General features: G+C 37.5%; 2 protein-coding genes across 2 annotated transcripts in view; one reads left to right on the top strand and one right to left on the bottom strand.

Annotated features, from left to right (window-relative positions):
• The first annotated feature begins 33,221 nt into the window (after nucleotides 1-33,221).
• Nucleotides 33,222-34,836, top strand: LOC109018061 (berberine bridge enzyme-like 18). Its single transcript, XM_019000252.2, has one exon. The coding sequence runs from the start codon at nucleotides 33,226-33,228 to the stop codon at nucleotides 34,834-34,836; it is 1,611 nt and encodes a 536-aa protein (XP_018855797.2). The 5' UTR covers nucleotides 33,222-33,225.
• A 33,444-nt stretch (nucleotides 34,837-68,280) lies between these two features.
• Nucleotides 68,281-72,089, bottom strand: part of LOC118347987 — a 21,236-nt gene continuing 17,427 nt past the window's right edge. Inside the window, exons 2-6 of the mRNA XM_035688701.1 lie at nucleotides 70,709-70,770; nucleotides 70,355-70,490; nucleotides 69,990-70,228; nucleotides 69,440-69,649; nucleotides 68,281-68,517 (exon numbers count right to left, since the gene is read on the bottom strand). Of these exons, the coding sequence (XP_035544594.1) occupies nucleotides 68,281-68,517; nucleotides 69,440-69,649; nucleotides 69,990-70,228; nucleotides 70,355-70,490; nucleotides 70,709-70,770 (884 nt within the window). The remainder of the gene's footprint in view (nucleotides 68,518-69,439; nucleotides 69,650-69,989; nucleotides 70,229-70,354; nucleotides 70,491-70,708; nucleotides 70,771-72,089) is intronic.

Below are 72,089 nucleotides of genomic sequence, written 5' to 3'. Positions count from 1 at the left end.
GGAAAGATACGGTACAGACTTGGTTTCGCTGTGCGAAATTAGCATCTCAAATTGGCATTATTGTGGGTTTTATTCTGGTGGTTATTACTTGGCGACTCTGGCGAAGGCGTTGTCTGGCGCGTATGGAGGGTCATTTTGAAACGGCCTCTGACATCATTCACTCTGTTTGACGGTGGATTAGTATTATTTGCCGTGACATGCACACTAGTTCTCACATCTCTGGTTTTGATTTGCAGGTACTTGAGAGTTTGCAGGTTCAGCCTAGTTTCCCTCCTGTTCGGAGTTGCAAAGATATTAAATGGCAAAGGCCTTCGGCGGGTTAGTTTAAATTGAATACAGATGGCAGTAGTTTGGGCAATCCGGGAGCCTTTGGCATAGGTGGGATTATTAGAAATGATCATGGTAAGTTAATTCAGGCTTTTTCTGCATTTACTGGCACAGGTTCTAATAATCAGGCTGAGCTTGTAGCTCTCCTTAATGGACTCCAGGTTTGTAGGTCTTTATCTCCCAATTATGTTGAAATTGAAGTTGATTCTGTGACTGTTATTTCTTGGTGGAGAAGTAAAAGATGTGGGGTTTGGTATTTGTTGGACTTCTAGGAAGAAGTTCTTGAAATCATGACTTCTATGACCTGTTCTATTCACCATGTTTTTCGAGAGGGAAATAAAGTTGTAGATTGGTTAGCCAAAAATAGGGCTTCTGGCAGTGATTCAGCTTTCTCCCATTTGATGGAGACTCCCCAAATTTTGCGTGGCCTTATTTGCATGGACTACTCCGGGATACCTTCGCTTCGTATTACTTAGTCTTGTTATGTCTTTTGCTTGTGGTTTTATCGTTCTTGTTGCTTTATTTTTTCTGGTTTTAGTTTCTTTTGGTATGCTGGGTTTTTGGCTGTACCCCAGATGCTTGTTTTGTAACCACGGTTTTCCTCCGCCACAAGTGAGGGTTGTTAATAAAATTGGGGAGGAGTCACTCTTGGATAGGTGACCCTAACTCTTTAAAAAAAAAAAATGTGGCTAACTGAGATGCTTTTGTTACCCTTTTTGTTTCATGTAACTTCTAATATGGAAACCTTAGGTAAGGATCATAAATCTTAATACCAAAAGCAAATTCTAAGCTTATGAAAACTGAATTTACCAAGCAAGTCCTACGGCTACATGGCACTTCAAATGCCCAAATCACCAAAAGACTCATGCTAACTGAATTGAGACTATACCAACTTCACCAAAATCAACTATTTCACTTAAAGAAAATCCTTCCAACACACATGCTAACATGTTCCTAACTTGGTATAAAAAATATAAGAGAAAGATGAGGAAAGAGGGCTTACCAAAATTATCACTAAGAGAAAAAGCTTGCTCCCCTTCTATCCTTTCTCTCACACTTGGTTTCTCTTTTGTGCGAAGTTTGTTGTGCTTATCTTATGTAAGTGAGGATGACCAAGGGTGGATGTGGGAATAAAAGAAACTTGAGATGAGAGGGAGGGGGTTTTGGTACAAGGCAGGGCATGGGCTGAAATGCTTGTTGTTTGTGAAGTTAGACAAGTGATTAGATGCAAAGGATTCAAGCAAACCGTGAGGAATGAGAGAGGGGCGGGTTGCTTGAGTTAAAAGGGATTTTGTTGGCTTGAAAAGCTATCAACTTGGGGCAAGGTATGGGCTGTGCAGGCATGCCAAGCATGGTTGGTTTCAGTTGCTTGTGAGGAGTGCAATAGTGTGTGAAAAGGCATGCATCATATGGAGTGTGTTGGGTGGTTTTGGAGGGTCAATTTTGCTAGGCACAGTCGGTATATGCAAGCGGTAGGTAAACGTAGGAATAAAAAAAAAAAGTAAAAACGACAAAAACAAACCATACCCCTCTCTCTCTCTCTCTCTCTCTATCTTTCCCCATAAAAGTTTCTTTCTTATTCAGTTTCTTCTTTCTCGTCTCTCTTTCAGTTTCTTTTTTCCTTGCCTTTTTTTTTATATATATTTTTTCTTTCGCATCTCTCTTTCTATGTTTTTATCCAAGAATTTTGAATAGATCTATCTATTGGATAAGTTTTTTTTTTCCTTCTTCATACATTAGAAGAACTAGAAGAACAAGGCCTTGGCCAATACCCCCAACACCTTCAACCACATGGGGAACGCATAAACTTCCCACCAAACAAAAGCACTCAACAGAGATATTTTTGACCAAACAAGAGGCTATGCAAAACACAGAAACAACCAGACCCAGATGCAAGCACAACAGAAATGACAATAGTAGAATAATCATTGTCTTCTGGCTACAACTTTCAGCTCCATCGGGAATTAGTTGAGAACCCAGATGACAATTCAACCTTCATTCCACCAAGTCTAGACTCTGAGGCCATCACAAATACCTTGAAATCTTTATTCCCGACAAGTTCTGCAATTTCCTCTATCAATTTCCAGAGCTACCCACCTGAAATAATTTCAAGACAACCCCACCCAAGATCTTGGTCTATCCCTCCACTCTTTCTAGGACCATTCAGCTACAAACGGCTAGACCCTTTTTGCGAAGTCGGCTTCAGTATTACCACAGAGAGAGAGAGAGGGAATCTCTTGCAACGTGATTTGGGATGGAAGAGAGGGAAGGGTCTTGTCGTCATGCAGTGTGGGTCTGAGGAGAGAGAGGGAAGGTCTTGTAGGTGATTTGGGATGGAGGATAGGGAAGGGTCTTGTTTTTACGCAGTGTTTTGTTTTTTTGCCAACTCAGTAGCCGTTTACACGGCGCTTGAGACAAGTGACTCTATTAAGCATTTTTCTTTGGAGGATTGAATTCAAAAATAATGGAGGGCTGTGTAGACTTGGTGCAAGGCTACAGAGGGGCAAGGTATGGTGCTTGGAAAAAAGGTGTAAGACTTTGTAACAAAGCATTATTTTACCTTGTTTTATACTTAGCCTTCTTCACATGTGTACTAAACTTGACATGTGTAAGTGAAACCTAAATAGATTAAACAAATGGAGGGTATACACAAATGGATGGCATATTTACCTTAAATAAAGATTTTATCCTCAAAATCGAAGTGTATGCACAAAACAAATAGATTAAACAATTATGTAATATTCTTACCATGAGCCAACATCCTTCATTCCCCGTAGTACATCTCATCATTCTCAGAGTCATTATATGTATTGACGACTAACTCAGGGTCAATCTCGGGTCCAACTTCGTCATCTTCACAAGTAGACAGTCCATCCTCAAGGTGACGATATCGATGAGTGGAAGAAATCAACACCTTTGAAGTCTCAAAATTGGGATAGTGGCACGTGCTTTTGCAATACAGCTCGACTCCGCTTCCCCATGAGGTCTTAATGCCAATAGTCGAGTCTCATCCTTCCAAGTAGAACTCCAAATTTTGTGTACATTGGTTAGTCTCTACCAATTCATCACTACTTCCACCTTACTGAGGTCAAAAGTTACTCCTTCACTAGATATCATATGTCCCAATAATTTCACTTATCTAAGCCAAAACTCACATTTACTAAGTTTGGTGTACAATTCCTGCTCTTAAGTCTGGCTAGAGCTAGACTAATCAAACTATCTAATATCATCTTATCTCATATAATCGTTATAACTTGCTCAAACTCTCACACAAAATATAATAAACAATTCAACTTTTTCAAATCTCAAAATAAAAATTATATTAAAAAATTATATTATAACAATATTTTATTTAACTTTTAACTTTTATCTTATCCCATCTCATCTCATTTGTATAACCAAATGAGACCTATGGTGTCTTAATCTTATATCTATCTCCCTAATTGGTGGTAATCAAGGCAAATCTTCTGCAAAAACTTCAAGAAAGTCCTCTACCATAGGTATTCCCTGAACCTCTCCATTTTAGATAGACTCCTCAACTACCAACGCTAGATATGTCGATGCACTCTCAACAATGCATCTCCTAACTTATAAAGTTGAAATTATTGGTGTGGTGGCTATAATTGACTCTCCCGCATAACCTACTTTATTAACCTTGGGCGGCTCAAACATGACTTTCCTTTTTCAATAGTCTATCTTAGCATAGTGTCTGAACAGCTAGTCCATCCCCAAAATAAAATCAATTCCCATTAGACAAAACACCATCAAATCAACCTTCAATATTTTTCCTTTTACTTCTATAGGGTACTGTTTAACTACTCAAGTACAAGCAACAATACTGTCATCGGGAATCGTTACACAACTACTTTTGGAGAAACATGTTGGTTTGCAAACTACATATTGTGCAAACATTGTAGACACAAAAGATTGTGGTGCACCCTAATCAAACAGTGCACAAGCTGTAAACCTCAACAACTTGACATTATCTCACATTTACAATACTGGAATACTACAATTAACCATAGTTAAACTATGGTTAACCATAGTTAAACTAATCTTAGGGCAACTTCTTGGCAACAACAAAGAAAGCTCCAAGAAACTGAGAGGTTGATTCATGAGAGTTTGGGATTCCTCGAGTTCTCTTCACGTAGGGGGCCATGGCGGCCAAGAATGTCGAGGCAGTTCGACGTTCTTTTGTAGAACTGGTCTCTGTGGTTCCACAACCTCTACCTGAATTGTCTGTGCCCCATCGTGGGCCAAAGTACGTGGATGGAGAAATATGTTTTCAGTTCACTAAGGAGGAAATTGCCTGATCTGCGGAACCTTTTTGTTTCTCTATTGTGTTGAAGTTTCTAAGACAGAGACCCTTGTTGGATGTGATTCGGTAGTTTATTCATCTCCGTTGGGGATTATCTTTCATGCCGGTGGTTACAGCTATGTGGAGACCAAGAAACGCTTTCATCTGAATGACAAATGAACAAGATTTCTTGAAAGCACTCTCTCGTGAAACTTGTGAGGTTAATGGGGTTCAGTATCGAGCTTTTCATTGGAAACCAGATTTTAATGATGATGAGGAACCGTCGTTGGTACCAGTTTGGATAGTGCTGCCCGGTCTTCCACCAAATTTTTATCATGAATCTTTTCTAAAGATTTTAACTGCTGCGATTGGTCGATACATTAGAAGAGATGATACAACAAAATGTGCTACTCGCACGGAAGGAGCACATTTATGCTTGTAGATGGATGCATCAAAAGAACCGATTTCTTATTTTTGGATTGGCATGCCAGGGTCGGGATGTAAGCAGGAAATTATTTATGAGACTCTTCCAGCGTTCTGTTCCAAATGTAAAGTTCAAGGGCATAACGCACGTACATGTAGATTGAAGAATCGGATAGATGGAGAAAAGATTTGGGTACGTAAGAATGTAAAAGATACTGAAGGAAAAAAAACAGAGCAACAAGCGGAACCAAAGGATGATATAGATAAAGGCAAGGGATTGATGATGATGGACGTAGGAATGGAACAAGGAAATACGAGTGCACAGTTAGTTTCGCCTCAGGATCAACAAAGGGATTGTGGTGTAAAGGATCAACAACAGGATCTTGGTGAAAAGGAGGGAGAGATTCAGGATAATTTGGAGGGACAAGAAATGGATGTTAGGTTGATTGAAGAAAATGTGCTATCAGGTAAGGCGTATCATGTAGAGGAGATAGAAGAAGAAGAAATAGATGGAGCGAAAATGAATGGTACTGTGAGTTTGGAAGTGGAGGGTTGCCGGAAGTGATGTTTGCTGAAAATGTAAATAGCGAGAATTTGGTCTCGGAAATGGAGAGTGATTTGAATTTTGAAAAGGGAGTAGAGCAGATAGTTTCAGACTCAGAACTGGAAATAATACCAAAGGAGAATCCTGAAAAGAACACTTGTATGGAGGATACTGCCTCTGAACCAGATACGGAGTTAAATGTTGAAAATTTCTCTAAGCAAAAAGATTATGCTTCGGACAATGAGGGTGCTGATATTAAGAAAAAAGGAGCTAGGAAAACATTCCAAAAGGTTAGGAGTTCGAATTAGGTGATTTACCGGCCAAATAAATTTTCTATATGATTGGTCCAATTTTATCATGGAATATTAGAGGGTTTGGAACTTCTAGAGGTCGATTAAAAAATTTGGTTAGGAAATTAAAACCGAAAATTGTTGCTTTAATGGAACCTTTTGCCTCATCGGATAAGGTGCAGGATGTTATACGGTTTCTACACATGGATAAGTTTATTACTAATGATGGGGAGGCTGGTAAATTTTGGGTGCTTTGGCAAAATGATATTTCAGTTCAGCTGATTTTATGTAAAGAACAATATATTTTAATTCGTGTTGGTGATGGAGATACAACTGTCATTTGCTGCTTTGTTTACGCCAAATGTAATATGGTCGAAAGGAGAGAGGTGTGGGAGTCCCTCAATGGTCAAACACTAGGAAATGAACATTATTGTAGGTGATTTCAATATTATAAGAGATGATTCGGAACGTCGAGGTGGTAGACCACATCCGAGAATGGCAATGGAAGATTTTAATAATTGGATTGAAAATTGTGGTTTAATGGACATGAAGTCGTTGGGAAGAAGGTTTTCTTGGTGTAATGGCCAAAGAGGTCTATCACGTAGCTGGGCAAAATTGGACAGAGGGTTATTAAATGCTAGTTGCTTGACAAGATTCCCAAATGTAAATAACTGCTATTTATCAAGATCAACATCAGATCATTTGCCAATGTTTATTCAATTTCAGTCAGACCCTTTTTTGTATGGACCTTCTCCATTTCTGTTTCAACAAATGTGGATAGAGCATCCAGATTTTCATGAGTTTGTGAGGAGTATTTGGAAGGAGGAAGTGGGCGGAATGGGACTTTTGAAGTTGGCTTTTAAACTAAAAAAATTAAGAGGAGCTTTGCGAGAGTGGAATAAGTGTATTTTTGGAAGAACCGAAGCTCATATACAGGGGTTGGAAACCCAAATTGAGGAATTTGAATCCGAGCTACAACAGGAATGGGACCTGGGGATTGAATAGGAACTTGTGCTTAAAAAAATGGAATTAGCTAATTGGCAACGTCGGGAAGAAACTAGATTGGCTCAAATGGCAAAAGTTAAATGGCGTGCGGAAGGGGATCAAAATTCATCTTTCTTTCATGCGTATTTATCTTACAAAAGGAAAAAAAGAGTCACGGAAATGAGGCTTCAAGATGGAACATATTTGAGATCTCTTGAGGAGATCCATTTAAGAGCAGTAAATTATTTCTCTAATTTTCTACAAAAAGATGGTGAGGAAAGTTTGCCAGATTTATCTCATATTATATCGCCCGTTATAACATTGGAGGAAAATGAGGCAATTGGTACAGTTCCTTTGATTAATGAAGTGAAAAATGCTTTGGATTCCATTCCTTCTAATAGTGCGCCGGGGCCAGATGGTTTTGGATCGGGTTTTTTAAAGAGTGTATGGGACATTATTAAGATGGATATGATGGCAGCAGTGGAAGAATTTTTAAGAGGAGGTAAATGGTCGAGATTTTATACGTCTTCATATGCGGTTTTACTCCCAAAAATGGACATGCCAACAGGGTTTGATAAATTTAGACCGATAAGTCTTTGTTCGGTGTTTTATAAAATTTGCTCAAAGGTGATTGTCAACCGTTTGACAACTCTGCTTCCAAAAATAATTTCTGTTGAACAAGGTGCGTTTATTCCTGGAAGAAGTATATTTGAAAACATTAGTCTAACTCAGGAAATGGTCCATTCTATGAATAAAAAAATACATGGGGGAAATGTGGTATTGAAACTCGACATGGCCAAGGCATATGACCGTGTTGATTGGGAGTTCCTCTTGAAGGTGCTACAATCCTTTGGGTTTTCTCCTACAGTTTGCGGATTGATTAGTGAGTGTATTACTACGCCTTGGTACTCTATATTAATGAATGGTACGACGAAAGGATTTTTCAAAGGTGGTAGAGGATTGAGGCAAGGAGATCCTTTGTCGCCTTATTTGTTTATAATTTTACAGGAAGTCCTTTCTCGGTTGATAAAAGAAAAGGTGGCAGAAAAAAGTTTTGGACATTTCTCTCAAGCTAGAGGTACGACTTTAGTCTCTCATCTAATGTATGCAGATGATGTGGTCATTTTCACTAATGGTGGTTGTCGATCAATTCGGTGTATTCTAGATATTTTGAATACATATGTGAAGTGGTTTGGTTAATTGATTAATAAAGAGAAAACTACTATGTATTTCTCAAAAAAACTTCCGATGGCTAGAAGAAGGAATCTCAAAAGATTGATGGGGTTTTCGGAAGGCAAGTTTCCTTTTAAATATTTGAGGGTTCCTATTGTTTCGGGAAGAATGAAAATTGGTGATTTGGAGGAGTTGGTGAATAAGGTTAAAAGAAAAATTAGTGGTTGGAAAATGAAATTATTATCGATGGGGGGAAGAGTGATTCTATTGAGACATGTTCTTGCTAGTATGGCGTTACATCAATTGGCAGTTTTACAAGTTCCAAAATTAATTATTTCTTCATTAAATCGCCTAATGAGCTCTTTTTTTTTGGGGAGAAAGGGATGGAAAGGGTATGAAAAAATGGGTTGCTTGGACGAATATATGTAAGCCAATAGAAGAAGGAGGGTTGGGTATTAGATCTTTTGATGAAATGCAAAATGCTCTTCATTTAAAATTCGTCTGGAAATTGATGCATGAAAATTCTCTTTGGACAAACTTTTTTCTTTCGAAATATGTGGGGAATAAACCTTTGATGCTTCTGGATTCTCAGAAGGGTACAAGTTTTTGGCGGATGATTGTTAGAAGTATACCTACGGTTTTGAGTAATTGTAAATGGAAAATTAGAGAAGGAAATGTATTTTTTTGGTATGACAAATGGCTGGATCAGGGGCCTCTTGCTGATAATTTTTTGGTGAGTGAGCAACCTCTTTTGAAAATTAAAGACTGTCAACTGGATAGAGGATGGGATATGGCACGGTTAGATAGTCTAGTGGGGACTGAGAATGCGGAGAGGGTACTAGAGGTTCTTGCAAATTGTAAAGAGGGAAGTGATTTGTTAATTTGGACTAAAACTGAAAGTGGTAAGTTTTCAACAAAATCAGCTTGGGAATGTGTTCGGGTTAGAGGCCAAAATTTTGAGGGGCATAAATGGATTTGGAATAGCATGCTTCCAAAAAAATTTTATGTCTTAATGTGGAAGGCATGGCATGGAGCTTTAGCAGTGGATGATAGAATTAGGAGAATTGGCATTCCTTTAGTCTCGAGATGCAATTGCTATAATCAAGGAAAACATGAAGATTTAAATCATGTTTTATTTGAAGGAGAAGTGGCTGTTGAGGTTTGGAAAAAAACTGGAGTTATGCTTGGTCTGCCGATTGGAAGAAACTGGTACGAAACCTGCCTTAGTTGGTTTCGGAGAGCTTCGTATGCCTCTCAAACAGGTGTCATTTTGGGTGTATTACCTACTGTTATTTCGTGGAGGTTATGGACTAGAAGGTGTAATGCCCGTATGGAAGGTAAGCTTGAATCTGGTCAGGTAGTGTGGCAATCTATCAAACAGTGGGTAGGAGTAATCTGTCAAGGGTTCTCAAAGCCTAAGAAGTTTACTTAGACTGACTTTTACATTCTTAATAGTCTCTATATACCTCAAGTCTCAATCAAGCAAAAACAAATAAAATATATAGCCTGGTCTAAGCCGGCACAGGGACGTGTGAAGCTAAATACGGATGGAAGTAGTCTAGGGAATCCAGGCATGTCAGGGGCTGGAGGTGTTATTCGGGACATGCAAGGAGCGTTGTTGTTAGCATTTTCAAAGAATATTGGGTATGGTAATAGCACTTATGCAGAGTTACGAGCGCTGGTGGAAGGTGTGAAACATTGTAAAAATATGAATTTCGGTGCAGTAGATATTGAAATGGATTCTAAAGTGATTCTGTCATGGTTGGAAAATAAAAGATGCGGCATTTGGTATTTGGAGGATTTTTGGGAGGAATTACAACTTTTGCTCACAAATATGGATACAAGGTTTATGCATGTTCATAGGGAAGGAAATACGGTTGCAAATTGGTTAGCTAGAAGGGGTGCAAGAGAAGGTGAAGTGGAATGGAAGAATATGAGTGAGATCTCTCCTCTGTTGCTTGTGTGGGTGGGAATTTCACAGTCCGAAGACCCAAACACTCGGTTGGTATTACAAATCTCTTTGGCTCTTCTCCAACACAAATGGCAAGATAGCCTTTCAAGACTCCATTAATGGCGGAGACTTCCCGAGTAGAGCTATTATTTGACAAAGAAAGTGTTCTTTTGCGAAACTTTATGCTCTTGTTGCTGCTTATTGCTTTTGACTTGTTGGAAAGCTTTCTCCACTTCTTGAGGATCTTTCGAAGACTAACAATCTCTCTGTTTTTGTTAGGCTTAGCTAAAAAAGAGTTTTTTGTTTTTCCTAGATTTTTTCCTTAGACAAAGCTGAAGAGAGAAGATAAGACTGGGAATTTCACAGTCCCAACCACCTGCCACAAACCACTCTTTCTTCTGAATTTCAATCTCAACCACTTCCCCCACACCCATTTATCTAATTCTTTACTTTACTTTTTTTTTTTTTTACACCTTGGTTGAAAATTAAAAAGGAGAATGACAGATTTACTTCCATCATCAAGAAGGTGAAATCCAAGTAGGGAAATTAGGTGGATCATTGTTCGAAGAAGAGGTTTAGGACCAAGTTCACATAAGAGCAAAATGACAAGATGTTGGGGCTGGCTGAGAGTTTGGGGTGGAGGATTAAAAACCATGATGAGGACGTAGTGCATCAATTTTGTAACAAGACCGGGCTCAAGCCAAGGATTTTTGTAGCCAAGCGAATGATTTTTTACAAAGAAACCAATGATTCAAAGCACACACTTGATAAGAAGCCCAACAAGAAGAAAACAAAATCTCTTTTGGACGACATCGAGAGATTCACCATGAGAACTAGCTCGTGATGAGAGCAAGCATTGAAAAAAGAATTCCTTTCTTTCTTTAAGACATTATTTTCATGATTTAAATCTTGATCCAAGGTGAAAAGGAATGTTTTTTTTTTTTTTCGTTTTTTCTCAGACAGTTTATTGAATAATTTTGAAGCTCAACTTCCGTGGCCTCTAAAGTCTTCCAGTACTAATCCTACAATTCAACCATTTGTAAAATTCTCATGAATTAAATCCAAGGATAGATATGTCGTATTTTATTCGAATGAGTGAAATAGCTCCCCCTGTCATGAAGATGACGACAAAACGGCCTTTTCCTAATTCTTCACAGCCAGCGTAATTTGTAAATTTAGATGAAGTAGCTTATAATTAAATTAAAAGCCAAAGAACCTTGAAAAGTCCTTATGGAGATTAATGATCAATGCATTATGCAAACTTCAAATCCTTATGCAATTATATTATATATATATATATATACATTCACTTAATCAATATGTGATTTTTCATTTTTGCTCTTCTATCCCAATGCTTAAATATATGTATATTTAAATAAATTAGACTGACAAAAATAACAAATTATATGTTGGTCAATTGGTGGTGTGTGGTGTAAGGTTTCATTACATGTTACTAGGTTTTTTATGGTGCTGGAATGAATTCGTTGATGAGATACCCCATTGAATGACGTAATAATAAGAGACAAAAACCCTAAACCCTACGGTCTCTAAAGAGCACAAGAAGCAGTGATAGACAAGGCAAAATAGTACCTAGGGTGCTATTCTAAATGGTCACACGTTTTGCAATTAGTGTGCGTGTGGAGAAAAGCAATTTGTAAAATTGCTTTGAGCTGATTTTCTCCTATTTTTTTTGTAAAAATGCTTTGAGCTGATTTTCTCCTTTTTTTTTTTTTTTTGGAGAAAAGCTCCCATCCAGATGGGTTTAAAATCCATTTTCACACTAGCCAATGGAATCGCGACACGTAGGCATCTCAAACACATTTCTCCTGCATCCGGCAACACCAACTGTAGCATGCCTTTGATTTGTATGTAGTAAGTAAAATTTTCGGGATTCTTGCAAAATTGCTGACAAAATGCTGGAGCATAATAGAAACGAGGTTTGTAATTTCAAATTATTCAAATATTATTCTGTTATTAAGAAATCATTATGCTTCAATCGATTAGGCCTTGTACTGGAAAAAAATGCAAAGAGATGAAATCAAAGGAGAGCTGTAACACTCGGACCCAATCAAGCTCAATTTTTTTATTTGTTTATTTTTAGTTCATTTTATTTTATTTTCTTCACACATTAATTTTATTTTCTTTTCCAGCATGTTTTTTTTTTCTTTTCGTTTATATTTATTTTTCACCCACAAGTCTTCCTTTCGTCCACTCCATGCACACACACAATACAACCTTTCATCCACACACACGTCTCTCTCGTCTCTCTAGCGTTTCACCTCACATATATTTATAGACGCATATGTTATTACATGCTATTAAAACTACTACCCAAACACTAGCCGCCGCACCACCTTAGAATCGCAAGCCCAGCCTCCATCCCCTCAGTCTCATGCACTCCCATATCGAGAGTCACCCCACGTAAGCCAGCCCTCCGTTGTCCATACTGTCGCCACCAGTGCACCCCCTCGTAAACCTCTGATCAACCAACCCATCTCCACCGTGCACCGACCAGATTTCACGCTGCCCTCCATTCAAAAATCGACGCAACCGTGCATACATTGCATCTCCACGGATCGCAACTCCACCTTGCCGTGCGTCACCTGCACTTGACCATCACTGGTAGTCCAGCTCCTCCGCCGTACACCGCTGCACCACTACCAGGGTGCCGAGAACAACCATCTACGGAGTGAACCGAAACTCCTATGTTTTGGGTCTAAAAAACAGAGCAGTCCTTGCTCAGGCCGTTCCACTGAGCTCCTCCGCCAGCCTCTCCCTCTTCTTGTGCCCCTCGATTTTTCAGCCACGTTACATGACGGAAACCACCACACGTAGCTCCCGACCAGTCACACGCCTTCTCACTGTCCCTCGGTGAGCTCTCTCCCCTTTCACATGCCATACTCTCGCATTGTGTTTCCCTCTCTCCCTTATCTCTCTCTCTCTCTCAGTGCCTCACCACTGTGACCTTCTTCACCGCGTCGCGCGCAGCTCCACCATTCGCGATGCGTACCTCGTGCCCCTGTTCTCGTCGATAGTTGCATCGAGACTGCATGAATGCATTTCCTGTATAGTCTATGTAAACTTAGATTTTTGCATAGTATTTGAATACAGAATTACAGTTTTACCCTTATTATTGAATGGGTTCAAGTTGAAATTTTTGGTTATATTAAGTTTGTTTTTACGTGGTTTATGCGGGTGCTATAAGAAATTTTTGCAGAAAATAAATAGGATTTCCAAATTGTACTAATGGTAGTATATTATTTTTACAGTAAGTGTGAAATTTTATTTTAACATTTTTAATTATGATCACAGCAAATCACTTAAGTATTGTCACATGTTATTAAGTAAAGATTTATTTTAAGAGTAGACAATATTGGAGTAATGTTGTTTTTACACTTATGATTTAGTCTATTTAAAAAAATAGTTATGGTTTATTTTAAAAATATTTTGGGATAATTATAGTATCCAGTATTATAGTTGATTTTCAATAATAAATAGGTCTAACTTTTAAATGTTTTTTGTCATAATTATTAAATCAACAGTGATGATTTTAGAAAGTGATGGTTTGAAATTTTAGGTTTTGAGGAATTTAATAGGTTATTTTAGAAGCGTAGGATTGAATATCGAAATATGAGAATAATTGGAAATTTACGAGAATTATGTGATTATTTTGTAAGTGACAATTAATTATTGTTCGACATTTTTTAGGAAAATTCTGAAAAGGCTAAGAAGTCCAGGTAAGCGGGGTTCCTATACTAGACTTTGCATTAAAATAAAATGAGCTGAGGTTATTTTTGGAAAATATACATATTTGATTATGAAACGAAATTTGAAGTATCTCAGTTATTTGTTCTGCATTACTCATGAGATTCTGTTTAAAAAGAAATTATTTTCTATCATGACTGGTGTAGACTTGAGTTTTTTTTTGACATTCTGTTTCTTAACTTTAAAAAAGAGAGTGAATATGAAATTTTGCTCATAAATTATGTTGTGTTTTGATTTTGTTCTGTTCTGAAGATTTTATGTACTTTGATATGATCTGATGTGATTTCTGAAAACCTCTAGCATAATATTCTGTTTCTATTTCTGTTCTGTTCTGACCTCACCATGGGTGTAAAACTGTGGCCTCTGTTCGGGTTGGTACCAACTTTTTTGTTTTTGGTGCACCCACTTTGGAAACAAAGTGGTTTTCTGCGTGGTCTTTCCTATGTGCACACTCGAGGCTTCGAGAATGAATAAGGGGAAGATTCACATTCTGTTTCAGTTCGGTTAGCTACCGGGGTTTGCACAACCCTACCACGGGGGTTAAACATGGTATTTGTTCTGATATGATAAGATAAGATGTGATGTTTCAGTTTATGCTATGCCAAAGGGATTTTGATTATGAATATTTTTGAACTTTCGCTCTGATATTTTTGATAACATGCTCTGACGCAGCATTTTGAAAACAATATTCTGATTCTGCATTCTGAAAGAAAATATTTTGTTCTGCATTCTGAACTCTATAAATGCTCATGTTTACACACTAGTATATGTCTTTTGCTTACTGAGTTGTTGATAACTCACCCCCTTATCTCCATATACTTTTAAGATAATTTTAATGGTTCAGCTGGAGAACAAGAGTAGAAAGTTTTAGCAAGGTGTGATAATCGTAGTACAAGTGCTTATTCGAGAGTCGTAGTTAGTAAGCTGATTTATTTTTTGGGTATTGTGATTAGATGAGTTAAGGATATTTTCGAGTCTTTGGAGAGTTTTTAATTTACGTTATTGAGAATTTATTTGTTGTCCCCATGAAAGAACATAGATATTTGGGTTGATTAAATGGATTAACATTTTATAGAGTTTTTCTAGATTTTATAGTTGTGTTATTGAAGTTGATATTAAGTATTAAGAGTTAACTCTCCGGACCTTAGGGAGCGGGGCGTTACAAGAGCGAATCTGTAATGGGTTGGTGGGGAAGACGAAATGGGAAGGAAGAAAAACGGGAAGCAAAAACCAAAGGAAAAAAAAATACAGAGAGTCGAAGTGGAATGGTGAAAATGAAATGGAATGGGGAAGACAACATGGGAAGAAAAAAAAAAGAAGCAAAAAGGGAAGAAAAGAAAGAAAGAAGCATGACACGTCAAGCGGGAAGTAAACACGAGAAGGGAGAATGGTGACTGTAGCATTACCCTTATCATTTTCCTAACTACAAGAGATTGGGTTTTTTTAGACAAAAAATTGTGTCAGAAACCCCAGATTTCGTCCCAAATTATATTTATAGATGAAAAAATTTGTCTCTATTTTGTCTTGGAAAGACCGTCTCAAAATGTTTTTGGAGATGAAAATCAAATTTGGTCTAAAAAAATCATTTTTAGAGACGAAATTGTGTTGGACCAATCAAAACCATTTGAACGAAACTTTTTTTTAGATGAACCGATTTTGTCTCAATTCATTGTTCGAATGAAATATTTCTCCATTCGAACCGACACGTCCATTCGAACAATACGAAATATTCATTCGAACTAATGACCATATTTGATCCTGTTTGAACGAACGGAGTGGTCAAACAGATTTTGAGTTCGAACTAATAAATTTTTCAAATGACTTGTGTTCAAACATAAATTATGTCTGTTCGAACATAAATTTTATTTACGGGAATTATATTCGTTCGAACGGGATTTTGTATATTAATATTATTTGAATGTCTGTATTTCTCGGTTGTCGTTTGAATGGTCTGTTTTTGTTCGATTGGAGTTATAAATGGTAATTTACCGTTTGAACTGGTTATTTACCGTTCAAACGGTTTTAATCATACAGATCAAAATTTAATTAAAAATACCATACTAATATTACACAATTTGTAATTCAAATATCAATTGTTCAAATATTTTGGAACATCATAATATAATTGCAATTAAAGAAAAAATAAATTTTAAGACTATGGTGGTGGCATAGAGCTTTGGGACATCAATGAGTGAAACTATTCAAATATTTTTTTATTATTCAATTGCATCCTCTCTTCTAATCTCACCTCAAGATCCTCTGCGTGATCTAATCGGGTCAACACCTCTTTTTCATTGGACCTCAATCGTTCTATCTCAAGTGTTGCTTCCTCCAATTCCTTAGTCTTGTCGTCATTCGATCTGGCTCGAGAAGAGGATGATGATATTAAGGATGGTTTCACGCAACGTACTAAGCGTCTCAAATATCCAGAATGTGATCCAAGAACTTGAGAAATGATTTAAGCATCGTTCACAGATGATGCATCAGATGGATCCACAACAGTTTCCTTAAGAGATATCATATTGTCCTAAAAAAACAAAAACATTAAAGTTAATATAAGTAACAGAAATATTATGTGACAATTGAATTAAAGAAACTTAAATTTACATAATTTGTCTCTGCTTCAGGATTTGTCTAAATACCATTACGATTTTTATGTGCTTTAGCATACAATTGGGTCAGATCATAGTCAGTGGGACTTTCTTTTTTCTGCAAAAGAAAAATTTATATTAGAACTTAAATAAGAAAAGTATATTATATGTTAATATTTAAAGGGATTAAAATAACTTACATTTTGTTAGACAAATGATGAAAAGATTGAAAACCCACATGATGGTTTATCTTTAAATTTGATCTATTTGTTTTGTTCATAGTATTCCGCTACTAAAAAAAATATTAGTATGTTTAATACATCTATCATATACTATTAAAAAAATTACTTGATAAACAAGATTTTCAAACATATCACAAACCTTTTTCCATTCGTTTGGTGAAATTGCTTAGAATGAATTTTGGTGTACCTCTATTGTAGTGCTGAATTTCTTATGGTGTGCATGGCATCAACCTTTGTACTTCCGAAATTCATTTGACATTAGTTCCTCAACTGTTAATCAATTCTCTCGTCGGCCAAAATTAAGCTCAAACTCATCCTTTCAAAAATGATAAACAATTAGTATAAATCAAAGTAACATGAAAGTAACATGCATGTTATATACTTAGTTGCTTGAGATGTAGCTTATTACCAAGCAACACTTTTTGATGTGGTCTTTCACATCTTGGAAAATTTAGACTAAGATGTAACAATCGGTGCATACGTGCGAGTAAGCGTACCACCATAAGAAGCAAGATACGTTGCCGAATCTCCATAGCCACCGATGTGATCATCAGGAATATCAACATTGGTTTTACCCACTTTCCTTACTTTCTCTATGCAGACACCCCTCGTAGTGCCTCTACCTTGGCGCTTGCTTACAACAACTATATATATAGTAATTAAATCATAACATTTTAATTAAATTATTTTATTTTATAGATATATTACTTAAATTGAGCATAAAAAATTATATTTAATTTGATAAAATACCTTGTTCTGGATCTGGTGATATTGGCTCACTATTCATGATAGGTGAACCATACGGAGAGTCAGTAATGGATGAAGATGGCACACGTGTTGCTTTGCGTTTGAGAGGCATATTTATTTGAAATTGTAACAAATTATTATTCAAACAAACGTTACAAATATTTATAAGAATAATACTTACAAAAATTCATGTTTAAAATTCATTCACTATCCGTTTTGCTGGACCAATCATCCTCATCCTCACTAGACACTTCAGTTGATTCATCTTCTTCCGATATTTCACCCTCAATTAGTTCGGGTTCAACATCTTCTCTACGCAATGAGACCATATGATATTGGCTTAGATGAACAAATACATTGATATCTACTTTGTTTTCTTGATATGCTTCTTCATTTGCTGGACTATCAACTTCTTCATATGGTTCGTTTGCTTCTGGAATGTAATCATATACATTTTTTGGTGCAAACTTCTCCACTACCCGCCATGGGTTTCTGTACTCTTGAACATCTAAATAAAAAACTTGATTTACTTGGCAAGCAAGAACGAAATGATCGTTCTCATGCTATGTGCGAGATGTATTGACAATCTCAAAATAATCATCATTATGCACTCCCAACCTAGGATTTGAGACATCCCACCAATTACATTTAAACAACCAGACCATATATCCCCTATATACTTTAACGCTATGATATCTTCCACAATTCCGTAGAAGTCAAAATATTTTAAGTTTCCATTTTAAGTTAAGTACAAAATATTTTGTAATTATACTAAATATATTATTTTATATTTTAAGTATTATTATCTTATTAGTCTTTTAAGTAAAATCTTGCACTTAAAATCTTATTAGTCTGTTCAAACATGATTATGTTCGAACAAGATTCTGGTCGGATAGGATCCTGTTTGAACTAACATTATAGTGTTCGAACGGGACAAGCCCAGATTCTAGACATGAAACATAGACAAAACATTTGCTACAAAACACGATTTTTACAAACACTATCTCATAAGATGTATATTGGTGGACGACCCATTTTGAATGGGATTTCACAAATACAAATATACAAAAATCTTAACATAATTAATTAAAAACTATAAATTATCAAAAATCTAAAAATTATACATATTACCTCAAATTTAAGTAATCCAAACAAAATATGGATCCCCAATACCTACATAAGCATAAAACACATTATGAGTAAACCATAAATAATGTGCAATAAGATAACTCTAATGAAACTCGAAATACAAAAAAAAGGAAAAAAAAAGAAAAAAAAAGCAATACCTCTTATAAACCTCTCCTAACTCTCAAGAATCCCTTCTCTCTCACTAAGTCTGTTCCTCTTTCTCTCTCTGCAACACCCTCTCACACACAAAATCGTCTGCCGTGCTCTGCCTCCAAAGAAATCCAAGTCTATTGTGAAAACGAACTAGAAGTTGAGGTATTTGAATCTGTGATGTCCCGTTCGAACTGGACATTTATGCATTCGAACACGAAAATTTCGAATAGGCGCCAAATTTGCCGCGATTTAATTCACGTTCGAATGTGTAATATTATCGTTCGAACTAACAAATCAAAATATTCCTTGGCATATTTTTCAAATGTAGAGAAGCTCAAATGGTATTTTTGTAACATAATTCGACTAGTGCATTCGAATGAGGAAGTTTTATGTTCCAATAAACTAACATTAGAGTATTTTGCGAGAAGTTTTCCTCCAAACACATTCCATGAGATAAATCAGTTTGAACGAGACGTTATTGGGTTCGAACTAATAATAGTATTATTATACTTATAAGTAATTTCCTATTATTTTAATAATCTATTGTATAAAATATTTTAATATAATAATTTCCTATATACTAATTATTAATATATAGTCCCTACTAATATATAGTACTGATAACAGAGTTAGTATTATATTATTGTATAATTTATATGAGTATAATTATCATAACTTATTAATATATATAGTCACTATATGTAATACATATAGTTACTTCTAATTTTGCACTATATATTATATAACTTGCTACCTTGTTATATAAAGTATAATAAGTATAGTTATCATAACTTATAATAGCTACAGCATTAGCTATATAGTAACTATATAATACTTACACAATAGTAGCTATATATAGTAATAAGTACTATATATATATTAATTATATTGACTTATATGGTTATCATAACTTATAATATCTATAGCATTAGCTATATAGTAATTGTATAATACTCACACTATAGTAGCTATATAACTAATAAGTATTATATATATATATTAATTATATTAACTTGTATAGTTATAATAACTTATATATAGTAACTATATAATTAAGCCATTGTAATTATACGAAGTACTTAGTATGTACTTGGTATAATAGAATAAATATATTTACAAATAATATAATAAATATATTAAATAAAAGTATTATAATACTATTATTAGTTTTATTTTTATACTTTTATACTTTGTAATATTAGTATTATTATATATTACTATTACTAATATAATTAGAAATATATTAGTATAATAACCATTTGAATGGATATTTATCCAGTTCGAACGAGACGCCACGGTATTATAGATTGAATACAATGAAACAAAAATCTCCAGTTCGAACCAGCAGCCGTCGAGAGCAACGATTTCGCCCCTTATCTCTGCTGCGAAAACCGCCACTCAACCGGCCTAGCAACCCCACATTTGAACTTCTAAGAGGTATTGATCAAGTCTCCACATCTATTGTTTGGTTTTATGTTTGAATGGATTGTGTTTGGGGGGTATGGATTTCGAATCCGAAATCTCCCATTTTGGTGTATTCAATAGAAATAACATCAAAATAATTGGTAGAAATGATTGGGCTTCACTCCTTAATCATTTATACCGATTAAAACAAAAGATAACATCTAGACTGGCTTTTTAAGTTCAGGTTTGAGTCGACTCAGCAATTGTAACGCCCCAGTCCCGCAAGGATCGAAGAGTTACTCCCTATAACTTAAAACTCACAATTCATCAATATATTTACAAACTAAAAAATATAAAGTCATCAGAATACTACAAAATCTCTTATTAAAATCCATCATTTCTCAAAAATCTTCTATGAGTAATCCACTATACTTAAATAATTATCTCACCGATGCTCCATAATCTTGATCCTTAGCTGGACTATTCAAAATCATCTGAAAAATATATGGAGATAAGGGGTGAGTTATCAACAACTCAGTAAGCAGAAGACATATACTAGTGTATAAACATGAGCATTTACAGAGTTAAGAATGTAGAACAAAATATTTTCTTTCAGATTGCAGAATCAGAATATTGTTTTCAAAATGCAGCGTTAGAATATGTTATCAAAATATCAGAGTGAAAGTTCAAAAATATTCATAATCAAAATCCCTTTGGCATAGCATAAACTGAAACATCACATCTTATCTTATCGTATAAGAACAAATATTATGTTTAACCCCCGTGGTAGGGTTGTGTAAACCCTAATAGCTAACCGAGCAGAAACAAAATGTGAATATTTCCCTTATTCATTCTCGGAGACCCGAGTGTGTACATAGGAAAGACTACGCAGAAAACCACTCTGTTTCCAAAGTGGGTGCACAAAAAACATAAAAGTTGATACCAACCCAAATAGAGGCCACAGTATTACACCTGTGGTAAGATCAGAATGGAACATAAATAGAAACAGAAACAGAATGTTATGCCAGAGGTTTTCAGAAATCACATCAAATCATATCAGAGTACAGAAAATCTTCAGAACAAAACAAAATGTAAAAAATAAACTCATATCTACACCAGTCATGACAGAAAATACTTTCTTCTTAAACAAAATCTCATGAGTAATGCAAAAAAAAATATCTGAGGTAGTTCAAATTTATTTTCATAACCAAATATGTATATTTTTCCAAAAATCAACCTCAGCTCATTTTATTTTAATGCAAAGTTTAGCATAGGAATCCCACTTACCTGGATTTCTTAGCTTTTTTGAAATTTTCCTCAAAATGTTGAACAATATTTAAGCTTCACCTTTACAATAATCATGTCATTCTCGTAAATTTCTAATGAACCACGTATTTCGATATTTAAACCTAAAATGCTAAAAGAACCTATTTTAAATCCTCAAAAGCTAAAATTGTCATAATTCCTAAAATACTATCATTTTCTAAAACCATCAATATCCACTTAATTGAATTCGTACCGAATAAGAAATTTAGTCGAACAAGTATTAATATAATTATGGAACTCAATAAAAAAATAATATTTAAAATATGTAAAACACCAACTTATTATAAATTAATAGAATACTTTGACTACTTTAAAAATCTTATAAAATACGTCATGAAGAAACTCCTCTCTTAAAAATAGATTTACTTCCTTTAGTTAATAATATTATTAAAATATTAATTACACAAATATAATATTTTATGAGTCTTAAGGCAAAACCCATTTAAAGATAAACCCCGAAAGACCACTCATCCGAAAACATACATCTGACACATACACAGGTAATAGTACTCAAATATTAGGTTAACAATTTACATACATATATATATGTTTATATATATATATACACTTCTAAAAAAACAATACAATTTACATATATATATATATACACAGTCCTTAAGAGAAAACTAGCAGTGAACGGAAAGAAAAACACAAAAATAACAAAGGTAGCGACAGCAGGGACTAACACCAGGAGAAGTTAGGGTCACGTGTGACGGCTAGGCTGGAAGAACGTGGTGGTGTGATTGTCGAGCTGGGAAGGGAGCGCGGTGGCAAAGCTGCCTACGTTGGGCAGCGAGAGCGAGAGAGGCAGAGAGGGATGAGCAGGAGGGAGAGTGATAACTGGCATAATTTCTTATATTTTGTCATTCAACTTTAAACTTTAATCTAAATACCTTATTATTGGACTAAAATGCTAAAATGTTAATAGAAATCATTGGAATTAATGTGTATTCTTAAATTGAGATTCTATTTACTTGGGATACTCCTGAGCAGATTTTTATGTTTAATTTCAGAGTTTATAAAAGAGTAAGTCCAAACCCATTCGAATTGAAAGGACTTTCAAGTGGGTATGATGTTGGAACAACTTAAGAACTTTCAATGAGTGTAGGACTCTTCAAATAAGGATAATGATGGGGTTTGAAAGTAATTCGGATTAGAGTCCAAAATATGCTAGCAGACAGCGTGGGCATATTTTAGTATTTTAATCATAACTTTCTGCTCTAATATCGGATTGATGCAATTGTTGATGCGTTGGAAAGATATCTTAAAGGGTGACAAAGGTGTCTCTAATATGGATTTCCAAATTTGAAATTCTAAAGCAAGTGGTTGCCAAGTTGAATCTGAAAATTTAGGCAATTTTGTGTGCAGAAATATGAAGACATTAGGATTTCTTTCCTACCCTATTTAAGCATATCATTAGCATGAAATTGCAGAGTTTTTTTTTTTTTAAAGGGGCATTTCTTAGGAGGTTTTCGTTTTAGATGCTGCGGCGTGCGAGGGACGACACTACGGACTGCGAGGAGCATTTTCAGTGTTCATTTTCTTCTATTCTTCTCTCAGAAAAATTATGGTGAATTCATTTATGTTTAATTTAATTTTTAGCATGAGCTAAATTTTATTTATTCTAGGAAAGCGATGTAATCTAGTTTCGAACTATGCTTGTTTTTCTATGTTAATTTGAAGTAATTTTCTTCTATGTTTGTTTGATTTATTCTGAACTTATTGCTTCTAATTAACTGGCCATTAATTAGATGATTTTAATCTTGTGATTTGCTATCGAAAGAGGGAATTATAGGATAGATCTTGGATATTTCGGCATAGGTAATTATAGAGATCGAACGACCTGTATGAAGCTATGTAGTATTAAAATCATTGGTCTTATTCCTTTCTTGCTTTATTAATTTGCATACTCTTGTGTAAAATGATGAACAAGAATAATTTTCAATTGACTATCGAAAGAGGCTTTTGGATGTTTGTGGAGATTTGCTAACAAGCAGAGAGAATTAAATTCAATTAGTTAGATGAGTAAAGCATAGTGAGGGATTAAGTGAAATCGATTTCCTAGAAGTTTTCTTTTCCGTTGATTTGATCTTCAAACAATATCTTTCTTTTCCTTTAAGTATTTTCTTTGATTTAATTTTATTTTAATTTTCAATTACAAAAATCTTAGTGACTTTTCTAAATAAAGTCGAGATTAACATAATTTCGGTATTTGTCAAAAGTAAGTTACCAATTCCTGAGGACGATACTCTTCTCATCACTTTACTATAAAACTACGATACTATGCACTTGTGGTTTTGCACCGATCAGAGAGCAAGGGAGGCAGAGAGAGATGATGGCGTGCGGTGGCGGCGGGGTTGCATGCAGTGGGTTCCATCGTTTAACATGGCTACAAAAAACCGGGGCACAAGGACAGTGATAGGCCATTGGAGGGGAGCTCAGTGGAGGACTTGAGTAAGAACTTGCTCTGTTTTTGGATGGATAAAACAGAGTATGGGCTTGCGGGGTTGGTTGGATAGTGGCGTCTGGTGGGGCTTGGGCTTTGGTGTTGCTCGTTTATGGTGGAGAGAGGGGCCATGATGCAACTGGGTGGTCTGGTTTAGCGGCGCCACGGAACGTGACATTGGGTTTCGTTTTGGGCTATGGCTGGGGGACTGTATGGTGCACGGTGGGGCTTTGGCTTCGGTAATGGTCATTGACGGTAGAGGGAGGGCTATAGAGCAGTACACTAGGCCTTGGGTAGGTGGTTTCCGTGAGGTGGAGGTGGTGGTGCTACGGGACGACAAAAACTTGGCGGTGGCTGGCAGTAGCTACGTGGAGGTGCAGTACTGGGTAGGTGGACGGGTTTGACGGAGGTTGAGCCGTAGTGTAAGCATGCTGCGATCATATGTGCTTGGTGGAGGCGTTGGGTTGATTTTCGGACAGTGTGAAGGAACTGAGTTATGGTGCTGTAGCTCGGTGTTTTGTAGAAAGTATGTATATATATATATATATATATATAAAGGTAATTGAACGTAAAAAGAAAACCCTAGAGCCGTAGGAGATGTGCAAGTGCAAGGGAGTGAATAAATACCTTAGATACGTGCATGCTTAAGACTAAAGGTGGAGGTGGGGAGTTTTAAAAATCAAATGAAGAGAAAATCGGGAGAAATATATATGGTTGTTTGATCAAAGTAATGATATATCTACCACTGCTGAAAACCCTAGTGGGAAGCTCAAGTACGTGCATGGGATGTAGGGTCAAGAGAAAAATCTCATGGAGTTGGGCTTTATGGTCCATTTTAAAAATAATATAGAAGAATGAATAAATAATAAAAAAAATAAATGGGTTCTTCCTTAAATTTTCTCAACCCATAAAATAGTACTTGAAAATTTTTAACTGGATTTTTCACATACTTAACCCAAAATATGTAAAAAAAATAGGTTTGGCACTAGGCCCGGGTGTTACAGCCATGGTTGTTTGGCTTGTTCCCGTTCAAACTAACTCTAGTATGTTCGAACGCTCAGTTTCCAAACAACATTATTTCGATTTGAACAAAATAAATTTGTTCGAATGAACAAAGATTGCCAGTTTGAATGAATAGAACAATCAATTCGGATAGAGTTTACTAGTTCGAACGGAATTGGAACATAATTATTTCAATTCATTTCAATATAGTATAATTCTTCAATAATATAATTTAAATATTATGGTTTAATTATATTCTTACTTTCCTTGTGGGTAAACAATATACTAATGGCATCTAGTGGAAGAAAATGTGCGAGAGATTAGCCCAGCCAAAGTAGTGGAGCAGCTCATACTTAGGAGATGAGGCCTATACGTGTCGAGCATGAGATCATTTTGCCTGACTTCTCCGATCTTCCATGGGAGGGGAGGAGCATACAGTTCATCTTCACCGAGTGGGGATGGATACTGATCTGTCAGTAGCGGGGGATTGCATAATTAGAGATGGTCGGTGAATTTTACCGTACCATGGGAGAGGATAGTGCTGATCATCTGTTCTACACCTTATTAGTCCGGGGAGTGAGTATTAATTTCTCTCCCCACATTATTGCTAAGTTCCTTGACATCCTACTCGTGGGGCGATGCATATCCTGCAGCAGCTACACATGGACCAGCGGCTGCACCATCTGATTCTGACACATCGACCGCATCCTCCATGCTAGCCCCGAATGTAGAGTTGGATGCTAGTTTGGATGGTAGTGAAGATGAGGACCTACCTGATGATGGTCTCATAGACGATCAGGTGCGTCAGCTAGTGCGAGACCCTTCGGCTCCTCCATATGATGGAAACAATGTGATCCGACAAGCCAATTGTATAGCATTTTTCAGAATGCTTAATTTGATTGTTGGCTATAATATCGATCCAAAAGAACATAAGACTGGTTTCGAGATCGATCAAACCAGATTTTTGCTGCGGATAGCACAGGGGGACCCCATTGATCTGCCATTGTATTTCTTCCTCCGCATTCAATTGGAGTCATGCTTTTCCATTGGAGGTAGTCTACTATTTGCATTGCTCATATCTAACCTCCTACTCTAATCAGGGGTTATAGTGTCTGTGACTGAGCGGAGGTCGCCACAGATGAGGCCCCTTAACAAGATCACATTTAGCAAGAGCAAGGGGCACTTGCGGAAGACTACACCATAACAACCTAGTGATCCTCTCACAGATTCAGCTTCTAGTAATACTGCCACTATTGAGAGACAGCCTCCTAGGGTTACTTTGAATCGGGTACGAGCTCTGTTTGTAGAGTTCGTTGAACCCATCATGGAGAAGCTTAGGAATCTGGAAGGACACATTAAAATGTTACAAGAGGATGTTGATTTACTTAGCAAATATTGATCGTTTTAGTTATTATTTTACTTTTTTATGTTGTATTAAACATTATATATTTGAGATATAATTAATGTATGGTTTTTTTTTTCTTGTTTGCTACCTTGTTTATTTTTTTCATTTTACTTGCCCTTCATGATAATATAAAAAATGATACTATCTTTAAAGTTATATTTATATAAATTTAACAAAAAAGAAATCACTATAAAGTTTTGAAATTAATTACATAAAATTAATTTATGAATTTATAAATACTTTAACTCATCGCAAATCATAATATATAATATATACACATTTTTATATTTTGAAAATGATAACAAATTAATGAAAAAAATATTTATTACTTTAATAGAAAAAATATATGCACAAATCCATACTAATAAACAAATTAATGGAAAAAAAATATCCGTTTGAACAAAGAAATTTAAGTTCGAACAGTTATTAACTTTTCTCGAAAAAAATAAATTAATTTCCCGTCAATATTATTATTCGAACATATTATATACTGATTGAACATACATCAATTCCATGTTCGAATCTATTTTCTTCCATTCGAACGGTTTTCCGTTTTATGACGATTTTGTTCATCACAAAATATCTTATTCGAATGGATATTTATCGAAATATAATTTTCGTCTCCAAAAAAAACCTTTAGGATAACAAATTTTGTCCCTAAAAATCAAATCTCTTATGGTGGTTAATGATCCACGCGGCACGCGAAATTACGCTTCAAACGTACATCAAAGTCCTAATTAGTTAATTCGGCAAAAAAATGATTTATTAATTAATTACTATTTTAAACTTATTTTTACTACACGTACCGGGTTAGTTCGAACTTAAGATGGTAATCCTTTCAAAAAGAAATAAAGATGGTAATGTCCCTTTTAGAATTTTCGTTAAATAGGAAGATCGTGACATTTTCGAAGGCTGAGCTTTGACTATTCCACCGCATGGCTAAGTACGTAGAATTCCACGACGTACGTAATTAGCGTTGTTTTGACCCCATATCAAACTATAATGTTTCTTGCAAAAATAAACCGATCGACATTACGGTCGTGAAATCTGAAACATACATGATCACGCGACACGCAGGCCGTTATATATATCGAAGAGTCCATAATTAATTAGACCCATGCATGCATGCAAGACAATTAATTTACTGAAGAAAAGTACGTACTCACGACAATTAAGTTTGTCAAAGTCCTAATGAGCAAAGGCAGATCAGATTGTTGATCTCTTTGAATGATCATCGTAAAAAATAATAGATAATTCAGCAAAAAAAATGATTTATTAATTAATTACTATTTTAAACTTATTTTCACTACACGTACCGGGTTAGTTTGAACTAATTAATTAAGATGGTAATCCTTTCAAAAAATAAAAAATAAAATAATGAAAAGAAAGAAATTAAGATGGTAATGTCCCTTAGATTTTAGAATCTTCATTAGATAGGGAAAGATCGTGACATTTTCGGAGGCTGAGCTTTGACTATTCCACCGCATGGCTCGTGTTTTGACCCCATATTAAACTAGAATGTCAAAAATAAACCCGACATTATGGTCTGAAACATACATGATCACGCAGGTCGATATATATTATATCGAACAGTCCAGATTAATTAATTAGCCCCATGCATTCATGCAAGACAATTAATTTGCTGAAGAAAAGTACGTACTCACGACGTACAATTAAGTTTGTCAAAGTTCTATGTTTTGTCAAATACTGTAAAATTTTGTAACTTCAAGATTGAGAAGAACAGAGAACTTGAAATGTAAACTAAAGATTGAGAACAAAAATTCAATGTGAATTTATTATTCTTCAGAATTGAATGCATAATACCTTTACAACCTTTCTATTTATAGACACGTATGCTAACTAACTTCACTTTACAGAAGATATTCACTTAACACTCTAACTAATTATCACATTTGCATTTGGATTTAATTTCACTATTATTTGGAATTATCTCATTTTGCACTCTGACTTCACTTTTCTGTTTAGCTTCTTTTGACTTCAACTCCAAAGCTTCAATTTGAGTTTGTATATTCCAACACCCCCCCCTCAAGATGAGAATGTATATTGATCATTCCCATCTTGCGGATCAGATGATGGAAACTGAGGGAACCAAGTGGTTTAATTAGAATATCTGCCAGCTGATGTTTGGATGGGATGTGAATGATCTTGATCAAACCTTCTTGCAATTTTTCTCGGACCAAATGGCAGTCTAGTTGGATGTGCTTTGTTCTTTCATGTTGGACAGGGTTTGATGCAATGTCAGAAGCTGGTTTGATGTCTGTATAAAGCAGAATAGCCTGTGGATGAGGGACCTTTAAGTCAGCTAGCAAGTAGATCAACCATTGTAGTTCACATGTGGTAGAGGCTAGAGCTCTGTATTCAGACTCAGCTGAGGATCGACTAACTGTTGGCTGTTTCTTTGATTTCCATGATATAAGAGAGTCACCAAGAAACACTGTGAATCCAGTGATACTCTTTCTAGTGTCAATACAACCACCCCAATCACTATCTGAGTAGGCTTTTAGATGAAGAGGGGAATGTGCAGACAGAAAAATACCTTGGCCTGGTGTTGCTTTGATATATCTGAGGACTCTTTCAGCAGCTTGAAGATGATTACTACTAGGATTAGCCATGAACTGGCTTAGTGCTTGGACTGAGTAGGATAGGTCAGGTCTAGTTATAGTGAGGTACAATAGCCTGCCCACTAATCTTTTGTATTGTGCAGGATCTGTCAAAGGTGGAGATGAGTCATTTGCACTCAGTTTTAATGTAGACTCCATAGGAAATGCCACAGGTTTACAACCTGAAAAACCACTATCTTGCAAGATATCTAAGGCATATTTTCGTTGACATAAAGTTATGCCTTTGGTTGATCGAGCCACTTCTATCCCCAAGAAGTACTTTAGTTCTCCCAAGTCTTTTATAGTGAAAGAGTCGTGTAAGAACCTTTTGACATTGACTATATCAGCAAGATTATTAGAAGCAAGAATCACATCATCAACATAAATCAAGAGTGCTATAAAACTGTTTGAATTATGCTTGATGAATAGAGAGGAGTCAGACTTCCCTTGAATAAAACCAAATTGAAGTAGAGAAGATGACAATTTGGAAAACCATTGTCTTGAGGCCTGCTTTAGACCATATAGGCTCTTTTTGAGTTTGCAAACTCTCGGATCAGTTGGTGAAGAATACCCTGGTGGTAGTTGCATATACACCTCTTCATTTAAATCTCCATGAACAAAAGCATTGTTTACATCAAGTTGGTGTAAATGCCAATTCTTAATGGCAGCAATGGATAACAATGTTCTCACTGTTGTCATCTTAGCTACAGGTGAGAATGTGTCAAAATAATCAAGGCCTTCTTGTTGGGTGTAGCCTTTTGCTACTAATCTAGCCTTGTATCGATCAATTGTGCCATCAGCTTTGAATTTAACACGATATACCCACTTACATCCAATGGCAACCTTATTTGGAGGTAATATTGCAAGTTCCCATGTTTTATTTAATTCAAGAGCTTTGATCTCATTTAACATGGCTGCTTGCTAATGTGGAGAAGAATTGGCTTGTTTGAATGTCTTAGGCTCAGAAATAGATGATACAGCAGAAGTGAACGCTGCATGTCTAGGTGACAATTTATGTGTTGAAAGAAAATGAGCAAGAGGGTATGGCTTACCAGAAGAAGGAATGCAGCAGCTAGGAGATTTTTGAGATGTTGAAGTAGAGTGAGCCATATTACCACAATGAAAATGCTGCAAATATGAAGGAGGATTCCTTATTCTTTCAGATCTTCGAAGGCTTACATTTTCAAGATTAATCTGTGAAGTAATAGGTGTTGGAATAGCAGAAGAGAGATTTTGTGAAGTTATAGATTCTGGTACTTCACAAAGCAATTGATTCTGTGAAGTAGGAGGTTCTGGAATTGCAGAATGTGGATTTGGTGGATTAATGGGTACTGTGAAGTCATGTATTGGGGGAAAATCAGGAAAAACAAAAGGTGTGTGAGTAGAGTTTGGAAGAGAAGGAAAAATGTTCTCATGAAATATGACATTTCTGGAAACAAAGATTTTAAGGGTAAGGAGATCAAGCACTTTGTATCCCTTGATATTTGGTGGATACCCAAGAAATAAGCATTTTGAGGCTCTTGGATGAAACTTACTTCGACTGGTATGGATTGTGCTGGCAAAACACAAACAGCCAAAGGCTTTAAGATAGTTATAGGCTGGAGATTTGTGAAAAAGGAGAGCATATGGTGTGTTATTATCTAGCACAGATGAGGGGGTTCGATTTATGAGATGTGTTGCTATCAATACACACTCAGTCCAGTATGTTAAAGGTAGTTTAGATTGAAAAAGAAGGGCTCTAGCAACATTTAGCAAATGCTGATATTTTCTCTCAACTCTACCATTTTGCTCAGGAGTTTCTACACATGATAGCTGATGTATTATACCATTTTCTTTGATAAAAAGAAGGCATATTGAATTCTTGGCCATTGTCTGTTCTAAAGGTTTGTATTTGAGAATCAAACTAAGTTTGAACATATGTAATGAAGTTAGCTAGTAAAACTCGAGTTTCTGATTTTGGTTTCATAAGAAAAAGCCAAGTAAAACGTGTATGATCATCCACAATAGTAAGAAAGAATTTATGGCCAGAATGTGAGATAGTGGAAAAAGGACCCCAAATATCACAATGTACTAATTGAAAAGCTTTATTTGAATTGCTTTGTGATACAGGAAAAGACAGCTTCTTTTGTTTTGCTAGAGGACAGATCTCACAAACATGTTTGTGAGATATTTTTACAGAAGGATCAATAGAACTAATGAGTTTTAGTTTGGCAGAAGATAAATGTCCCAACCGAAAATGCCATATGTTAGGACTAATGGTAGATGTGTTAGCCAAGAAAGAGCTGTTTGAACCAGGAATTTCCTTCTGTGTAGCAGCAGAAAGGTTGATGAGGTAATACAGGCCATTTCTGACTTCAGCAAGCCCAATCATCCTCCATTTGCTGAGGTCCTGCAATACACATTTAGATTGAAAGAAAAACAAGGCAACAGAATTTTCTTTAGTCAACCTAGAAGCAGAAATGAGATTGACATGAAAAGAAGGAACATAAAGGGCATTGTGTAAAGTTAAATCAGGTGAGATTTTAACAGTACCAGTAAAAATGATGGGAACTAAATGACCATTTGGTAAATGGACTGAAGAGGGTTTGTTTGGGATTTTTATGGATGTGAACAGATGAGGAGAACATATCATGTGATCTGTTGCTCCAGTATCTAATATCCAAGAAGAGATGTGATTTAAGGAGGCATTAGCTAAACAAAGGATGGAGTTATTACCTGATGTAGAGGCAGTGTTAACTGCAGGATTAGGATTGATAGAAGAAGTGGATAGACTATTGGAAAGAGTGATCAAATCTATATTTGCTCTTGAGAAAAAAACATAGTTGGGTTATTTAAGTTTTGCTCCATAGAAGATGCCATGTTTGCATTGGACAATCGTGTGGAATTAATTCTCTTTCCTCGAGGCCCTTTCCAACCTGGTGGATAACCTATAAGCTGAAAACACTTATCTACAAGATGTCCAGAGAATCCACAATGGGAACAAATGACATCTGATTTGCCTTTGACTTTGCTGAACTTAACAGCATTTGAATATGTTTGTGTAGATGGTTGTGCAGCAGCCATAGCATGAGAATCAAGGGGGATATGCACTGCATTAGTTAAGGAACGTTGGCTCTCTTCTTGTATCAATAAAGAGAAAACTTTTCACATTGATGGTAATGGAGAAAGAAGCAATAGCTGGCTTCGAATTGCTGAAAAAGAATCATGCAGACCAATCAAGAATTTCATGATATAGTCAGCTTCTTGTTGATCAGCAAGATTCTTCAATACTGCATAGGTACATTTTTCCAAAAATCCACAATTACAAGTTGGAAGGGGACGATAACTAATATGTTCATCCCATAGTGCTTTGAAAGCACTAAAATACTCAGTGACTGAATTTGAGCCTTGAGAGATAGAACTTAAGGATTTCTCTAAGGCAAATACTCTTGGACCATCACTACGCAGGTATCGAATCTTTAACTCATTCCAGATGTCAGCAGCACTATTGAAATAAAGAAGACTACCTCGAATTTTCTTTGCAATGGAATTCATTAGCCAAGAAAGCACAAGATTGTTGGCTCGCAACCAAGCAATCTTAAGTCGAGAATTAGTAGAATTAGGCTGAGGCAAACTCCCATCGATGAAGGCAACTTTGTTCTTGACTGTGAGAGCAATTGTGATGGACTGACTCCAAGCCACATAGTTGTCACCAGAAAATATTTCAGATACAAGAAGGGCTCCAGGATTATCAGATGGATGCAAGTAGTAGTGACTTGAGGAATCATCAGATGGATTCCCCAAAGGAAAAGAAGAATTTTCAGAAAAATTATTATTAGAGGATTCTGCCATAGAAGCAGAAGAAACGAAAACAAGAATTGTAAAAGAAAAATCAAGAGGGCAGCGGAATGTTTATGGATGATGATACCATGTAAAATTCTGTAACTTCAAGATTGAGAAGAACAGAGAACTTGAAATGTAAACTAAAGATTGAGAACAAAAATTCAATGTGAATTTATTATTCTTCAGAATTGAATGCATAATACCTTTACAACCTTTCTATTTATAGACACGTATGCTAACTAACTTCACTTTACAGAAGATATTCACTTAACACTCTAACTAATTATCACATTTGCATTTGGATTTAATTTCACTATTATTTGGAATTATCTCATTTTGCACTCTGACTTCACTTTTCTGTTTAGCTTCTTTTGACTTCAACTCCAAAGCTTCAATTTGAGTTTGTATATTCCAACAAATACCATGCAATTTGGGAATTACTACGTGCACGATAGCTGCGAATTTTCTCTCTTTCTATGTACGAAATTTGCAAGTATTCAACAAATAACGTATACTATATCTCCTCATAACACTATAAATAAGGAAGCTCGCATCCTATTTTTAGCACAGAACCACAAACAAAAATGAAGCCCGTTAGCTCTTCAGTGCTTATTCCATTTGTTATTACACTTCTTTTCTCATTTTTATGGGCAACTTCGGCTCACACTCATGAAGACTTCCTTCAATGCCTGACCCTTCATGCTGGAAACTCCACCTCCTCAATTTCTCAAGTCATTTACACCCCATTCAATTCCTCATATTCATCTGTATTGGAATTCTCCATACGAAATCCTAGATTCTCAACACCAGCCACCCCGAAACCTCTAGTCATTATTACGCCATTGCATGTCTCCCAAATTCAAGCAACCATTAAGTGTTCCCAAAAATATGGCATGCAAATAAGAGTTAGAAGCGGTGGTCATGATTATGAGGGCCTTTCTTATGTTTCATATGTTCCATTTGTCATAATCGATCTGATAAATCTTCGTTCAATCAATGTTGATGTAGAAAATGGCACTGCATGGGTAGAAGCCGGTGCCACCATCGGTGAAGTATACTATAGGATTGCCGAGAAAAGTAGAAACTTTGGCTTTCCGGCGGGAGTTTGCCCGACTGTGGGTGTTGGTGGACACTTCAGTGGGGGAGGGTACGTCACCATGTTGCGCAAATATGGCCTTGCTGCAGATAATATTGTTGACGCCCAAATGATTGATGTTAAGGGCAGAATCCTTGACAGAGAATCCATGGGAGAAGATCTATTTTGGGCCATTCGAGGAGGAGGAGGGGCCAGCTTTGGAGTCATTGTTGCGTGGAAAATCAAGCTGGTTCATGTTCCATCAACTGTGACTGTATTCACAGTTAATAGGAACTTGGAACAAAATGCAACCAAGCTTGTTCATCGGTGGCAATATGTTGCAGACAAGCTTGATGAAGACCTATTCATTCGCGTCAGCTTAAGTGCTGCTAATTCTAGCCAAGAAGGGAGGAGAACAATACAAGCTTCATTTAATTCCTTGTATCTCGGAGGGATAGATAATCTCCTTTCATTGATGCAAGAGAGCTTCCCAGAACTGGGTTTGGTAAGAGAAGATTGCACTGAAATGAGCTGGATTGAATCTACCCTCTACTTCGCGGGGTTTCCAAGTGGGGAATCCTTGGATGTACTGCTAAGCAGGACTCCTCTGACAAGACCAACTTTTTTCAAAGCAAAATCTGACTACGTGATGGAACCTATTCCAGAAGTTGGCTTGGAAGGGATTTGGGAGAGATTTTACCAAAAAGAGGCCGAGGAAGCAGAATTGATCCTGAGTCTGTATGGGGGAAGAATGAGTGAAATCTCAGAATCTGCAATTCCTTTCCCACATAGAGTTGGGAACATCTACAAAATCCAACACTTGGTGTATTGGGAAGAAGAAGGAATTGCGGCATCCAAGAGACATATAAGTTGGATCAGAAGGCTTTACAGTTACATGGCTGCCTATGTTTCAAAATCTCCGAGAGCTGCATACATCAATTATAGGGACCTTGACATAGAAACAAATAGTAAGGAAGGCAACACAAGCTATAGACGGGCAAGTATATGGGGTACTAAATATTTCAAGAGCAACTTTAACAGGTTGGTTCATGTGAAGACCATGGTCGATCCCACTAATTTCTTCAGGAATGAACAAAGCATCCCAGCTCTTTCATCTTAGTGATCAGAGGTGATTTTAATTACCGAAGATATTGTACTCAACAATAAATCCTCTCTATCATGTTTTACCTATTATTCCATTTAATAAGCACATATCATAAAGGGTTTCCACAAATTGAGGCATATAGTCTGCTGATGATGATGCGTATATATATATATGTATATAAAGAAAAATAAATATTGTATTTTGTGACATGTTTATGTTCCATTAATAATATATATATAGTTTTCGTTTACGTCAATTATATATTTTGATATGTTGGTTTGGTGGTTATGAATTAATGATACTCAATTACATCACTAATCAGCTCTTAGCCTCGTTTAGATACATAAATCTATCATTTCATCTGATCCTTATAATTTTTTCAAATTTCTTCTCAAAATGTAATAAACAATTTAACTTTTTTAAATTCTAAAATAATAATAATATTAAAAAATAATATTCTAATAATATTTTATTCAACTCATCTAAAATCATCTTATCTCATCTCATTTTATATCATTATCAAGGAGGCCTTAGCTCGATTATATATAATATTTAGAGCTACATAAAAGGTCTCTGACAATTGCTGGTCACAAGAAGCACACCACTAAAAAATGCTTTCCTTTCAACAAAAATTTGACATATGGTTAGCAGAAGGTGGAAAAATTCCACGATCATTGTCTAATATATTTCTATGGATAAATTAATTGCGATTAAAATAAATGATTAGGTGGCTTATAATTTGATATATACAAAAATAATATTCGATAAAAATACGAGCTCTATATATCCATATATACTTGAGTGTATTTTACAACCTAGAATTCTAAATTAAAGCATTGCCAATTAAAATAAATTAATTAAGCTGCTTCTTCTTAAAGAAAAGGCTGTACGAGAACTACTTTAAAATTAATAAAGTCTTGAAGTAGAATCAAAACGAGCATTTATAACGGATTATTTGAAACGATAATGATTATTTGCAATGAAAACAAATTAACTTATTTTAGCAGGAAATAATCAATTTCCCAAGAAATATCCGACCATAAATAAATAGTTTTCTTATAATGACTACTATTGATATTATATCCACACGTGTCTGTGTGTGATCTATCCATATCATGTATATATGTATGCATATATGTATATATAGATATATAGACGTATGTATGTATGTATTTCTGAATATTTAGAAAGAATCCAAAATTTACACAAAAGAAATTTGGTGAAGAAAAGTGACAACACTGACAAGTTACGTTGTGTTAACTGGTGCCAATTCTATTGGGGAAATCAACACAGCGAAATGAATAAAAATGAAAATAAAAGAACACACCCATGCATTCAGTGACACCAAGAATTTAACGTGGTTCGGCAACTGCCTACATCCACAGAAAAGAGCTTCACTAATAAATAGTGGAACACAAGAAAATATTACAGAAGTGGAGGATCACACTCCACTCAACTCAACTCTCTTATTTTCTCTTAGAGTTGTCCTAGCTCTCTCTGTTTTCTCTTCTTCCTTGGTGTGTCTGAGGCTGTCGCTGGGAGCCTCAATTTATAGGCAAATATTAGTATGAATGCATTTAATTTGCATTCAATTGGTAACTCCAAATGCAGTTACTTGCTGAGCCCTAAACAACCATTGTGGACTGCTCAGGTATGGGCATGGACTTCAACAATTCTCCCCCTCCATGCCCATCTACCTAGATGCTATCCATTCCAGCTATGTCTCTGCATAACTTAAGCTTCTCACTTGTAACTACCCTAGTCAACATGTCTGTTAGATTCTCTTTCGTATGGATCTTCACAAGCTTCAATAACTATTGTTCCATCGCTTCACATATCTAATGATAGCGGATATCAATATGCTTGGTGCATGAATGGTACATTGAATTGCTCAAGTCTAGAGCACTTTGACTATCACAATGTACTTTGTAGTCTTCTTAACTAACCCCTAGTTCTTGGAGAAAATACTTCATCCACAACATCTCTTTCCCAGTCTCTGCTGGGGCAATGTATTCTGCCTCTGTTGTAGATAAAGTAACACACTTCTGCAATTTGGACTACCAAGAGATAGCTCCTCCTGCAAAGGTGAAGAGAAACCCTGAAGTGGATTTCCTGCTATCCAGATCTCTTGCCATATCTGAATCAGTATAGCCTTCCAAAACTGGTTTAGCTCCCCCAAAGTACAAGCGCATCTTCAATGTACCTTTCAGGTACTTGATAATCCACTTGATTGCTTCCCAATGATCATTTCCTGAGTTTGAAAGGAATTTGCTCATCATGCCTATAACAGGAGCAATATCTAGTCTGGTACAAACCATTGCATACATCAGGATTTCTACTGCTGAAGTGTAGGGGACTGTTTCCATCTCTTCAATCTTTTTCTTTGAAGAAGGATACGAGCTCTTGCTCAACTTGAAGTGGTTAGCAAGTGGAGTATTGACTGGCTTAGCATCTCCCATGTTGAAACGTCTGGTAACTCGTTCAACATATTTTTGTTGTGATAGCCACACCCTTTTAGTTTTCTTATCAAGAACAATCTGTATGCCCAAAATTTGCAGTGCTGGGGCTTAAGTCCTTCATGTCAAAGGATTTGGATAGTTTCTTCTTTCGTTTGTTAACCATGGACCTATCCTCACCAATGATTAACATATCATCAACGTAAAGAAAGAGTATGACAAACTTTTCATCTTGGAATCTTCGAACATAGACACACTGATCTGCAACAATACTATTGTAACCATGACTCATCATGAATGAGTCGAACTTCTGGACTCATCTTTAGTTTGCAGACTAAGTGATCTTTCCCTGGAGCTTCAAACTTTTCTAGTTGCTTCATATAGATTTCCTCCTCCAAATTTCCATGGAGAAAGGCTATCTTCATATCTATCTGGTCTAGTTCTAAATTCAAGCTGGCTACCAATCCGGATTGACATCATCTTCACCACCGGAGAAAATATCTTGTCAAAGTTGATTCCATTCTTCTGTTGGAATCATTTGACAACCAATCTGGCCTTGTGCTGTATCAGCTTTCCTATACCATCTTTCTTCAACTTGAACACCCATTTTCTTTCATTCAAGAATTTCACCAAGTCATAAGTCTGATTTTTCTGCAAAGAATTCATCTCTTCTTGCATTACCTGCACCCATAGAATTCTATCAGCATGATTTTGAACTTCTTGGAAGCTCTCTAACTCCCCCTCATCAATAAGCATAATATAGTCTGATTCCAGATATATCTTCAATGGAATCAGTAGGCGGCCTCTTGCCGATCTTCTTGGTCGAGCTTCATCAACCAAAGGAGGTTCATCACCATCTAACCCCTGTGGTGGTACACCGGCTTCTGGTGGAGAGGGTTCTTGCTCCCCCTGCTTGACACCATGAGCTTCTTGTTTTGCTTCTAGATCTAGATCCCGTACATCCTCATTATCTGTGGCAAATTGTAATGGTGTAGTATTTGGAGTATAGGAACTATGCTATCTTGATGTTGAGGAAGCTTCAGTTCCTATGTGCTGGTTTTCATGGAACACAATGTCCCTATTTCTAACAATTCTCTTTTTTTGTTATAAAAGAAACTGATCTCATTAAACATAAGTGCCAATTACATCAATTCACACTCAGAAATCTAGTAATACAACTACCTCAATTCTTTTGTGGCAATAGATAAGATACATGAGGGACAAGTTTCAAGATCATATAGATCCTCTGTGCATTCAAGAGCAGATTTTGCTAGATGATGTGCTGCCATGTTTGCATCACGGTATGTATGAACCATTGACCAACAAGCAAAGGAGTTAAGTACCACCCTTGCATCTTCCACCAGGCAGCCACCCAAACTCCAGTTTTTTGTGTGAGGATTCATTAAATCCACTACTTGCTTTGAATCCCCCTCCAACAGACAATGTGTTATGCCAAACTCTTTGCAAAAACCTGCTGCTAGGAGTATGCCATAGGCTTCAGCATCGAAAAGGATTCCTTTGAAGGATCTGTGTGACTGTAGGCTTCCAATAAAGAAACCTTGGTGATCTCTAATGAGCACTCCAATTTCTATGTGCCCTTCCTTTTGATTTACAACCACGTCCCAGTTGACTTTATAGGACCCAACCTCAGGCTTTGACCACTTTGGAGTCCCTACGTGAGCTGGGAGCTTGAGAACTAGCTTCTCTGTAAGAGTTTCCTTGTATGATACCAATCTGCCTTGGCCAGTTGGTGGAGAGCATTTGGATGTTTGAAATCTTTACCATGAAGAGTATTGTTCCTTCTAGTCCATATGCCCCTCATAGTAGCTGCCACTTCTTCAAGTTCCTCTAAACTAAGTATCTCTACCAGTCTTGACCAGATATCAAAGATGAAATCACTTTGAAAGGATAGTTTTTGCACCTTTTTCACTCCCTGACCCCACACATCCTTTGCAGCAATGCAGCCCCACAGAACATGTTTAGAAGTTTCTGGCTCTTGCTTACAGATCAGACATGAACTATTTTCCACAACTTTCCTCCTTCTCAGATTTGCTAAAGTTGGTAAGGCCTCCTTGCATGCTCTCCATAAAAACATTTTGGTAGCAGTGGGTACTCTCAACTTCCAAATAGCCTTCCAAGCTTGTTCTTCCTTGGCTTTGCCTGAGGTCTCCCCTTCTAGGCTACACTCCAAACTTTTACTGAGGTGATATCCACTCTTGACAGTATATCTCCCATTTGTAGTAAATTGCCAAACTAGTTGGTCCTCTCTCCCCCCAAGGCTAATTGGTATTGATTTAATATCATCAATTTCCTGCTGGGTGATGAGCTCTTGGAGAAAAGATTCCTTCCACTGCTGCACTTGGAGATCAATCAAATCACAAACCTTTTCACACCAACAATCCACATCTCGGGTGGACTGAATCTTATATGGATGGGAGAAGGGTAGCCATTTATCTGACCATATATTGACTTGTTGTCCATTCCCCACCCTCCATATGAGACCTTCCTTTAATAGCCTTAGGCCTGATGGATACCTCTCTAGGCAAAAGAAGGCCCTGACCCCACTTTGGCTTCTAAAAGCCCCACTTTGCTGAAATACTTCTGCTTAAGAACCCTGGCCACCAGAGAGTTTGGGTTTTGTAAAATTCTCCAACCTTGCTTGGAAAGTAAGGCTGGATTAAAACTCCTCAAATCTAGAAACCCAAGCCCTCCCATGTCTTTACTGAAACTGAGTTGTTTCCAATTGACCCACTGAATCTTAGAGCTATCTTCATTGAAGCCCCACCAGAACTTCCTGAGTAACTGATTTATTTTATTAGTGATTGAGGCTGGTATCAAAAACATACCCATGGCATAGGTAGGTATGGCTTTAAGGACTGCTTTGAGGAGAACTTCCTTCCCTGCTGAAGAGAGAAACTTGTTTTTCCAGTTTGTAACTCGACTCCAAGTCCTATCAATTAGAGAATGGAATGATGCCATTGTTTGCCTTTGAACTGCTTGGCCATTGTTTCTGCTGAAAAAAATCGAAGATTTGTCTTTATTTATCACCTGTCCTGAGGCCTTCTCATATACATCAAGTAAGTTGAGCACATGTCTGAGTTCCTCAGTTGAAGCTTGGCAGAAGAGCAGGCTATCATCTGCAAAAAATAGGTGATTCACTGATACTAAACCTCTTCCAATAGGGATAGGGGTCAAGACACCACAGTCTTCAGCTTTGTTTAAAAGGGTGGTGAGGGCTTCTGCACATAAAACGAAGAGGTAGGGGGATAAAGGGTCACCTTGTCTAAGGCCCCTTGAAGGCAAAAAAGGCTTTTGAGGCTCACCATTAACCAGTATTGAGTATGATACAGACTGGAGGCAGGTCTGAATTAAGTTAATCCAATGTGGAGGGAACTCCATCTTGGCTATAATAGCTTCAACAAACTACCATTCCACCCTATCGTAGGCCTTACTCATATCTAATTTCATTGCCATAAATCCACTTTTGCCTTTCATTTTTGAGTTCATGGTATGAAGGATCTCATAGGCAACTAGTGTGTTATCAGAAATGAGTCTCCCGGGTACAAAGGCACTTTGGTTAAGGGAAATAAGCTTAGGCAGGATGGCCTTCAACCTGTTTGAAAGGGTTTTGGAGACTATTTTGTACACCACATTGCACAAGCTAATTGGTCTGTAATCAATAACTCTCTTGGGGTTTTTAATTTTTGGCATGAGGGTAATGAAGGTGTCATTAACCTCCTTAAGAGATCCACCCTGGTTTAGGACATTGAGTGCGAAATTACACACTTGTTCTCCCACTACCTCCCAGTGCTTTTGATAAAATTGAGTTGGGAATCCATCAGGGCCAAGAGACCCTAGTGGATTCATCTGAAAGATAGCCTCTGTTATATGTTCTTTATTGAAAGGGATCATTAACCGAGCCTGCATCTCCAAATCAAGTTTTGTTTCCATTGCAGATAGGCAGTTTTCAAAATTTGAGGGATGTGAGGAAGTAAAAAGTGAAGAGAAGTAACCTAGGAACACACCTCCAAACTCTGTCTGCTCAGTAACATACCTTCCTTGTGAGGCCTCAACCCATTTGATAGTATTGGTCTTCCTTCTTTGACTTGCCTGCATATGAAAGTAGTGGGTATTTCTATCTCCATGCTTAAGCCAGTATTGCTTTGCCCTTTGGCGCCACTCTAGATCATTTTCTATCAAGGCTGACACCACATCCTCCTGAGCTTGTTTCATGGTAGCTAAGTGACTGCCTGAGCTAGTTTCTTGAAGGTGGCCAATGTTTTGTAGTCCCTGTGTAATGTTCATGGCCTGTTGTTTTTTAGTATGCTACTGCCAAACCAGTAACTCCTGTTTGTAGCCCTCTAATTGTCTCCTCAAAGTACTAGCCTCGCTACTTGATCCATTATCTTTCTTCCATGCCTCACTAATGACCTTTTTGCAATCTTCCTGTTGTTCCCATGCCATTTCATATTTGGAGCACACTTTTCTTCTTCTTGTTCCATTGCTTGTTCTGCATGTTTCAATGAGGAGAGGGGAATGGTCAGATTTTACTGCTGCAAGGGCAGTGCATGAGCCATGACTGAAAAGATCATTCCATTCCTTATTTCCAAGTGCTCTGTCTATCTTTTCCTTTGTGAATTCCCTTCCAATTCTGTTATTGGACCATGTAAAGCTTAGTCCCTGAGAGTGAATGTCATTAAGGCCACAGTAGTCTACTGCTTGCCTAAACTCCTCAATTTGTTTATAGGGTCTGCTTGCTCCTCTCATTTTCTCCTTTTGGTGCAGGATCTCATTGAAATCTCTCGAGCAAAGCCAGGCCATGGGGCTGAATGGTTTAAGCATCTTCAAAAGTTGCCAACTCCCACTTCTTTTTCCAGTCTCTGGATGGCCATAAAAGCCAATAAACTGCCAAGTTGGTCCACTGCCATCTTCCTGGATCAGTGCACTGATATGCCATCTAGTATAGTTAATCACTTTGACATCCCATGTTTCTTTCCATAAGAGTGCAATACCACCACTTAATCCCACACAGTCCACTGCAAAGCACCCATCCATCTTTAAGTTACACCTGATCACTTCCATCTTTTTTTTTCTACTTTTAGTTTCCACTAGGAAAACCAAAAAGGGACACTTTTCCTTAGCTAGATTTCTAAGGACACTAACTGACCGAGGGTTCCCAAGCCCTCGGAAGTTCCACACCAAGATACTCATTAGTTATGGCAGGGCTAGAGACCAGCCTCTGCCTGAGCAAGCAATGTTTCATTCTTATCCTCATCTCCTTTAAATTTTTTTGAAATAGAATTACTATGTGTGTTCCTTCACTTGCATCCTTTCCGGTAAAACACTCTGGTGGACCTGTTAGAGGTTTCAGTCAGAGGGGCACCACCATTGCCTTCCTCATGGATGGTTCTTTCACAGGCTTTCCTTTTCCACCTTCTGACAGTGCTTACCAAGTCAACCCTACTAGGGTTCACATGATCATCTATACTATCCAACCTGCCTGTCCCCACACTTTTCCCGGATACGTGCCTAGTAATAGCAGGCCTTCTAGTAGTATCCACCTCACTCCTTTGTAGGACTTCCCATTTTTCAGGATCATAAGTAGGGGACCAGTTTTCTACTATGCACGTGGAGGCCTCTTTTGGTAATTCAGACCCATGTCCCATGCTCTTTAGGATTCCTTGCATATTAGTAGCTTCAGTGGCTCCCTCGAAATTAAGCACCTCATGCACATTTGTTGACTGCTTGACTTCTGGGATCCACCCTGCCTGTCCTATTTGATCTTTAAACTGGTTCCCAAGATAACCACCCTGAAAAGGATCCTCGCCTACTATAGTTTCCTTTGTTGGTGGTTTAGATTGGACCCTTTGCTTTCTTTTTTCCTCATTTTCTGCTGAAGACATATCCTGCTTTCCCGCTATTATTTCCTCTTTGTAAGCGTTACCATTGTACTTTGAGTCTTCTTGATTATTACCACTATCTCCTTTCTGTTCACTGCCACCTCCGCCACCACCATACTTGCGCCTCTCAAAAATGTTTGTGTTCCTGGGTTGCCCTCGTAACCAGGGGACAAACTGATACGAGGCCTGTTCATCTCCTTGTTGCTCAGCTCTCAGCCTTGCACAGTTTCTTCCTTTGTGAGATAGCACCCCACACTTGAAACAAAAACTTTTTAGACGTTCATATTTGAAGGAAATCCAATGCTATTTTTCACCTAGCTTCAGCCATTTCCTTCTCAGCAAAGGTTTATGGAGATCCACCGCTACCCTTACTCTGAGACACCTCCCCCAAGCACGTCCATCAGCCTCAGCTTCAACTCTGATAACATGACCAATTGATCCTGCAAATTGCTGACCAAAGTCTTCTGTCATGGTGGCTAATGGAAGGTTATGCAGCTGCACCCAAAAGGGTTCAAAGCAAAACTGTAATGCATGGATGGATATTGTTTCGTCCACTTCCATCATGGTCAGAAGGTGTCTATCAAAAAACCATGGACGTCCACTTAGTACTCTCTCTTTATCTACCAGCTTTTGGGATTCAATCAGAAAACATTGCTCTCCCAACTCCTTGAAAAGAACCCATCCATCCAGCTTCCATATCTGAGACATTGTGACCCTAAAACCCTCACTGTTGACACTCTTCTCGGATAGGGCCTTGCCAACCAGACAGTATTTGCCCCATGCAGCTTCCTCGGTGTATTGTTCTGGATTTGCATGGAAAAAAGAACTCTCTTCTTTTGAGAGATGAAGCCTCTCCCATTGTGTTGCCAGGTCTTCTGCCTCCATTATGAAGATACCAATAACAAAACCAACCACGAAACTCACATGAGATGTAACGCCCCGGTCCCAACGGATCAGAGAGTTACTTCCTAGCACTTAAACTCACATTCCAACAATATAAAAATAGACTCCAAATTCCCAATATCATTTAGAAAATTCGATTCAATCTAATTTCCTCAATATAACCAATTTTCCAAAATGTCAAGTCATTACAACACCATAAAATTTCTTAATAAAATACGACAATACTCATAAAAACTTCCTATGCTTGAACCACTACACTTAAAACATCTCACCCAATGCCTCATAACCTTGATCCTCAGCTGAACCATCATAATATCTGAAAAATATTGTGGAGATAAGGGGTGAGTTATCAACAACTCAGTAAGCAGAGAGCATATACTAGCATGTAAACATGAGCATTTACAACATTTGATAAGCCGAACAAAACATTTACTTTCAGAATGTAGAAACAAAACTTATACAAAAACATTAGAGCGAAATTTTCAGAAAAATAAACTTATTCCAAAAAGAGAATCCGTTGGCATTTCTAAACTGAAACATTATAATCATATTATCGTTTAATATCACATCGGGACAATACCATGTTTAACCCCCGTGGTAGGGTTATAAACCACCATTATACCCGTGGCTGGGCCATATTCCATGTTTCACCCCCGTGGTAGGGTTATAAACCACCATTATACCCGTGGCTGGGTCATTTTCCATGTTTCACCCCTGTGGTAGGGTTATAAACCACCATTATACCCGTGGCTGGGCCGTATACCATGTTTCACCCCCGTGGTAGGGTTATAAACCACTATTATACCCGTGGCTGGGCCTTAACAGAAACAGAACAGATTTCATCGAAAATCCGATTACAATCATATACAGAATCAGAACTTTATGCCAAGGTTCTCAGATGACACATCATTTCAAAAAAAAAATACTGAAAAGCTTCAGATCATTTCACATGTTCAAGATAAACATAAACAAAATATTCTCATTTGTTCATAACAAAACTTCTAGATTTTCATATTCGCTCTTTTACATAGTTTAGAAATAAAGTGCACAAAACTAGCTCATTTCTACACCAGTCATGACATATAAACACTTTCTCTTATATAGAATTTATGCATATGCAGAATAAACATCTAAAGTTGTTTTCAGATCATCTCTTTCAAAAAGAAAATAAACACATTTATTCTCAAAGTCAACCTCCTTTTATTTATTTTATGCAAACTAGTATATGAACCCCGCTTACCTGGACAACTTAGCTTTTCAGAATTTTCCTCAAAAAAGTCGAGTCGAAAATAAATCGTCACCTATAAAAATAATCACATAATTTCCATAAGTTTTCAATCAATCATGGATTTCGATATTTAATCCTAAACTTCTAAAATAACCTATTTTAATATCCCAAACTTAAAACCCTCGTAATCCCAAAATATATCATCACTTCCTAAAAATCTCCAATATTCACCATGACCATCGTCAAACTTAAAACACCAATATTCAAACCTGAAACAGCCAACAAATTTCATAGCATAAATCAATCTCACACAAGCAACTCCATCAAATCCAACCGACCCCCTTACTCCTCGGACTCAGTCTGGCACAACCAACAAATTCACAGTAAATATGAATTAGCGCAGAAATACATTTAAATCTCAAAAGTTATTTGGGAAAAATACTCACAATGCTATAATATAATTTTTGAAACATCACAGAGGTGCTGGAAGCAGCAACGTAGCAACAAAACAGTGCGAAATGCACTGTGGCCGTGGGTCTCAGAAACCCACTTTTGAACGGGTGTAAATGAAGACCCGAGATTGATAGGGTAGGACCTAGGGATGTCGGTGAATCTAGTGGTGGTGGTGGTTGGCCGTGGGTGGCGGCGTGGGCGGCGGTTGAAGGCCAAAAAGCACGAATCAGAGATGGATATAGATGGGCTTCACCGGTGACAGATCGGAGCCAAGGATGGGTGCATTAGGTTGCTAGAAGGTCGATGATGAAGTGGTGAAGAGATGGTGGCCGATGATGGCGCGACGGCGGCACACGAGCACAATGAATGCCGCGGCATAGTGTTGCGCGTGGGGTCAAACGGCGAAGCGAGAGGGGCTGAGATTGGAGGGAGGTGGTCGCCGGAGGGTGGGGAAGGCCGTGGGCTGGGTGGTGTCGCTGGACGGAGGTGCATGGCGGCGGGCTGGGGGAGAGAAGGATCGGACGGAGAGAGAGAGAGAGAGCTGGGTCGCGCGCGGGAGCCGTTCCGGAAAAGGAAAAGAAAAAAAAAAGAAAGAAGAAAAAAGAGAAAAGAGAAAAAGAAAGTGGAAAAGAAAAAGAAGGAAAATAAATGAGGTCTAAATCTCACAACTTGGGTCACAAAATTCCAACGAAAATTATTTCAACACAATAGTTTTAAATAAAATAAAATTAAACACAGTGACTAAGTAAAATAAAATAATTAAATCCAACAATACAATAATTTTAAAACCCACAAATTAATTTAAATTAAGAGAAATTTAAATGCATAACAATTATTAATATTAAGGAAACATGTCAAATTTAATTTTCACAAATTAAAAATCATAAAAAAAAATAAACCCAATAAAATCTGAAAATTTAAAACAAGATAATCAAATTTTAAATTAATAACAAATAATCCTTCAATTAAAAAAATACACTAACAAAAAATACGGAGTGTTACATGAGATGATCCGTAAGCCTTATGAAGATACCTCTAACAATTCTCTTTGTCATTGGATCCCATAACTTGTATCCGAATTCTTATCTCCATATCCAACAAAGATACATAGAGTTAACTTGACATCGAGCTTCTGTCTCAGCTTCTTGGATACGTGTGCAATGGCTTTGCACCCAAACACTTTCAGGTGAGAGTAAGAGACATCTTTTCTAGACCAAACATTTTCAGGAACTTCAAATTCCAGTGGTGCAGAAGGTGATCTATTGATCAGATACCAAGTTGCACGAACATCTTCACCCCAGAATGGCTTTGGTAACTTGGCCATATTGAGCATGCATCTTGTTCTTTTCATGATGATCTAATTCATTCTTTTGGCAACACCATTGTGTTGAGGGGTATATGAGACCATTTTCTCATGTCGAATATCGTGATTAGCGCAGTATGCAGCGAACCTTTTGGAAATATATTCTTCTCCATTGTTCGTTCGCAGATACTTCAACTTCTTTCCCGTCTCTCTTTCCACTAGGGTGTGGAAACTCTTAAAGTACTCGAAGACCTGATCCTTTGATTTCAAAACATATACCCAAACCTTTCGTGAAACATCATCAATGAATGTCATGAAATATCTGTTACCTCCCAATGACTCGTCTTCCTTGGGACCACATACATCAGAGTGTACCAAACTCAACAACTCTAATCCTTTCTTTGTAGAGGAATTAAACGAGACTCTGTGCTGTTTGCCAAACAAATAGTACTCACAAGGGTTTAACGCTGTTCTTTTGGCAACTTTGATGAGTGCCTTCTTCACAAGGGTATCCAACCCTTTTTCACCCATGTGTCCGAGTCTCTTATCCCACAAATTCTGTGATGCCTCGTCTTCCACTGCATTGAGGCTATCATAACCGATTTTCACATGGGTCATGTACAACGTACTGCAAATATGTCCTTAGGCGACAACCATGGCACCTTGTGACAGCTTCCAAGTGCCTTTGCTGAAATAGCTGTCATAGCCCTGTTGATCAAGGGTTGTTCCAGAAATCAGGTTAAGCCGAAGGTTAGGAAAGTATCGAACATCCTTCAAAACCATTGTGCAACCAATGTTGGTTTTTATCTGCACTTCGCTAACTCTCACGATCTTCGAGGAACAGGCGTTCCCCATCCTTACCATACCAAAGTCTCCTGCTTTGTACGAGTGAAAAATTCACTATGGGAAGTGGCGTGGTATGATGTTGCTATGTCTACCACCCACTCAACATCGTGGCTTGCAACGTACAGACATGTCTCGTCACTGGTGAAGAGTATTGACACATCTCCAGAAAGAGTGACAAGAATTTCACCATCTTCTTTCTTCAGTTTACTACTTTGACCTTGCCCCTTTAAAAACTTGCAGCAGTTTTTCCTCATGTGGCCTTCTTTGCCACAATGGTAACACTTCATGTTACCCGTCTGCTAGTTCTTGCTACTGTTGGACTTTCCACGTGGTTGAGACTTCCCTCTGATTCTGCCTCCACTTCTTCCTCTATCATTACCTTGAGGCATTTCTCTACTCTCGGTGACAAGGACATGAGATTGATTCATGCTCATCTCATTTCGTCTGGCCTCCTCATTGAACAAGGCATCCTTAACCATCATCATGGTAAGTTTACCATCTGGAGTAGAGTTACTTAAGGAGACCACCAGCCTCTCCCAACTGTCTGGTAATGAATTGAGAAGTAGCAGGGCTTGTTCTTCATCGCCAATATTCAACTTGACGGACCCAAGCTAGTTAACAATATTTTGAAACTCGCTAGTGTCCTCGGCAATAGAGGTGTCACTCTTCAACTTCAAGTTAACAAGCCGTCTCATCAAGAGGGCCTTATCTTGAGCAATCTTAGCTTGATACATATCCTCCAACTTTTTTCAGAGGTTATATGTATCTTTCTCTTGGGCCACGTGGAGAAAGACACTATAGTCGATCTATTGCCTAATCTGACCGATAGTCTTCTTGTGCATCTTATTCCACACTTGATCCGTATATTCATTTGGCTTCTTCCCTTCATTTTCCAAAGGGTCAGACAGATCTTTAAGTTCAAGAGATCCTCTATCTGAGGTCTCCAAAAATTGTAGTTTGAAGCAGTCAGCTTTTTCATTGCCCCTAATGCTGAATCCTCCATGGATTTAAACTGATTCTAAATACAAAATGCAAGTATAGGGTCTTTGAGGTAGAATATTGCAGAACGGACATCACCGTTGTGTCTAGAATGCCTGATTTTGTTGGAAACAAGTATTGTTTCGTCAAAATCGAACTCAGATAGCACAAGGATGTGCAAAAACACCAAAACATGAACTTTGTCGCACATGAAGTGTGTGGCGAGCGAAAAACGTGTAGGCGCATGGAAGTCACGCACCTTTTCCTGGTCAGTAGCGCGTGAAACTTATGGACGTCATGCGCAAATACTTCTTTAATGTGCGTGGGGTCACGCGCTTGATCCTCTCCTTGGTGAGTGTAGCACGTGTCGAGAGTGGACTTCACTCTCCGATCTTTAGGAGGGGCATGGGGGCACGTGCGACATCCGTTCGGCCTTTGGTTTTCACCACTTTTATTGTCTTGATGAGATGAACACAATGGTATGCTCAAATTTGCAAACTGATTAGCGCACTAAAAATGAGTTTTCTGTAAAAACTCCTTCCAACAATTGCTCTTGTACCACTTGTTGGGGAAAATGACATAATGGAATGAATAAAAGCGGAAATAAAAGAGCACACCCATGCACTTAGTGACACCAAAAATTTAATGTGGTTCGGCAACTGCCTACATCCACAGAAAAGAGCTTCACTAATAAATATTGGAACACAAGCAAATATTACAGAGGAGGAGGATCACACTCCATTCAACTCAACTCTCTTCTTTTCTCTTAGAGCTCTCGTGGCTCTCTCTTTTTGCTCTTCTTCCTTGGTATGTCTGAGGCTCTCGCTGGGAGCCTCAATTTATTGGCAAATATCCGTACGAATGCATTTAATTTGCATTCAATTGGTAACTGCAAATTCAAGAGACAATACAACAAATTCAACAAATTCAAGCCAAGAAGGAAGGAGGACAATACAACCTTCATTTAGTTCCTTGTATCTCGGCGGGATAGATAATCTCCTTTCATTGATGCAAGAGAGCTTCCCTGATTTGAGTTTAGTAAGAGAAGATTGCACTAAAATGAGCTAGATTGAATCAGTCCTATACTTTGGCGGATTTCCAAGTGGCGAATCCCTTGATGTTCTACTAAACAGGACTCCCCAAATATGACCTTTTTTCAAATCAAAATTTGACTATGTGATGGAACCTATTTTCGAAGTTGGCTTGGAAGTGATTTGGGAGAGATTTTATTAGAAAGAGGCAGAAACAACATTATTGATCTTTACTCCCTATGGCCAGAAAATGAGTGAAATTTCGGAGTCTGCAATTCCTTTCCCCCATAGAGCTAGTAATATCTACAAAATCCAATACTTGGTCTATTGGGAAGATGAAGGAATTGCAGCATCTGAGTGGCATATAAGTTGGATAAGGAGGCTGTACAGTTACATGGCTGCCTATGTTTTGAAATCTGCCAGAGCTGGCATATATGAATTATAGGGACATTGACATAGGAAAAAATAATAACAAAGGCAAGACAATTAGCTATAGACGGGCAAGTATATGAGGTGCTAAATATTTCAAGAAAAACTTTAACAGGTCGGTTCATGTGAAGATTATGATCAATCCTACTAATTTCTTTAGGAATGAACAAAGCATTCCGGCTCTTTCATCTTGGTGATTAGTGGTGATGTTTAGAGATCTATATGATATCTCTAAATTAAAGATTGCATGTACTCGGCGATAACGCCTTTTTCTCTACCTATTTTCACCTATTGAGCTTCCATTTTGATAAACCACGACGTTTAGCTAGAGGATTCAAACCAAATCCCAAATATTTGGGAGGAGGTTAGACGGGCAAGAACGACGAAAGTGGGACGTAGTGCATGGGACCGGCGTGCATACGTGCATGGACTGGGTCATAGCCGTTAGAGACATTTCGGCTCTACGTTATCTTCTTTTTTATGTTAATTGCTGCTGCATTTTTATTCAGTTTGTACGTGAGTCATTTCCCTTTTGTTAGGCGTCGGCTATTGGTAATGGCTTAGGTTGTTCCTCTGTTTTTGCAAATTCTGTTTTCCAGTTCTGTTTCAGTGTTGTAAACATGGACTGCTATTTAAGCAGCCGTAAGTTATCAATGAAGGTAGCAAAGAATTATTTCAATAAAAGTGTGGTACATCCTCACCCGAAGAGGACATTTCTTGAGTATTGTTATTTTACGTTATCAAGGGACCTATCATTGGCCTCAGAGCCAGGTTACTATGGGAACCAATAAGGAGCGTATTGAGCACTTGGAGTATGGACTGGGCGCTGTTCAAGAGGGTTTACAGCGAATGGAGGAAACTCTCAATCGACTTTCCAATGTATTGCTCACTAACCCAGAGTCCTCAAATCCAGGCAATCACCACCACGAAAACCCAGATGGCGGGCGGATGATCGTCTCGTCCAAATCAGCCAAGCTAGAGTTTCCACACTTCTCTAGAGACGATCCAACAAAGTGGTTCAATCGGGTGGAACAATTCTTTGAATACCAGGGTATGGCAGAGAACCTAAAAGTCCCCATGGCTGCTTACCAACTTGAAGGGGAAGCCAACCAATGGTGGCAATGGCTTCGCAGGACGTTACGTGAAGAAGGACATGTGATTTCTTGGGAAAAATTCAAAGAGGAATTTTGGGCTCGCTTTGGACCATTGGGATGCGAAGACTTTGATGAAGCTCTCTCATGGATCAGACAAATGGGAACATTGCGAGACTATCAACGTGAGTTTGAGAAGCTAGGCAATAAGGTACGTGGATGGGTGCAAAAAGCTTTAGTAGGGCATTCATGGGGGGCTTCAAGGCTGAGATTTCTGATGGGATAAGGATGTTTAAACCACAATCCCTCAAGGAGGCCATTAATTTGGCACGAATGTGGGATGAACAACTTGTACGCCAGCAACGGTTTGTGCGATCACCACTCACAAGAGCTCCGCTAGTCTTTCCACCAACCACGCGTGTAGCCCCTGCTAATCCTGCAGTTCCAATCCGGCGTTTAACGTGGGAAGAAATGCAAAAGAGAAGAGCTCAAGGTCTCTGTTTCAATTGCAATCAACGCTTCACCGCTGGGCATAAATGTCAAAAACCACAGTTGCTACTCTTGGAGGGGCATACAGATAATGTCATATGCGAAGATATTACTGATCAGCAAACATTGGAGGAAGACCAAGGTGGAGAAGCAGGGGAAGTACAAGAACCTGAACAAGAACCCGAGATCACATTGCATGCATTAACAGGGTGGTCGGGTCTCAAAACCATGCGCATAACAGCAAGAATGGGTCCTCACAAAGTGGTGGTTCTGGTGGACAGTGGCTCGACGCACAACTTCATCAGTGAGCGTTTGGCGAACATGCTCAAATTGCCAGTCGTACCTACAGAAGCATTTTCTGTCTGGGTGGCCAATGGAGAAAAATTAAAATGCCAAGGGCGTTACGATCAAGTACGAGTGAGCTGCAGGGTACCGAGTTTTACCTCACCCTTTTTACTCTGCCATTAACAGGTTTAGATCTTGTACTTGGTGTGCAATGGCTTGAAATGCTCGGATCAGTAGTCTGTGACTGGAGGAAATTGACCATGGACTTTACTTGGAAAAACCAAGACCAAAGATTGGAAGGTGTAGACGTGCAAGCAATCCAGGAGGCAACACCGAATGAAATATCGAAAGAGCTCCGCCAAGGCCATGCTCTATTTGTGATATACATTCAGCCAACTTTGAGAAAAGCCTCACCTGATGCGCCAGTTGATGTTAAACAACAAGAGATGCAGAGGATCCTTAAAGACTATGAGGACATATTCCATGAGCCCTCAAGTCTGCCACCAGTGTGCGAGGTTGAGCATTGCATTATGCTCAAGGAAGGGACCGAGCCAATCAATGTACGACCGTATCGATATGCACATTTTCAGAAGGAAGAAATCGAAAAACAAGTGCAGGAGATGCTGAATTCTGGCCTCATTCGTCCAAGTACCAGTCCGTTCTCGTCGCCAGTATTATTGGTGAAGAAAAAGGATGGAAGTTGGCGATTTTGCACGGACTACCGCGCACTCAATACCGCCACCATCAAGGATCGATTTCCCATTTCCACGGTAGACGACATGTTAGACGAATTACATGGCGCTTCATACTTTACCAAGCTCGATCTAAGGGCCGGATATCACCAAGTAAGAGTAAATCCTTCCGACATTCTCAAAACTGCATTTCGTACTCACAACGGTCATTACGAATATTTAGTAATGTCGTTTGGTCTATGTAATGTACCCTCTACGTTCCAAGCCATTATGAACTCTATATTTCGACCTTATCTTCGAAAGTTTATTTTAGTCTTCTTCGATGATATTCTCGTATATAGTTCTACTTGGGAAAAGCATGTGATGCATGTTAAACAAACCTTGGAGATTTTGAGGCAACAACAATTTTTTGCTAAGGCCAGCAAATGTGTATTCGGCCAACAGGAGCTAGAATATTTGGGACACATTGTTACACCTCAAGGAGTAAAGGTCGATAATTAGAAAATTGTTGCCATGGTAGCATGGCCTAAACCAACTAATATTTCTGAATTGCTTGACAGGATATTACAGAAAATTTGTTCGAAGCTATGGCATCATTGCTCAACCTCTCACCAACCTCCTCAAGAAAGGGCAATACGAATGGAACGACGAAGCCGAAGGAGCCTTCGTCACTCTTAAACGAGCGGTGACTACCACCCCTGTTTTGGCCATGCCAAATTTTAATGAGCCCTTCACCATAGAAACGGACCCTGTAGGGGAAGGAATAGGTGCAGTCTTAACTCAACAAGGCAAACCCATTGCCTTTATGAGCCGTGCACTGGGAGTTACCAAAAAATCATGGTCCACCTACGCCAAAGAAATGCTTGCTATTGTGGAGGCTATACGCGCATGGCGACCATATTTATTGGGGAGGAAGTTCTTCATCCAAACCGACCAACGCAGCTTTAAGTATTTCCTGGAACAACGTTTGGCAACACCAGAGCAGCAAAAATGGGTAGCCAAATTACTAGGCTACGAGTATGAGATCACCTATCACCCAGGTCGTGAAAATTCTGCTGCGGACGCCCTTTCACGCAAGCCCAACAGTCCAGTCCTCAATCACCTCCATTTACCCACCGTAACTATATGGGATGAAGTTCGGAAAGCATACGAAGGAGACCCATACATCCAGTCAATCGCGCAAGTGACCAAGAGTCAAAACGAAGGGCCCTATACACAACGACAGGGGTTATTTTTCTTCAAGGGCAGGGTACTCATTCCTTCCCAAGGAGAATTACGGAAGCAGTTGTTACACTAGGCTCACGACACAAAGATTGGAGGGCATTCAGGAGTATTGCAGACATTCAAACGATTGGCTCAACAATTTTATTGGCCGAAAATGTATCGGGAAGTTCACGAATATGTTAAGCACTGTGTAGTATGCCAGAGGATGAAATCCGAGACACTCTCACCTGCGGGACTTCTCCAACCTTTGCCTATTCCTTGCCAAGTATGGGATGATATCACTCTTGACTTCATTGAAGGACTACCCACGTCCAACGGCAAAGACACTATATTGGTGGTAGTGGACAGGTTAAGTAAAGCTGCACACTTCCTAACTCTAGCTCATCCGTTTACTGCTAAAGGTGCGGCTGAAAAATTTGTGGAAGGGGTTATCAAGTTGCATGGCTTGCCAAAATCTATCATCAGTGATCGTGACCCGGTCTTCATTAGCAGGTTTTTGCAAGAATTTTTTCAAATGTCAGGCACAAAGTTACAACTTAGCTCCACTTATCATCCGCAAACCGACGGACAAACGAAAGTAGTTAACCGCTGTGTAGAGCAATATCTTCAGTGTTTTGTGCATCAATGGCCGCGCAAATGGAGTGCCTATCTTCCTTGGGCTGAGTTATGGTATAATACAACGTATCATGCCTCAACAGGAATGACGCCGTTTCAACCTTTATACGGACGGCCACCTCCCTCAATTCCACTTTATCCTACTGGTCAATCTTCCGTCAACGAAGTAGATGAGCACCTGAAAAACAGAGATGAGTTATTACGGCAACTCAAAGTTCATCTGAAAGCCTCCATCAATCGTATGAAACAAACAACTAATCAAAAGAGGAGGGATGTCACTTTTGAAGTCGGTGAAATGGTATTCTTGAAGCTGCATCCCTATCGGCAACAGACAGTTTTTAAACGTGCCCACCAAAAGCTTGACAGTAAATTTTATGGGCCGTATCGGGTGCTACAAAAAATAGGAGCAGTTGCTTACAAGTTGCAGTTGCCACCAGAAGCCCGCATTCATCTAGTTTTTCACATTTCTCTCTTAAAGAAATTTCTGGGCGAACATACACCACCTTCTAATGAGTTGCTGCCTATAGATGATGAAGGAACGATCGTACTTGAGCCGCAGCACATCCTGGATACCCGCTGGGTCAAACGAGGCAAGATGTTTGAAGAAGAGCACTTGGTTCAATGGAAACATTTGCCAGCTGAAGAGGCCACATGGGAGAGGCATCAATCATTGCTAGAGCAATTTCCAGATGTGGACCTTGCGGACAAGAGTCCACCCGGTGGAGGAAGTATTGATAAACCACGACGTTCAGCTAGAGGATTCAAACCAAATCCCAAATATTTGGGAGGAGGTTAGACAGGCAAGAACGACGAAAGCGGGACGTAGTGCTCGTTGCGGGACGTAGTGCTCGTTGCGGGACGTAGTGCATGGGAACGGCATGCATACGTGCATGGACTGGGTCATAGCCTTTAGAGACATTTCGGCTCTACGTTATCTTCTGTTTTATGTTAATTGCTGCTGCATTTTTATTCAGTTAGTACGTGAGTCATTTCCCTTTTGTTAGGCGTTGGCTACTGGTAGTGGCTTAGGTTGGTCCTCTGTTTTCGCAAATTCTGTTTTCCAATTCTGTTTCAGTGTTGTAAACATGGACTGCTATTTAAGCAGCTGTAAGTTATCAATGAAGGCAGCAAAGAATTATTTCAGTAAAAGTGTGGTACATCCTCACCCGAAGAGGACATTTCTTGAGTATTGTTATTTTATGTTATCAAGGGACCTATCACATTTAATATGCACAGCTAACGGCTATATATTGATACACACATGCAGTACGCACACACACTGGAATGTAAATTTTTCTGGTTAATTTTCACAGATATTATATATATATATAGATATATATATATATTAACGAGACATGCATATATGTTCATGGAGATCATACAAAAACAATATTTATTTTCTGACATGATCATGATTATCATGTTCAAATCTTTCTCATTATTTATATCAATTATATTTTGGATCCGTTGGTTTATAATTTGGTTATATATGAATACATGATCGAGCGAGACTCATGATGAATTGCTAATTAATTAATTATGAGATTTTAAAAAGGAAGTCTTTGAAAAATATTTCCGGTCATAAGCTCAAATAATGCTTTCGTTTTCAGCATTTTTGAGATTGAAAAGGGGAAAACAATTAAAAAGAAGAAGAAGAAGATCATGATGGTCAGCACGGATCATTATTGTCAATATTGTACCGCGTTATGCATGGATATCTTGCGATTTAAGTAAAGATTAGGTGGGTTAATATTCTATATAAAAATTCTGATTTTTAAAATCCTCTATAATTCTTCGGTTATTTTATTATCTAGAATTTTTAAATTTAAGCCAGGAAATTCAAATTAAATAATTAGAACTTTTACTACATGAAACTTTCTCACTTTGAAAGTAGGCTAAAATATATGTGATATCCTAAAAAAGGGAAAATTCTGGAAATTGTTGACAGTTGCTTATAGTTCCTACCCATTCGAAGCCGACAAAGTTAACCCGATTCTTCATTGCACAGGTACATTCCGATGGAGGATTCCTGGAAACTTAATCGTTCTCTGGCAAAGATAGCGTGGCTTCAGAACTCATAATGAAGGCTGGATCAACTGAAACCATTGGAGGAACCAAATATGGTTCTTTTACTATTGATGTTAACATGGATTGATGTTACTTGGAGCTTTGATAAAAGATTAAAAATGGTGGCAAGTTGGAAGCACATTTGTCTGGGATTTGAGTGTTTTAGGCTGGGAAGTGAATTACAAGGAGGAATTTGTTCCGATCGATGAGGGCTCTTACACTATCATTGTGCAGAAGGCAAAGAAGATGGGATATCAAGAAGGACCTATTCGCAACAGTTTTAGAGCCAATGAATTAACCTGGGAAAGTTGTCCTCAAGATTGTGAACACTTCAAGCAAGAAGAAGAGGGTTTTGCATCGGTACAAGGTCAACAAAAGCTACTAATTTGTCTTGGATTCATGTGTAAGGCAGAGGACAGATGAAAAAAAAGTGGGAGAGAAATTTATTATTTTGATTCGTTCATTGTTACATTCTAAGTTAATTGAGTTGGGGGGAAATATAGTCAAATTGAAAGTTTCATTCTTTTGCAGAAGTAAAATATAAATAATGTAATTTGATTTGTTGCTCCGTTTGGATCCTTTGCCGTGGGGTTTTCTTGTGCAGACTCGAGAGAGTGAAAGATTATATTTTTCTATGTTTTGAAGAAATTAATTGAGATGATGTTTTTCTTTTCTTGTCTTTTGTTCTTTTCCTTAATTTTGTTACAGTTTTCTCAAATTTGTACTTCAAAATATTATTTTCCATCCTAATCGTTTTATCCCTTAACCACTCACACCCACACCCCCCCCTACTTGGGATGGTGCCCCAAGGCCATCCGCCTGCCCACAAGGGCCTCAATGGGTCCCACAACCTATTTAGGCCAAGAACCTGCTTTTGGGCCTTTGTAATTTTTTGGGACACTTAGTCCAAAACCTATTTTTCCCTTCAATACAATTACAAAATTTGAAAATCTTTAACATATAAAATTAAATGTCTCTAAATAAATAAATAAAAACTCTAATAAATTTGAGGTTTCACATTTATGAAGTGAAAGTTGGCCACTAGGCCTTGACCCTGCCCCTTGTGGGCACGTGGGGGTTTGGATGGCTGTGAGTGGATTGGCCCCCAGGGCTATCCACTCGGTGCCCAGGGCGAGAGAGAGAGAGAGAGAGAGAGAGATGGGGTTGGGGGCAATGGCAACTAGATGGGATAGCGGGAAGAGAGATTGAGAGAGGAAAGAGAGAGAGATAAAGACGTTAAGGACGGGGAAGGGGGTTTTAAAACAAAACCCTACACCAAAACTGTAACGCCCCAATAGAAGGCCCAAACCACATGGCTTATACTCCAAAATGAATAGTCGATGATGTAATTGGAGCTCCATTGGAACCTTATAAAAAGCAAGAACTTCTCCTTCCCAATCAATGTGGGATCTCATACACCACCTATTATTATCCTTATAAGATGGGGTATCATAATCTACCACCCCTTAAATTCCCGACGTCCTCGTTGGGCTAGTCCATTGTTGGTGGCACGACTCAAGTTCTACATTTCTGGTTGAGATAGACTCTGATATCATTTGTAAAGCCCCAATGGAAGTCCCAAACCATATGACATATACTCCAAAATGACTAGTCAATGATGCGATTGGAGTTCAATTGGAACCTTATAAATAGCAAGAGCTTCTCATTCTCAAGTAATGTTACACCACATACCATTATCCTTATGAGATGGGGTATCACAAAAATGACGTCATTTTATTAAAAATATTTGTTTTGGGCTAAGTGGTTATGATGCTCCCAATCCCCATAATTCTAGTAGTAGTAATTAAGATTAACATAATAGAAGTAAGTATATTGATCAAGTAGCTGAACTCTAAAGAAAATTCATTATTGATGGTCCAAGACCATACATATTGATAGATATAACTGTTATTTATTTGCTATATAGACAGATTGGCTGAGATGATCAAGTTACCATTACTTGGGATTTGACGAAGGCTAAAGCGTCGGAATATGAAACACAACATAACCCCCCCTCCCGGCGGTTCATGAAAGATAGTACGCAATATGCGTATAATAGTATGCAATAATCGTAGCAGAAAATTTGTTCAATTATGGATTGTTCTAGAATTAACAAAAATCCAAAATTACTTTTCATAACATTAACATCTATGCTAGTTTAGTATCCTTTGAAAAACATAACCTTAAACCAAAACAAGTATTGTACCAAGTGAGGATTTTAAGGGGACTCAAGTACTACCATTGAAGCAGTATCCAACTCATCCATAGCACATGACTGGACCAGAAGCCCCATCATCAGCGATATCAAACACCATCTACTCTTTTTCAAAGAATGGAAGGTCAGAAAAATTCATCGTTCAAATAATCGATGCGCACAATGGGCAACGGCAACGAAAGCCTTTGGGAATATTCCTCAAATCCTATTACCACCTTCTCTGTTGCGGGAAAGACCCACCTTCTCTATCTGTAGTTTAATCACTATTGTTTATTTACTTTCGGTGTACTTTGGTTTTTAATATATAATAGCAGTCAACTTGTTCAAAAAATAAAAAAAGTGAGGACTTGAATCTAAATTTCTAACTTTGACCTTGGAATTTCTAAATTTCTAACCAAAAAGCATACATAACCTTGAAATTTATAACAAGAACACTTGACAAAGTGAGGATTTGGACCTAAATTATGCTTGAATGCTTAACCCCGAAACTTCTCATGATTAGCACTCCAAAACATGACCTCACAAACATGTTTAGTTGCTAATCTCACTTTAAAATATTCAAATTTGAATAGGACCATAATTAGAACAATCTTTATAAACAATCATCAAAATCATGACTCTTTCTTTGTTTCCCTTTGTTCATTACAACCTAGCACTACATGGCAAGCAAAGTTTTTGATATACTCATGACCAAAATTAATCCATCAAGTGTTAAAATCAAGCATTTACATCGAGCTAAAATATACAGGGAAAGGGAAACCATTTAATAATAATAATAAACAAATCTAGCCTTTGCTGAAACATGAGTATTGAAAAACTTTGCAAACTATCTTCTATATATTTTTATGATCCTCTAATACAAATTTATAATCATGCAATATACTCTTGTTACAAGCATAGAAGTTGTTAACATCATTCAAGACATAAAAGTCTACTTTAGTAAAACTTGAAATCAAGAACATCATTCCAAGATCCATGTGTAGTATGCTTTGTTTGTAATGTTCATTAGGTTTTAAAATCTTCAAGGTGATCCAAGATTGTAACATGTTGTCAAACAACATTTCTTGAAAGTTCTAAGACACTAATCTTCATACAATCCAAAATTACACATGGGACAAAGTCAAATACATAGGCCAAAGTTCAACCGAGATAGGCATAAATGAGTATGCTATTTAATAGCTTCCAACACCTAAAAACTCTCATATTTGAACAATACCCTCAATTCACAAGCCCAAAACTGAAACTACGTTCACCATACAAATGACAAAACTCATCATTAGAACTAAGAATTCAAGTCAACAATATTTGTAGCAAAGTGGCTAGCCAAGATGCTTTTGTTATACTATTTTTTTCATGTAACTTCTAATATGGAAAGCTTAGGTAAGGATCATAAATCTTAATACCAAAAGCAAGTTCTAAGCTTATCAAAACTGAATTTACCAAGCAAGTCCTAGGGCTACTTGGCACTTCAAATGTCCAAATCAACAAAAGACTCATGCAAGCCGAATTGAGCCTATAAAAACTTCACCAAAATCAACCATTTCACTTAAAGAAAATCCTTTTAACACACATGCTAACATGTTCTTAACTTGAGTATCAAAAATAGAAGAGCAAGATGAGGAAAGAGGGCTTACCGAAATTAGCACTAAGAGAAAAAAATTGCTCCCTTCTATCCTCTCTCTCACACTTGGTTTCTCTTTTGTGCAAAGTCTGAAGTGCTTAGCTTGTGTAAGTGAGGATGACCAAGGGTGGATGCGGGAATAAAATAAACTTGAGATGAGAGGGAGGGGATTTCGGTACAAGGAAGGGCATGGGTTGAAATGCTTGTTGTTTGTCAAATTAGACAAGTGGTTTGATGCAAAGGATTCGAGCAAATTGAGAGGCATGAGAGAGGGGCGGGTGGCTTGAGTGAAAGGGGATTTTTTTGGCTAGAAAAGCTAGCCACTAAGGGTAGGGTATGGGCTATGAAAGCAGGCCAAGCATGGCTAGTTTGGGTTGCTTGTGAGGAGTGCAATAGTGTGTGAAGGGGCATGCATCCGATTGAGTGTGTTGGGCGATTTTGGAGGATTGCATTCAAAATTGATGGAGGGTTGTGCAGAATTGGTGCAAGGCTACAGAGGGGCAAGGTATGGTGCTTGAAAACAAGTTGTAAGACTTTGAATGAAAGCATTGTTTTACCTTATTTTATACTCAACCTTCTTACAAATTTGTACTAAGCTTGACTTGTGTAAGTGAAACCCAAATAGATTAAACAAATGGAGGGTATGCACAAATGGAGGGAATCTTTACCTTAAATAAAGATTTCATCCTCGAAATCGAAGGGTATGCACAAAACAAATGGATTAAACAATTATGTAATATACTCACCACGAGCTAACATCCTTTGTTCCCCGTAGAGTCGTTTGGTGATGTAGGTGGGGGTCTCCTAATCCGTCTGAGGTGGAATCCTGAGGAAGGTAGTACAACTCGTCGTCCTTGGAGTCATAATACGTATTGACGATTCACGCAAGGTCAATATCTGGTCCAAGTTCGTCATCTTCACTAGAAGGCAGTCCATCCTCAAGGTGGCGATATCGATGAGTGGAAGCATCGACACCTTTGAAGTCTCAAGCATTGGGATAGCGGCACGTGCTTTCGCAATACGGCTCGACTCCACTTCCCCGTGTGGTCTCAATGCCCATAGTTGGGTCCTATCCTTCCAAGTAGAACACCAAATTTCATGTACATTGGTCGGTCTCTACCAATTCATCACTGGTTCCACTTTACTAGGGTCAAAAGTTACTCATTCACTGGATATTACATGTCCCAATAATTTTACCTATCTAAGCCAAAACTCACATTTACTAAGTGTGGTGTACAATTCCTATTCCTTAAGTCTGGCTAGAGCTAGACTAACTAAACCATCTCATCTCATATAATCATTACAACTTTTTCAAACTCTCACACAAAATATAATAAACGATTCAATTTTTTCAAATCTCAAAATAAAAATAATATTAAAAATAATATTCTAACAATATTTTATTTAACTTTCAACTTTTATCTTATCTTATCTCATTTGAATAACCAAACGAGACTGAAGTTGTCCTGCTCGTAGATCTATCTCCATATTTGGTGGTAACCAGGGCAAATCTTCTACAAAAACTTTAGGAAAGTCTTCTACCCTAGGTATTCCCTGAGCCTCTCTGTTCTAGATAGACTTCTCAACTACCAATGCTAGATATGTCGATGCACCCTTAACAATGCCTCTCCTAACTTGTAAAGCTCAAATTATAGGTGTGGTGGCTCTAACTCTCCCGCATAACTTACTTTATTAACCTTGGGCGGCTCAAACATAACTACCCTTTTTCGATAGTCTATCTTAGCATAGTGTCTGAACAACTAGTCCATCCCCAAAATCAAATCAATTCCCATTAGTCAAAACACCATCAAATCGGCCTTCAATATTTTTCCTTCTACTTCTATAGGGCACTCTGTAACTACTCAAGTACAAACAACAATACTCCCATCGGGAATCGTTACTTCATTACTTTTGGAGAAACATTTCGGTTTGCAAACTACATATTTGTACAAATGTTGTAGACATAAAAGACTGTGGTGCGCCCTAATCAAACAGTGCACAAGCTGTAAACATCAATAGCTTGACATTATCTCACATTGACAATACTGAAATACTACAATTAACCATAGTTAAACTAATCTTAACTAAGCTCAGAGCTCAAAGATATAAATGTCTAGAGAAATACCAGTGATAACTCCAACTTCTTCTATCTCTAAAGTGTAGGTTTCTACATCTCCCGAAGTGACCGCATACACTCGAGCTAGTAGTTGGGGTCTTGGATTTGGTTTGCTATCAATGTTGGGGTAGTTCCACTTCCTTTGGCATTATTGGGGTAGTCTCTAATCATTTGGCTTGGTTGACCATACTTGAAACAGACCCTTATAGCGAGTATGCATTCGCCCCATGTTTTCTTCAACACTTCCCATATATGAGTAGTATAGTTGGCATTTGTCCCCCAGTCACGATACCTTTTTCTTTTATTAGCTCCGGTTATCATCCTTTTATTTTTATTTTTTGCTTACACCTCCAACATATTTGAAAGCTGCTCTATTTCTCTTTGAATTAATTTGGGTAGTTACCCCCATCTGCTCGGCTTCGCAATTGCTATCATGTTAACTAGCTCTTGATAATTTTAAATTCGGAAACAGGCCACCTGGCTACGGATCCTCGACTGCAAGCCCTCTTGAAATTTTTGTTCTTGCATATTCTCTGTGCCAATCAAATGAGGCGCGAATCTTTCAAGCTCCATAAATCTGGCAATATACTACTCGATCGACATGTTCCCTTATATTAATGACATGAATTCCTGTGCCTTCTATTGTTTAAGAATATTAAGAATTGTTAAATAACTTGAATGAATAAAATTGTTAGAAAATTTGAAATACATTGGAAAAAATATAGGTAACAACATAAGAGATCATTTGAGAACTCCCTCCAACTCCAAGTGACATCATAAAACCTTAAAAAAAAAAAGGTAGAAAAATGAGGATATGAATGATATGATATCTCAAAAAATAAAAGAATGTCAATTAAGAAAAAAAAATAACATGAGTACAAAGTATAAATAATTAATTAAAAAACTAATGGTGCATAAAAGTCAAACTACCAATATTGCGGCCAATGTAGATTGAGATGCAGTCTCTTTTCCTGAATTTTTCCACGCAACATTGAAACCACAATCTAGTTTGGGGTTTCAATTGTGAAACCTCAAAATAGATTAGGTTAGAGGTTTCAAATTGAACCCCTAACCTAATTTATGGTTTCTATCTAAAACTCTAAATTAGGTTAGAGGTTCGGATTGAATCCCTAGATTATTTAGAATCTTGAATTTGACACTCTAAGAGCCGGTTTGGATTCGAAAAGCATCTCATCCCATCTCATCTCATCATTACAACTTTCTCAAATTTTATAATAAATAATTCAACATTTTCAAATCTCAAAACAATAATAATATTAAAAAATAATATTCTAATGATATTTTATTCTATTATTCACAAACAATCTCAACTCATCTTTGAATCCAAAAAGAACCTAAAATAGTCTAGGGGTTAAATTTGAACCCCTAAACTAATTTATGCTTTTGGATTGAAACTCTAAAATTTTTCCTAAAAATAAAACACCAAAAGTTTAACCTAATCACACAATCCAACTTCACAGTATCCAAAACACAATCCCATCATCCATTGAAAATATAAAACAATTCGTATTTCAGAATCTCAAACTTAGGGCCTCGAGATACTTACAAGGTGAGATTGAGAGAAAATGAAATCTGCGACAATGACGATGTGAGCTATAATGACGCCGTGGCTGAGAGAGTTAAGAGAGTTTGAGAGAGAGAGTCTAACAGGTTGTTTGGAAATAATTTTCATCTCATCCCATCTCATCTTCTTTCCAAACATCACTCAAAGACAAACACTTTCAAACTAATCATTATAACTTTTTCAAATTAATCATTACACATTTTCTAAACTTCCAATCAAAACACAAAAAAATAATTCAATTTTTTCAAATCTCAAAACAAAAATAATATTAAAAAATCATATTCTAACAATATTTTAACTTTATATCATTTTTTATTCAACTTTTTCTGTCTCATTTTTCAAGATCTGGTGAATACTTAACTCAAACTATCTCACTATTTTTCACAAACCATCTCGATATTATTTACAAAATTCTCATTTCATCTCTCTTCTCATGCATTCCTTAAGAGAGGCATGACAAAGAGACACATAGATGCAGAGCAAGGGATGATTAAACCTAAAATGAAATGACGCCGTATAAACTCTTCAAAACGACATTGTTTCATTACAAAACTTATATCTTTTTAATATATATATATATGTTTATATATATGGGCCAGGTGATCAAGTGAAATTCGAGCGGGATAGAAGCCTAGCCCAACACCCGTCCCAGCCTTTCACAATGGGCGGTTGCCCAGTTGTTCACCCACCCGTCTACTTGCATGATGCGGGGGGACAACCTTGCCCACCCCAGGCAGGGGTCAAGTGGGTGGGCTGCCTGGGGTGGGCAAAGCAATACTCGGCCCCCAGGCCTAAGCTGTACCACTACCATGAATGTATCCCCACCATCGGATTCTTTGCCTACTAATCCACCAACCACTATCCACTACTTATTTCCGACCAATGTGCAGGTGAGGTTCATGTGCCAGTTTTATTCATTAACAATTTGGTTCCTTTCATCCCATTTTTGAGAAGCAAAACACGTACGCCACTATCTTCAATTAACGCGGGATTATATATGCTTTTTTTTATCTGGAGATGGTATCTGCTCATGCTTTCCTATCTTTCGATGTAGCGATATATGGGAAGTGATAATCTATATTTGTCAACTAATCACTACAATGAATCTCAACAATTTTATTAATATAAAAATAAGCATAACCTTAGTACAAAAGTTGTCCGTATGAGAATGCATTTAGGGCTCGGTTGGATACAGAAACTATCTCATCTTATATCATTATTATAATTTTTTTAAATTTCCATATAAAATATAATAAAAACTTTAATTTTTTCAAATATAAAATAATTATAATATTAAAAAATAATATTCTAACAATATCTAATCTCATCTCAACTTACTATCCAAATGAGCCCTTAGTTACGAACTAAAGATAAATCTGAGGAATTCATAAAAATCAAGACCATAGAAATATACGGCTGGCCACCACAAGAGAAGATTGTTTTTACGACGCTATTAAGTCGTCGCATTATTGTATGAAACTGTCGATAATACCCTTCAGCCATGTTTTTCCCATTGCAGACAAAACGATGCGATTTTACCTTGATAGTTGCTCTGGTTTTCGCCGATAAGGGAACCGCCGCATAGATGGACTATTATGTCGATTTACACGCTGAAAAGCCATAAACTTGGTTGACGTTATTGTTTTCCAACGCATTGGCCTTCTCGCCGCAAAGGGAGATCAACTCTCTACAATCTGTAGTTCGTCGCAGATGAGATCCTTCATCTTGGCGCTTTCAAAAATAGCTAGAGAAGTTAGCTGCAGTGTTATCGGAAGGCCGAAGAAAGGCTGGACACTATTTATGGCGTTTGCCCAAAACGCCGATTCCAAAATTGCGACCAGGTAACTTTTACGAGGGTTGTTAATTTGGCGCAATAGGAATTTTACTAGGGTTTTACCATGTAACAATATTTCCTTCGCTATTAATTTTTTTGCATGAATTCCGCAAATTTGGGTCTAAAATTTTACAAAATTTCATAAATTTTATAAAAGTTCCTATGTTCCCGATGATCTGTGGAAACAATGGTACTACCACTCCCAATCTTGTGTTATGCGCATGCATATTGGTTTTTGAGCATGATTTGCACTAGCTAGATGGATTACAAATCAATTACTTGGCACCATAAACATTTAAGGTACGTTTCATGAGCATGCATGTTGTTCTTACTTTTTTATCTTCGATATTGGGTCTGCAAATGATTTGGTAACTTTCACACATGATCATGACATAGACACATATATACGTACTACATCACTATATTATATTCTCAGACCTTCAATGCCTGTCACTATATATACATCCTAGCTGATCAATTTTGCCCTGTTCATTGAGCCAGATGCAAGCATATATTGATACAATGATTCCCAATGCCTGCATCTGGTTTTAAAACTTGCCAAAAATGATCAATATGTCTATGTACAACATTCAGTCCAAATTGCATGCATATATAACAAGCATGCATCTCATGATCAGCATGAAAATACTATTTCATATAGTAGAAATTTGATAACTTAGTTAATTAGCAGTACCATAACAATGCATCCATAGTTGCTATTTCAACATACCAGTAGTCCTACTAACTCTACACGTACATGTACATACTCCAAATGAATTTTTACACTTAGAAGTTGTTTGGGGTATTAGTTAGCACAAGCCAAAAAAGCTTTTGCCTTGGAAGGTGAACTGACTTGTTACAAAACACATTAACAAAATGGAATCAGACCATATCCTACATTCATGAATTCCACACAACCACCAACCTATAATGACTCCTTGGTCATCCCTATACCATGCATCATGAAGGACTTACAATGGCCAAAAGAACAAAACACTCATCTTTTTCCAGCTTCATCCTAAAACATCCTAAACAAAATTCCATAAACAAAACTCCTTGAAAGGGCTACATGTCATTTTGTTATCTGCTGGAAATTAATGGCCTTTTCGAAAATATAACTAATGATGAGATAATTTTAAACTCGTGAGTTTATATTTACCTGATGTTGATAGGGCCATTACCAACCTCTTGTGTACCACCTAAACTGGAATCATAACATATTAGTTGTGTAATATTGCCTATATATACAAGAACCCTGTGTATAATAGCATAAATTTCAGACTAATTGTGGTTTTACAAAATTGGCTAATGTTATATATTTAACTCCATTTTACTAGAGCACTATAACAATATCTCTGATTTTAATTACACTTGTCTATCTTATACAACATTAAAACATACCTACAAATGACACTCACTTAAATAATTAAAAGGATATCACCATGCAATAGACTATAAATTCAAAGCTGGCCAATTTATATACCATGTATGACCTATGTAATTTAATAGCATGCAAACATATATGTGGGCCAATTCCTTTAATCTAGTTAGACTATACAACATGTTATCCTCAAGATATTCTATGTAACAGCTGAATGACTCATACGTGAGCTGTCAAAGCTGGATATAATAGTAGTATCCCTATTCTTACTGTTTTTTCTTCATTCATCAATGAAATAGTAGTTTCCCTTGCTTTTTTAAGCAACATTTAAAAGAGGCTAAATTATTTTTGGATTGACTGATCACAAAACCAAGTAACCAGGATAAATATTAGGGAAAAAAATATTTAACTCTTCAAGTTCCGCATTACCTTCACAAGCTTCCTTCATCCTCTCCAACAAGAGTAGAATCTTGGACAAAACTAATGTTGCTAATACTTCATTCTCCCCAAGACAACTTCATCAAAAAAGGTAAGCAAAAGTGTAGGACAAAATAATTATAGTAGTTACTGCTAGCTTGCAGTGGATGCCTAAGGAATTTCAGCTTGAGTCTCTCTTTGAGACTCTACTTCTGTCTCCACTTCTGGCATTCTCAAGTTTAAACGTGTTTCATATTCTCGCATATGTTCTTGCATTTCCATTAGGCCACTTTGAACTCTTTAAGCTGATTTTGATAATACTCTGCATTTTTTTCTATTTTGTTCATTTTCCTCGACAAGCCGTTCATACTCCTCATTGGGTACTCCAAGAACTCTAGGAGATTCGGGCATAATAGAGTGGCCCAGCCCTCTGGAATAGCCTGGCCTATGTCCCAAAACCTCCCTAAATATTCCTGCTGCTGCTTCATCTGTGCAAGCATATGGCTCAATAGCAGTCATCTTTTCAACCATCTGATTCTGTTGCATGAACCAGAACCACCATTACCACCATATCACTAACAACTTAACTTATAACCTTACATGCGTATGTATGCTTGCTAACACCGAAAGAGTTCACTCGCCATGTGCTAAAGAAGTTCAATTAATACTAGTACAACTATACTTCCTTAAGCAAATAGATGCTCAATAATTGTCTTCTGTTGTTGGTGTGATAAATCCGCCCTTGTAGAAATCAATCAAATTCTTGTCCTTCTAATTGTCATAAAAATACCAGTCACCTTACAATAGTAGTCCACATATTGACCAACTAGAGTTCGCCACAACACCTACGACATGGAATTATGGCAATACCTTTCTCTCCATTAGTATAACAAATGATGTCCTTCCGCTTGTGTGGTTGACCTTTTGTTTACTTCTATTTTCTTTGTTCTGGCTAGACATTTTCTGCAACAAAAATATTTTTCATCAATATGCTTAAGTTCAAATGAATGGATGCCAATAGGAAAAAGGTTAAACTTAAAATAGTTATTAGATTTGGGAAATTATAAAGTAACTTCTCCTTATATAGAATTTGTCCAAAAATATTTTTTCTAAGTAATATAGCTATATAATCACCTTTGCTACCTAGTTATGTATCTGTTTTATAACAATTCATCACTTAACTATTCTCTACTTAATTTAGTCTTTTCAAATTGTATGGGGGTTGGAAATTCCATATGTAATAGTTATCTAATAGACACAATTATAAACTTATAGCAACAGCAAATTCAAAGTTAACGAAATCTGTACAGTTTTTCCCATCTTACCATTATTATTAGCTATATGTCATTCACTAATGGACACAAGTCTAAACCACCTTGTAGGTACGCAAGTATAAGCTTACAACCACATTAGAACAAAGTTAAACATATGAATTTTGATATGAATATATAGTTCTTACCTTGAATGAATCACTCCCCCACCGATTGCAAAACCACTCCCAAACTGGCTGCTTTACCAACCCACCTCCATTAGCTAGTGCCTCCTCATGTCTTGCATAACTCAAGTATTTAAGATGTAGCTTGTAATGAAACACATTATATGCACGAGATAGCTGATTTCTGACTGTCAGACGATGATTTTTCTTGGTCCAATCCAAGACAAAGTTAGCCTATCAATGTCATTGAGTTAAAAACCCATCTCAGATTTTTTTATTACTTTGCACAATTGTGTCAATAACTCATAGCAATTTTTTAAACCCAAAATCTGCGTAGTTTCTTCTGAAAGCTCATGGGTTTTAATTCATATCTGGGTTCATTTACTTGCTTCACATTGGGAAGTCAGAATAAGCATATATAACTTCTAATAAGCAGGAAAATTCTTATAGTAGTTCCTGATTCAAATCACAGCATGCTTATATTATGCTTCACCATCAAAAGAACTTATTGAAATTATTTAATTAATAGCACTTAGCAAATCAATGGTATGAACCAGAAAAATGAAAGCCATACTCGAACTCGTTCAATAAGTTTCTCTTTCTCTTTTTCATCGACAACACTCCAGCTAACATGCCTCATTTCCTCATAGTGCTTCACGATCCATGTAACTCTCTTTGTGTAGACTGTTCTGTTATTGCATGATGGACCTATCGTCCCATCTTTTATCTCAAGTGGTATCTTGCCAAATTTTAGCATCTTCTCAAACTCCGTACCTTTGGCTACACCCCTACGACGTTGGCTAGTGTTTGCTACTATACCAGCAACACAAACAACAGTATATGCTATTAAACCATGGAGTATATATAATACCTCTAGAGGAGCAACACAAGCATAATGTTTATGAAATACCAGCAGGAAAGGATGTTACTTATACTTACCAATGTCTGTCGTTTTGACCTCTGTAGGAGTATAAGGATGCAAAAATGATGGATGCAACTCATCTAGGGGTTGAGTGGAATCATCAGAGTCCACGGCAGCATCTTCATCTTTCAAACTCCAACCTTCTGGTTCTGGCTGTAGGTTCGTCCAATGGGCCACAACACTCTAGCTCACATAGGTCCAGAAGCTCTTCAGCCTCTCCCTCTAGTGCTATGAATCATTGCTACTGCATTATGGCCATGAAACCAACACAAGAGAAGCAAGTAAATAGATGCTTTGTAAACTCCAGCTAACATACATCAACTAGAGTTTGGCTACCAAGTTTGTAGCTGTACAAAAGGGAAATCATGGACCTTCTCAGATATGTTGGAATGGATGGTACTGAAGATAGCTTCTCGCAACGTTGCAGCTCCACCTAGCAGAAATGGAAAGACTTATCCCGTTGGTATTTCAAGATATTAGCTAGACATGTAACAATTGGTAATGAAAAACAACATTCCCGCTTAAAACCCATCTCCCGCTTAGATAATTAGACCCAACGTACTAACTAGATCTAGTTCGTACCTTCTGTAGTAGCACTATAACACAATTTTTCTTTTGTGGCAGAGGAAACCGTCACCAAAAATTGCCAAAACGTCACTAAAGATATCTGGTGACTGTTTGAAACAGTTGCCAAAACCGTCACATAATGTGCATCATAGAAAAGAATTGGTGACGGTTTACTGTTGAACCATCACTAAAAATATTTTTAGTAACGGTTGGAGGTGTTCCGTTTGGTTGAAAGTTTGAACGTTCATTTTTTTTGTGACGGCTAAGAACCATCACAGAAAGTAACGTTCGAACGTCCAATTGAACGTTCAAATAACAACCCGACCGATTGGCGTTCGAATGAGAGAAGTTGACGTTCGTTGATTATAGTTCGAATGTATTATATTTACGTTCGAACGTTTATGCATCGGAACGTAAATTATAATAAACGTTCAAATATCCCTTTGAACGTTAACAGACCAATGTTCAAACGTTACGGGTTTAAAGTTCAGGCATTATTTCGAATGTAAACGAAGGAGCGTTTGAATGCAAGTGGTACGTTCGGAGGTTTCTTCGAACGTTAATCATCTAATCGTTCAAACGTTTTATTTGTTTGAGGGACAGTACTTTCGAACGTATATGCCTACGTTCGAATGTTACTATACAATTTTATGTATTCACGTTCGAACGTTTGTTCGAATGGGAACCAATGTTCGAACATTTTTACTTTACATTCGAATGTACAGATCAGAAATACTAATTTCATAAAATTTAAAAGCATACCAATTGTATTATATTACATAACATCAATTAACAAATAATAATGTCTTATAAAATTTTAAAATTAGATATGAAAACTAGCCACCATTACTGATAAAATTTATTTCTTCTTTTTTCCTCATCCACTGCGATTTTGTTGCAACGACATAACATGCTCCGTTTGCACCATCATCTCCCGTTACACTTGCTCTTGGACTTCACTGCGTATTCTTTCCTCCTGGTCTCTCTGTTGGTCTTACAAACGCGTCTCTAAATAAGACTGTTGTTCTAAGAGAGACTCTAACTCTTGCTGTCTCGACCTCATATACTCATTCTCATGCCGTGCAGCTTCTAAATCTTTGGTAAGATTATTAATTTATGAAGTCGATGATGTTGAGGAGGATGAACATCTATGCTTGATAGATTGTCCCAAACATCTTGCCATAC

The sequence above is a fragment of the Juglans regia genome, chromosome 3, assembly GCF_001411555.2.
Source record: "Juglans regia cultivar Chandler chromosome 3, Walnut 2.0, whole genome shotgun sequence".
NCBI lineage: Eukaryota > Viridiplantae > Streptophyta > Magnoliopsida > Fagales > Juglandaceae > Juglans > Juglans regia.
The sequence above is the reverse complement of the archived record's forward strand: the minus strand, read 5'-3'. Positions and strand labels throughout refer to the sequence as shown.

Excerpts from the sequence above, each read along its gene's own strand:
- LOC109018061 (XM_019000252.2), top strand. The coding sequence starts at position 33,226 with ATGAAGCCCGTTAGCTCTTCAGTGCTTATTCCATTTGTTATTACACTT.